Source organism: Lupinus angustifolius, chromosome LG15 (genome assembly GCF_001865875.1).
Source record: "Lupinus angustifolius cultivar Tanjil chromosome LG15, LupAngTanjil_v1.0, whole genome shotgun sequence".
In the NCBI taxonomy this organism is placed as follows: domain Eukaryota; kingdom Viridiplantae; phylum Streptophyta; class Magnoliopsida; order Fabales; family Fabaceae; genus Lupinus; species Lupinus angustifolius.
In genome coordinates this window covers 2,632,675-2,695,009 of record NC_032023.1, presented here as the reverse complement: position 1 = coordinate 2,695,009, position 62,335 = coordinate 2,632,675, and the positions used below count along the sequence as shown (strand labels likewise).

At 31.1% G+C, this 62,335-nt stretch overlaps 6 protein-coding genes across 14 annotated transcripts in view; 2 read left to right on the top strand and 4 right to left on the bottom strand.

The window, feature by feature from the left end:
- Nucleotides 6,358-11,131, bottom strand: LOC109328490 (DNA-directed RNA polymerase I subunit rpa49). Its single transcript, XM_019561975.1, has 5 exons — nt 11,050-11,131; nt 10,010-10,424; nt 9,786-9,926; nt 7,409-7,717; nt 6,358-6,926 (listed from the first exon to the last, which is right to left on the bottom strand). Exons 2-5 carry the CDS (start codon nt 10,418-10,420, stop codon nt 6,519-6,521), a joined length of 1,269 nt encoding a protein of 422 aa, XP_019417520.1. The 5' UTR covers nt 10,421-10,424; nt 11,050-11,131; the 3' UTR covers nt 6,358-6,518.
- On the top strand, nt 14,037-21,010 carry LOC109328595 (CTD small phosphatase-like protein 2). Of its 6 annotated transcripts, none has more exons than XM_019562131.1 (7): nt 14,037-14,124; nt 15,647-15,920; nt 17,130-17,257; nt 17,733-17,832; nt 18,761-19,282; nt 19,993-20,330; nt 20,541-21,010. In XM_019562131.1, the coding sequence occupies exons 2-7, from the start codon at nt 15,740-15,742 to the stop codon at nt 20,697-20,699; spliced, it is 1,428 nt and encodes a 475-aa protein (XP_019417676.1). In that variant the 5' UTR covers nt 14,037-14,124; nt 15,647-15,739; the 3' UTR covers nt 20,700-21,010. The 6 variants fall into 6 exon arrangements, with proteins under 6 accessions (XP_019417676.1, XP_019417680.1, XP_019417674.1 ...); XM_019562135.1 differs by having other exon boundaries at nt 14,037-14,128; nt 15,649-15,908; XM_019562129.1 differs by having other exon boundaries at nt 14,037-14,128; nt 15,649-15,920.
- On the bottom strand, nt 22,353-26,670 carry LOC109327331. Its single transcript, XM_019560429.1, has 4 exons — nt 26,449-26,670; nt 25,316-26,043; nt 25,111-25,209; nt 22,353-22,594 (listed from the first exon to the last, which is right to left on the bottom strand). Exons 1-3 carry the CDS (start codon nt 26,519-26,521, stop codon nt 25,117-25,119), a joined length of 894 nt encoding a protein of 297 aa, XP_019415974.1. The 5' UTR covers nt 26,522-26,670; the 3' UTR covers nt 22,353-22,594; nt 25,111-25,116.
- Nucleotides 43,067-46,178, bottom strand: LOC109327273 (desiccation protectant protein Lea14 homolog). The gene is made up of 2 exons (XM_019560343.1): nt 45,885-46,178; nt 43,067-43,484 (listed from the first exon to the last, which is right to left on the bottom strand). Exons 1-2 carry the CDS (start codon nt 46,160-46,162, stop codon nt 43,232-43,234), a joined length of 531 nt encoding a protein of 176 aa, XP_019415888.1. The 5' UTR covers nt 46,163-46,178; the 3' UTR covers nt 43,067-43,231.
- On the bottom strand, nt 48,569-54,820 carry LOC109328696 (endoplasmic reticulum oxidoreductin-2-like). 2 transcript variants are annotated; one of them, XM_019562280.1, is made up of 10 exons: nt 54,391-54,820; nt 53,417-53,548; nt 51,984-52,236; nt 51,384-51,494; nt 50,772-50,890; nt 50,314-50,418; nt 49,983-50,185; nt 49,245-49,368; nt 48,870-49,052; nt 48,569-48,799 (listed from the first exon to the last, which is right to left on the bottom strand). In XM_019562280.1, the coding sequence occupies exons 1-9, from the start codon at nt 54,547-54,549 to the stop codon at nt 48,870-48,872; spliced, it is 1,389 nt and encodes a 462-aa protein (XP_019417825.1). In that variant the 5' UTR covers nt 54,550-54,820; the 3' UTR covers nt 48,569-48,799. The 2 variants fall into 2 exon arrangements, with proteins under 2 accessions (XP_019417825.1, XP_019417824.1); XM_019562279.1 differs by having other exon boundaries at nt 48,569-48,766; nt 54,391-54,819.
- The window catches only part of LOC109328080 (regulator of nonsense transcripts UPF2-like), a 20,138-nt gene continuing 15,470 nt past the window's right edge, over nt 57,668-62,335 (top strand). For 2 of the 3 annotated variants that reach the window (XM_019561342.1, XM_019561340.1), the window contains exons 1-4: nt 57,668-57,764; nt 58,005-58,090; nt 58,722-58,809; nt 60,152-60,354. In XM_019561342.1, coding sequence (XP_019416887.1) covers nt 58,028-58,090; nt 58,722-58,809; nt 60,152-60,354 — 354 coding nt within the window. In that variant the 5' untranslated portion in view covers nt 57,668-57,764; nt 58,005-58,027. Of the gene's footprint in view, nt 57,765-57,833; nt 57,853-58,004; nt 58,091-58,721; nt 58,810-60,151; nt 60,355-62,335 lie in introns of those variants that run through there. The other variant, XM_019561341.1, reaches the window with a different exon arrangement.

Here is a 62,335-nt window from a genome sequence, read left to right as displayed (position 1 = left end):
AAAATATGAATTATGGTGGATTTTATATAGAGAAGGATATGAACATTTACAAGAATAAACCAAAAGATTATAACTGAACATGTGAGATTGGATTTAAAGAGAACCAATTAAAGTATACTTTTGACTTGACAATAGTAAAATATTTTGGGAGTTTGAAATGGTTTTCATTAATGTTATTTTGGCAGTTTGGAAACTAATCAATTTCCTTCAATCTCAAATAACAAAAAATAACCATAGTAAGATATTTTTGTAGAACAAAACTTTGTGATTTGAGTCATTTGAGACATATTTGTAATCACAATCATATATTTTTCTGCTACAATTACAAATATAATTCTAAAACATTGATACTTCTTACATGTCTTAAATATCTATGCACATAAAATTGGAAACATGTCTATATTTAGTATATCACTCAAAGGTGAAATCACCTTGAGAATAGCCAATCCATTTCTTATAAGAAAAATTACCATTTTTTTAATATTTTGATGTTTGATACAAATTTGCATTTTGTTTATCAACCATACCTTATTTGTTACACCTCTTGCTCATCTTTATTTCTCTTTTCTCTTCATTAAAGTTATTTTAGTCAAATAAAATTTTAATTCGTTTAACAATTTCTTAAAATATGTGAAAAAAATTAAACATTAAAAAAAATAAAAGGGAAAGAGTATTTATTAGTATTTAGTAATAAACTAAATAAAAAATATAATAACCTCACAAAAAAATCATTTTCTCAATGAAAATGATTAACCAACTAAATTGATTAAAATATAAAACGATATGAGCAATTCAAAGTAGTGACTTTTCATTAAAAAGACAAATTGTTTATTTCTCTTCCATCTTAGAAGGTGGAAAAAATATGTGGAGAATAAATATTTATTAAGAGATAGTATAGATGTTTTGTCGTGGGCTTATTTACTTCTATAATTTTCTTTATGTTTTATTTCTCTTTAATCTTTTTTTCTTTTTTAAAATGATAAATCTTTCATCAGTAAATTCACTAATGTAAATTATAACATAGGGAGAGTTTATATCCATATCAAATCAAATTCCAAAATATTATTTCTGATGCTATCACTAATTTATTTTATTTTTATAGGGTTCTTTCTTTTACCATTTACCTCTTAAAAAAGAGAAAGTTGGATTCCCTGTAATCTTAAGAAAAATTGAACCCATTCTAAGAAATAGAACTAAGATATATGTTTTATTTGCTTGTATTTGGATCTCGTGTAAGAAAGTTAGATCCTCTCAAATCTTTAAAAAAAATTAGGGTTATTTGCTTGTATGTGCATTCCCTTTGAGGCATGAGATAAATCATAAAATAGAATCAATATATATCATTTTTTATCAGAAGTTGAATGATCATTACAGGAAGAATAGACAAAAAAAAATTAGGATAAATTATGGGAAAATAAAACTTCCATCAAAGAGAAGGAAATGAAAGACTTTCATAAAATTAATCATAGAATCGATAATGAAAATTTCAATTTGTGTATGTTAGATCATGAATTAGTAATTGCATCCAATCTCTAGGAAAATCTTAGTCATTTCGAATTTTATCTCTCTCATTTGCCCATTCAACATATCTATTTTTGCCACCATAATCTTTCCAATTATTCACCAAACTTAGAATTAATCTCAACCCTTTTTTTCCAGCTTCTGATATCACAAAATCTAGTCCCTTCAACAAAAATAATATAACTCTAAGATAATAATGAATATTTAAATAACAAGTTAGTATAATGCATGAATTTATGTTGAAAACTTGCATTTATATACATATTTAAACAAAAGAGAAACATTTTTATCTAACATGATTAATTAATCGATTAAGACAAGTATACCTTAAACACATTTTCATCATAATAACCAGGTGAAATCTGAAGAGCTCTATAACCTCCATCATTGAAAGCCCATGTTCTTGCTACATTTAAACCATGCTTTGATGCTTCTTTGAATATGGAAGTGACTTTGTTACTAGTAGATGAATTTGATGCCTCATACATTAACCAATATGCATTAAACCCATTCACAAAATGTACCTTCCCATCTAAAATAAAATGGGTGTCACTTCTTTGAACAAAATCACAATGATATCGTTTGCTATTATTATCTAAATGGTTGCGATGGTGACAATGATGGTGATGACCGATCCTGCAATTCCCGTGTCGAATAATAATCGGGGCAACTATGAAAGCTATCAAAATCAAATTTTGGAACCTCATAATTGTAACCAAAACCTTTTTAGTCACTCCTTATAGTAGAAACAAATCAAAGGAACTTTTGAGAGAACCCTAAGAGGAAATAGACACAAGAATTTGAAGAGTTTTTGGTGTGGATGAAAAAATATGAATTATGGTGGATTTTATATAGAGAAGGATATGAACATTTACAAGAATAAACCAAAAGATTATAACTGAACATGTGAGATTGGATTTAAAGAGAACCAATTAAAGTATACTTTTGACTTGACAATAGTAAAATATTTTGGGAGTTTGAAATGGTTTTCATTAATGTTATTTTGGCAGTTTGGAAACTAATCAATTTCCTTCAATCTCAAATAACAAAAAATAACCATAGTAAGATATTTTTGTAGAACAAAACTTTGTGATTTGAGTCATTTGAGACATATTTGTAATCACAATCATATATTTTTCTGCTACAATTACAAATATAATTCTAAAACATTGATACTTCTTACATGTCTTAAATATCTATGCACATAAAATTGGAAACATGTCTATATTTAGTATATCACTCAAAGGTGAAATCACCTTGAGAATAGCCAATCCATTTCTTATAAGAAAAATTACCATTTTTTTAATATTTTGATGTTTGATACAAATTTGCATTTTGTTTATCAACCATACCTTATTTGTTACACCTCTTGCTCATCTTTATTTCTCTTTTCTCTTCATTAAAGTTATTTTAGTCAAATAAAATTTTAATTCGTTTAACAATTTCTTAAAATATGTGAAAAAAATTAAACATTAAAAAAAATAAAAGGGAAAGAGTATTTATTAGTATTTAGTAATAAACTAAATAAAAAATATAATAACCTCACAAAAAAATCATTTTCTCAATGAAAATGATTAACCAACTAAATTGATTAAAATATAAAACGATATGAGCAATTCAAAGTAGTGACTTTTCATTAAAAAGACAAATTGTTTATTTCTCTTCCATCTTAGAAGGTGGAAAAAATATGTGGAGAATAAATATTTATTAAGAGATAGTATAGATGTTTTGTCGTGGGCTTATTTACTTCTATAATTTTCTTTATGTTTTATTTCTCTTTAATCTTTTTTTCTTTTTTAAAATGATAAATCTTTCATCAGTAAATTCACTAATGTAAATTATAACATAGGGAGAGTTTATATCCATATCAAATCAAATTCCAAAATATTATTTCTGATGCTATCACTAATTTATTTTATTTTTATAGGGTTCTTTCTTTTACCATTTACCTCTTAAAAAAGAGAAAGTTGGATTCCCTGTAATCTTAAGAAAAATTGAACCCATTCTAAGAAATAGAACTAAGATATATGTTTTATTTGCTTGTATTTGGATCTCGTGTAAGAAAGTTAGATCCTCTCAAATCTTTAAAAAAAATTAGGGTTATTTGCTTGTATGTGCATTCCCTTTGAGGCATGAGATAAATCATAAAATAGAATCAATATATATCATTTTTTATCAGAAGTTGAATGATCATTACAGGAAGAATAGACAAAAAAAAATTAGGATAAATTATGGGAAAATAAAACTTCCATCAAAGAGAAGGAAATGAAAGACTTTCATAAAATTAATCATAGAATCGATAATGAAAATTTCAATTTGTGTATGTTAGATCATGAATTAGTAATTGCATCCAATCTCTAGGAAAATCTTAGTCATTTCGAATTTTATCTCTCTCAAATGGAATATTTACAAAATCCCCATGAATAGGACCAAACCTTATTCCATGATATTTATATAAGATTCTTCTTTCTTATTCTTATGCAAGTCCCTGAGAACGCTTATATGTTAGAATAGAATGGTGGTCGGGCAAGTGTGCCTCATCGTGGTTCAGGACATCTCTCTTTCAAAGAGACAATGAGGATTCACCTTCCCCTAGGAGCAGGGCACTATGAAAGAAAGTTGATCATAGATTATCAAAATTAAAATAGATTTTTCTTGAATTAATGCCCAAACAATTAAAGGGAACAAATCAAAAAGATGGTTGTGGCTACTAAATGGGGAAATGAGTTTTGAAATTTATTAACATTCTCAAAATAAAAAAAGGTATGATAATAATTCCATAGGTACCAAAACCATGAAAAGAATGCTAATAACTTATTTGACATTTTGCAAAGTATTTTGAATACAAGGAAGAAATACCATTAAGGTAATAATTTCAAATGATTTGTGAGGTAATCCACACTGATGTAATGAAAGTGATGGACCTATGATTATGAAAGAACGCCCCTAGATAATAAACTTGTTTGCCAATTAGAGTCTTACAAAATCATCTTTTTTTGCCCTCAATTAAATATGAAAACGATTTATATTTTCTCATTTGTTATCCACAGATCCTAACACATGACTAATTCATCTGGCCTAGATATAATTGTTAATAGTTCAATAATAATATTATTTGATAGATAATTCTTCTATAGATTTCATTAATATTCAAGCTCAATAGTTTATCATGTCTATTTGAATGGTAGGTCTCAGCCTCTTTCAGCTTAAGTAACATTAGATTAGCAATAATATTTAGTTTATCTCTCAAACTCATGAGAGATTTATTTCATATTATTACTCTTCTTGTGGTTACAAGAACCAACTAGGAATGACATTTTTTATCATGAATTAGATATCTAATTGATCTGAGTTTTGTATTTGATTGATTGTGTCAAAATCAAGATGACCTAGTTAGATCAGTCAGTTTAAACCTATAACTAGTGAGTCGGCGAGTTGGACTAGCCGAGTCAATCGATTTTTCAAATAAAAAATCACAAAAATAACATCATTTTAGATATAAAAGAATGGAAGAGAATTCACTTACTCCAAGAGTAAAAAAAAATTAACTTAATTCACATCTTAGTCATCAATTCTAGGGAAATCCAATAGTTTGAATTAGCGAGTATATCTAAATTATTAGATGTCCCTAGAATAGAGAGTAAGTTTAAAAAAATTATTCTTTGAATCAGTGGATCTCACTCTAAAAAAGTAAAAAATATGGTACTTTCAATTTATTTAAAATTGTGTTTGTTATTTGTTAATTTATATTATAACAAAACTTTTGTTGTTTAATTAAGTTTTAAACTTTTTTGTACAATTTTATTGCAATTAAAGCGTAAAACTTATATTGTATAATGATCAACTTATTTCTAACATTTTTTATTCTAAAATTTTATTTGTTAGTTGTTTAATTATCTATATATATAATGATAATGTTTTTACAGTATATAGTTATTAAATAATATTAGTTAATATCTAAAAATTTTTAACGTAAATAGATTTAATCAATCTAATCTATAAATCATAGATCCGACCATCAATTCATTGACTACCTTGACCGAGTCAAATAATAATATTACTCTTTCCCCTTAAAAGTTAATTTTATACTAATTTCACAAATGCAGTCACATACATAATATGGGCACCTGAGTAGTATCAGCAATTAGGGTCATATTGTCTGCTCAGTTCATACCTATACAATGCCCGTAAAATTAGGATAGGCATAGACATATTCATTTTTAAATAGGGCTTGAAATATAATGTTATATCTGCTCTAAATATGGACAGTACGAGCTTGCAGGTCGTCCTAAATTAAAAAAAAAACTAAAAATAATCTAGTACATAAAACATTGCAAAATATTATGTATTGTCTCTTATTTTCTGTTTCACTGCTGAAATATTGCAATATTCATATTATCATAGATTACATGTACACAATAGTACGATTCAAACACAAAACATAAAAGTTTTTTTACATAAATCAGACATGTTAATTTGTAAGATATCATATTTTATAAAATTGCTACATTGTACTCAAGTGGTGAGAACATGAATTACTTTCATCATACTTGGTCCATGAATTACTATTGCTACCCGTGGGCCACCATGTCCGCCCAAAACGTACAGGCATGCCAAAAATATCTGCATGTTCTTTGCTCTTTATTTGCTTTCTGCACTTTATTGTCAATGCCTCAGATATTATCAGATTATTGGGCCAAAGGCCCAAATTATAATCACCATTTGTACTATATGCTGTGTTTAATTCTTATTAATCTTGGTCTCAGATGAATTGTGTGAATGTTTTGGGCATTGCTTTTAGGTTTAGAACAGAAACAGGATTCATACATATAATTGTGTATGATGGTAATTTCACAATCACTTTCATAATTATGAAAAATACAAAACATGGTTCAAATGTATGCAGATAACATAATAACTTGAACGGGTTGGATAGCAAGTTTTCATAACTTGATTTGTGACACATGTCCAAAATAAGAAATGGAAAGGCGATCCCTCTATCTTTTTCGCTTCCTCGATGACAAAGTAGGAAATTTAAGAGGAACCGGAAGTGTGGCGTAAAACATGTTCTTATGGCGTATAATTTTGCAACCCAGATGCTCATAGCGTTGTCTCACCGATACGGCGATCATCCTCAGATCCTTTGCTATATCGGTGTAGTCAGTTCTGAAATCATCGGTGAAAAGAGTTAACACCAAGACATAAGAATTGAGAAGATCAATCTTCTCAGGAGGAAGCCTTTTTGATTCAGTAATAGCGAACAATGTTGAGAATCTATGACGCAGAATGCTGGGGATCTTATGACTCTTCGCGGAGGAAGCATCCATAGAATGCTGATCTTTGAACTTTATAAGATGATTGATGTATGAGAATATGCAAGAGAGCTGCTTCTTTTCTGACTCATCCTGTAAACATATAAACATTATGCACTATCAGTTAAACATCTTGCATTGTCATTTTCAATCATCATAAAAAATGTTGGGTCACAATACTACCAAAAAACACATATTTAATGATGTATGATTAGTTCTAGGTTGATGGTGTATAAAGATTTTACCATGACGATTCAAACAATATTTACTGCGAAAAAATTCAACAAACTCAGTATTTTAAAAATGGATTTAGTACTGAAACTTAGTTCAGATCCAGCATCTTCCACAATAATAGCATTTGGGTAAGTAATGATATTTAACTAATGGATCACCTTCAGCAGGTGGGGTTCATTAAAAAATTTGTTTCTAAATTCGAAAATGTTCATGGAAATACATTCTTTAATTATTACCACTAGTACAGCATAACAAATTTTCTCAACTCAGATAGCTCTAAATGACCAAGTATTACTAAAACTAAATTATTTAAGAAAAAAAGGCTTTATTTGTACTGGTACCTGAATATTTCTTAACCTTTGTATCCTGTTGTGCACAAAAATTGGATAAGCACTAAAGTCTGCTTCTCCCACATGCAACGTATTGTAAATGTCATCAAGGTAATCCCACTCTCCTTTAAGAATGATTTTGTCCAGTACATATGCCTTTTGAGGTGTATCTGCAGTAGTATCATATGGTGGTATATTCCGAAAAACATTAGCATCTATGCTTGCAAGAGCCTTTTTGTTTACCACATCTTTCTTTTTCCCATCCGCATTCTTTGGAGAATCAGGTTCTTGATCTTGTTGGAGAGCCATCCTCTTTTTAACCTGTGGAACGATCCAAATTCAAAGAATCGCAGAGATTCCAATATAAATCAGCTGAACCTCGTTTAAGGATTAATATTAGGAGATTGAATCACTTGAGTTTATCAATATGTGATTTCATAGATGATATATCACTAAAATTGTAAGTTGAGGGAAACACCAAAATGTGTTTTCTGAACATATGGAACGGAAACTGTTCTAAAGTCTCTGAAAAATGCCTATTGATATCTCATCAAAAAGAAAACAACTATTGATCCACCTCACAGGGCTATACAACTGACAGTACACTCTTAATTGACTTAATTAAGGACTTTTGATGGACTTTTAGATTACTTTTAAAAACCTAGACCCCAAAATACAAGATGAGAGTTACCTAGGCTTAGCTTAATTAAAATATCAAACACAACCATAACTCATAACAAGTTAACAATGACTCTAGCGTTAATGAAATGTCTATTAATCTTACACTTCTTTTTCTACATAGTTATACAATCAAATTATCTTTATATGTTATAATTCATACAAATCTAAATTTAAGGGAAGGAAAATTGCTTGAAATTGTTTATTTTATTTTACATTGATGCGTGGAGAAAGGGTTAGAGAAATAGAAAAGATAAAATTACAGAGGGAAAAACTACAATCTAATCCATTTACTATATAAAGAACATTTGCTTGAGAGTTGAGAAAGTACATTCAAAGAAAGATAGTATATCATTCCTCCTAAAAAATTGGCCTACAAATCCTTCTAAATACATAGGAAGGTGGCATGTGTCACAAAGTAGTACTTTGCTCGTTAATGATTGTTTTACAAGTGACACATGTCACTTTCTGTATAGGAGGATTTGTAGGCTACTTTGGTAGGATGATATGCCGATTAAACTAGTCATATTAAAAATTGGCCAGAGCATATTTAGCCTAAACACTGGATATATTAAAGTTAAGTAGTGAAACGATGACACAAGGATTCCAATGTTTTTTATTTCTTTTTGACTTGGTATCTCTACCTTCAGGCTAGGGTGGTGGTTAGGTAAAGCCCTCCCCCAAAGTGCTGACACCAAAAAATATTTTAGTTAATTAAATAAAAGGGTGAAACATTTTTTTGATAAATAAGAATATATATTGAGAGAAGAGAACAGTACAGAAAGGAGGATAAAAAATCCTCAAGAGCTAAAGATTAAAAAGTAGGCTAATTATAAAGAGGTCCAAAAAAAACCATAAAACATGCAGCAGAGAATGTTAATCCCTTATTCTCTGTGCAATAAATTGATGGACTTCCATGGAAAGACTTGAGAGACATGTCTCTCTCCCCACTAGGCATGGCCAAGCCAGCACTCACAAACATGAAGAGGTCTGTTTGAAGCTAAAGACATGCAAATAAGTGGGATTTCTAAAGATAGGTGCAGATCAAAACCAAGAGGGAGAGGAATTTAAAGTTAGTCTGCATGGATTACAGCCACCGTTTGTTTTATTGGTAGAATCACTACAAGCTTGATTGCTAATAAGGATTTAGGAAATGTAATTTGTAATGAATTCAAACTACATGAAAATAGCACGAGAACGATGGTCTTGGGCTGCATATAATAAAGACCTCTTGTCGAACTTATGTTTTTCTAAATTCCACCACATTCAAAGGGAAGAGGATACTAACCATAGAATTGTCAATCAAGTTCACAAAGCAACATGAATAGGTAGGTGTTTGGTTGATTATTTCTTTCATTTTATGGCATCCAGAATATGTTAAGTGTAAAGCTTTTATACTTATACCCTCATGCTGATTCCTTAAGGTTAATTAAGGAAAGGGAAGTTAAAATGTGCTAAGTAGTGAAACCTATTGTTAACTTCAATTTTCCACACTCTATTTCATTTTGTTATTTCTGTCCTATTCCAGGCTTACTATCAGGATTCATATTTCAGAATATCAGTGTATCACCATTGCTAATCTTAGTTTGCTTTTACACTTCAATATATCTACACAATCAGACACTAATATCACATTTTTCATGCGGGATTGAGAATTTTGTTTTTTTAATAGGAAGGCAAGCAAAAGGGTTAAAGACAAGTAAGAACATACCTTCTCTATGTCCCTCTTTGTTCCAAACATAGCAGTAGTCTGTCTAGCTTTCTCTGCCGGAGTTAGCTCTTCAATTGTCGAGTTTGCAGGCTCCTTATCAGCAGCTCCCAAGCCTTTAACTTTTGGTTCCAGCCTGAATATCTGAACAACAACACCCACTAATAAGGAAGACAAATTATTGACTTCCAAAACAACAAAGCATTTTTTATCTCTTCACAATTTACCTTATTAGCAGCAATAGGCACAACTTTCAGGGTCTGAGTTTCCTTGTCAAAAACACCAAGTGCATACATGGCACGGTATCCGGCGGCAGCTTCACCGGAATAACTTGTTCCAACAAATTCTACAGGAGACCCAGCAGGGCTGACCACAAGCTCCAGCCTTTTGTTCATGGTCCTGTTTCGGTAAACCTGAAAACCTGTGGAAACAGACGTCTTGACAGGATCGAATCCAGAAGGAAAATAGCCAACAATAGGAGCTGTTTTATTGGGGTGCTCAGGGACGACTTGGACCTTGGTCTGAACCGTAACATGTTGTGAAGGACCAGGATCACTCTTCTTCTTGTTCTTCTTGTTCTTGACCTTCTTCGATGGTGTCTCGAGATGGGATTTTGCATCTTCAGTCTCCGAGTCCATGATACTGCATCATATTGGGGAAAATAAGAATTACAGCAATTAATACATAGACCTGGTTGGAAAGTCTTCTTCATACATAATAATATCATATATTAAACAGTAAATAACAATATAATATGCATGCATCAAAAACCCAAACAGAGATAGCCATCTGTTCAATAAATCATAACAATAAATCCAAATAGGATACCCATTCTATAACTCTTTGATATTCTGAATTTCTGCTCAAGTTCAATTTCAAAATCTGATAACTTGTGGAGTTCCTATATTCACATAACCAACAATTCCAGAGAAAAGAGTACTCTAACTAGGTTTATTCATGGTTTGGTTAGCATGACTAATTTCCAACGCAATTTTCCAAACCAGTCTTGACCTATTTTCTGAAGAAATTTCTAAATTAAATTTATAAGCAATCCTTGTTACTGGGACTTTGGAACTTCATATATATATATACAAAAACCCTAAAGCATACAGATTAATAAATTAAGATACAATAAGAAAAGTAGGGTTCTTCATAATCCACACAAAAAACATGGAATGTGAAATACGTAGAGATAATAAATATATATATATATATATATATATGTAGAGATAAGAATACATATAGAAGAAGAAGCACTAGAACTAACCAGAAGAAGAATAACAGAAACAAACAAGATTTTGCAAATTATGTCTCAATGGTTTAATGTGATGAGAAGAACTAGGTTTAGGTTTTTTTAACAATAATTGGGCTGGGTATTTATTTGAGGTAATTGGGCTTTTTTTTTGAATAATTTTTATTATGTAATAATTATAATTTTTTTATTTTCAAGTTAAACAATAGTCAACAAATAAAATTGTTCTTGCAAAAATAAGGTGAAAATTTAATCAATAAGCTTTTCCAAACATGCTACTACATTGGTCCAAAGGGAGCTACAATTTTTGGACATGCAAATTGCTTGCATTTTTATAATGCTTTTAACACCTTTCATTCATGTTAATCAGTGATATATATATATATATATATATACACGCTGTATAAAGAATTATAAACTCATACATCGTTGTTGCAACATAATTTTCATTTTTGTCTTTAATTATTACGAGGAAAAAACGGATATATTGAAAGTGTAAGAGATTTTTATATTATCACTGCATTATTATCATTCGTATTCTATCATCATTGACTGTGAAATAAAAATAATAAAAATAATAGATAATATATAAATCATTACACTATCAATACATAGATATTACACTCAATTATTAGACCAATTTTGACTAGTTCTTATCATTGGACATAACATTAAACTAGAAAAATTCAAGATTAGCCTAGTGGGTTTAACTAGACATTAAACTAACGAGGTTCGAGTGAAATTGATTGGTTTAACAGCTCTATGACATTGTGGTAATATTTAAAAATTCTAAAAATAATAAATTTGGATCTTACAATTAATCATAGATGATTAAGAGTTAGTTATTTGTCACATGATAATTATATGTATGTATTTTTTAATTTTTAAGATTCAATAGTTCATATTAATTGTTCTCATTTCTGATAATAAAACATTATTCACTTGAGTGACTCACTAATTCCCTATATATATCATTTATGAGGCAATAATTCACTTTTCATTGACAATAAAACAGATTTATTTGAGATGCAAAACATAAAATTGTTGTGTTTAGTAGAAAATACAGGCCAAATCAAACATATGCTATTTGAATCAACACTCGTTTTATACAAATTGATTTCATAACATTCTCTTCTCTGTATTATATTTTTATAATATTTTATATATTACATATTGGTGGTATTAAAACTAGTCAAACTTTAAGTAACTAATTAACCAATTCATATACCAAACTGGTTGACATTTTGAATTGAGTGTAAAAAAAAACCAACATGACTTAGCTAATTTTTTACGATGTAATTATTGTCTCACAAAAAGAAAGACGAATCATAAGGTCATAGATTCATTATTAATTCACCATCACCCATTACATTACTAAAAGGGCTCGAGAAAAGTCTAACTACATTTTGTAATCATATTTAATTTTAAGAAGCCCTAAAAGCAATACACTCCCATTGGGAAAAAATATATATAGATGCCCTTTTAAAAATTAAAGTAAGAAATAATAAATTATGAATCTGAGATCATTATTAAAATATAAGAAAAGCTCAAGGCACACATTATACCATCAATGAAATAAGCAGAATGAGTAATTGCACCCGCTTAAAAGAAAATAAATTTTAAGAAAAAATACCAAGAGCATAATTATTTTTAATAATTATAATATCATTTTATGATTATGTCATTTTTCTTGTGACCTAAGAAAATTTGTAGTTTGATTTTGTTAGAGTATAAATTATTTTCTTCTTAAAGAAAGTAACATTAATTTGGAATAAGAAGATGAAAATTTTGTCTAAAAAACACAATATTTTCACACATTAAAGTATAGATGGTGATGAAAACTGAATATGTAAATATCCGTTCGAATCCAACCCGAATTTAAAGGAAAAAACCTGATGTGATTGAGTCCAGGTTTTACCCGAATTCAAATTTCAGGTTCGGGTTCAAAATAGTTGATACCCTACCCAAACCCGCCCCAAACCCGATAATATACATAAAATTATATAATTAGACATAAATATATATATAAAACCTATATATATAACCTATATGTATATATATATATTCAGGCGGTTTCCTATCGGATTTGGGTTAACCAAAACTCAACAGGTTCGAGGATGATATCATTATTTTCAACTCTGCTTAATTTAGGTTCGAGTTTTGGATTTCGAGTTCGGAGTTAAGTAAGCATAAAACTGACCCCAATCCACCATGTTGTCATTCCTATGATAGAGTTGTTAAATTATTTTTCTAAAGTTAATGTACTTCTTTTTTATTCTTAAACATACATTTAGAATACTCATGAACATGAAGAAACAAAAAAGCTACTTGTTAAAAAAAATTCTACCCTATTTATTGTTATAAATTTCTTCTAATTCCATATTTTTATTAATCTTATATTCTTATAAAGGTATTCTATAATCAAGTTTTTTTGTGCTACAATGTATCATTCATTTTATGTGTAAAGAACTAATCTCTTTCATGACATGTGACTATCCATTCTAACAAATGTCATTCATATGAATTTAATCATTGATTTTTTATCATTATAGTAATCTAATCGGAACTAGTAAACCAATATATTTTTAGTTCATGAAGTTGAAAGTATATTTAAAAGGGCACTTACATTAAAATAGTTATTGTTTCCAAAATGCAAAGTGCACTTGGATGAAGTTTGACCTCAAAGTTTCAAATAGTGTCCACAAGTACAAAAACTTTTTCCATAAGAAGGAAAACGCTTGGACTTCATTTCATTTCAACTTTTCTAAACTCTCTTTACTTTCAACTTAAAAAAAAAAACAAAAAAACAAAGTAGTGTTCATGCAAGTGGGTGACCCACACGCGCATCAAAGTGCGGTGAACAAACATCACTCCCTCCCCACCAATAAGCCGAAAAAGCTCGACAGCACGTGTCAACGCGTCACGCTTAGCTGGTTCCACACGCCACGTGGCACATTCCCAACGGATGAATCAAAACCATGCACCCGCACCAGATTCCGTCTCACTTCTCTTTCCTCTTTCCATCTCTCTCTCTCTTTCTGAAGCATACAATGTAAGGAACAATTCTAGAGAGAGAAGCTAGAGAGAGAGAGAGGTAAATTCTCTTTTTTTTTTCAACTGTCACTTTCTAACATCTTTTCATCATAATTATTACAATTTTATTATTATTATTTTTATCTTTGAATTGTTTGTTTGTTTTTTTGAAGTTATGTATTATGTATTACTACTACATATTTGAAAAGCTTGAGTATTTTTTGGTTATGGGTTTATGGGGGTTTAGAGAAAAGTTTTATGGTTCTGTTTGTTGCTACTATGTTTGTGTTTTGTGACAACTTGACAATTGGGTTTTGCTTAATTTTGTTGGGGTGATTGTCAGGGTTGACTTGGATTTGTGGTGTTAATTGGTGAATTTTGTGTGTTTTAGAACATGGGCTTTAAGATTCTTTCATTTTTGTTGTTGTGAAATTGAGTGTGCTGGTTTTTTTATGTGCTTTTACTTGGATTTCTAAGGTCTATTAACTCAAGAAACATCAACTAGAAAAAGCTCTGACTGAATATAATCCTTGATTTAGTGTTCTAATTGGTGACCTTTTGTGTTTCTGGGTATGCTGCTACTTCTGTGGGCTTTTCAGTGTTGTAGAAAGAAAAAATAGTCTGCACTTGATTTCGGAGAAAGCCAATGTGTTTTCGGATGTTTTGGTGGATTACTGGTTTGTGGATGAAATGATGGATTAATGAGGAGCTTATAGTTCTTGTTTCAAAACAATACTTTTGTTTTTTGTTTTTGTATGTTTGTAATATCTTGTTGTATGTGTGTAGTATTTCTAACCTGTTTATGAAACTCTTTGCAAGAAACACTATTTCTGTGATTTATGTGTTTGTGGTGGGAGTGATTTGGATGTTTTGAGATTGATGCTGATTTTTGTTAGAAACCTAAAATGCTAGACTCAAGAATGTATTGCTTTTGAGATGAGAGATCAATCAATTTAGAATATAAATGTTTTTTATTGTTGTGAAAGGAGTGATCTTTATATTACTCAAATAATGTTTTGGTTTGACTTGGTAAGTTGACTGCTATTTTTTGTTTTCTCTTCATAGTAAAGTCATTCTTAGGTGATGGATTTTACTTATATGGCCTCTTCATTGTTTACGAAGTGTTATGTGTTTTAGTGATCTGATGTTTTGATTAGAGGAATAGTAATATATTTCAAATTTCACCTAGTGAGATTAAGGCTTGGTTTTTGTTATTGTTGCTGCTTGCTTTGGTTTGGAACAATCTCTTCTAAGTCTCATTATTGTTCATCTTGTATTTCAAAACTCGTTATACTTATAACGAAGACATCTTATCGTACTTCATAATTTCTCTTATCTCTCTTCTTATAATGATTTAACTTCTTTTACAACCTACAAGATGAAAAGACTTGGCCTATCAGTTTTCAATTCTGAATTGTACATTTACTTCAGTGGTAACCACAAAAATGTTTTGCTTAATACTGATATAGAAAAATTGCTTGCTTCCTCTGCCATGCTTTTCTTATCCTCAATGCATATTTGACCTCCACTCTACATATTATATACTTGTTAAGTCGGTATCCGTGTTCTCATTTTGTGCAGCACCTCTGTTGCTTTGATTGTCTACAGGGTCTTGGTTCCCCACAAATGTGCCCAAAGCAAGATTGTTGTACCTATTGTAAGCACAACTCAAATGCCATCCCTAAAAATGAAGAGCAAAGTAAGCACGAGCTGTTTAACAGAAACACAGGATCTTCACGTGTGTCCGAAATCAAAAATAATATCCAAAAATCCATGCTCTAAAATCATGATTTCTGCTCAAGTGGCAGAAATAGACACTACTGTTCAATGCTGCCAAGACGGTATGCAACAACGTGAGATAGCTCATGGCTGTATTCAATCTTTCTTTGAGATTATGTCCATGTATCTGTGTTAATTGTTCATTTTAGTGGACAATTGACGACTTTGTGTTCATAATATATGAAAACCTAAGAATAACTGAGGCTCCAACTTTAGGAAGATATATAACAATTGTTGCTGATATACCTTGCTGATAGATCTTAATTCGTTTCTTAATTAAGAGAAGGATGACTGAAGTGTTACATGTGAATTTTGACATTCTAATAGGAAAGTTAAATTCAACAAACATCTCAGCATCTGTTGCTTATGGATTTGTATACTCTAACGCGAGTTTTTCAAATGACCGACTCATGTGAAGAGAGACAAAGATGGAGAGTGACACGGGCCCTTCTGCATTGGGTCCAACATCCCTCTCCACTCATGGTTTCACAAATTGTTCTATGCAAGGCCTTTGTGTCATTCTCTTATCACATAAGTGTGTCATGCGAAAAACTCACATGAAAGGATGTGTATGTTTTTCTTAATGACAAAATGAAAAGGCAAGGAAAGGACAGTATAAATAGAAAATGTGATTCCTACCATCACCGTAATCCTTGCAGACAAAAAATGGTTTGTCAATATTTTCCTTGCTCATGTGAGTTGAGGCTTCTTAGCCACTTAGATAAGGAGGTAAAGAACCACATGCAATATTGATTTATGATCCAATTTAAAACATTACAGTTTGGTTTCTGCTCCGCACTTTAGAGCAGTTCTGAACATGTAGCCTTAAGGTTTCTTCTAGGTAATAAATTTCTTCTTTTGTCACAAATGGTAAAAAGGGAGAGAAGAGTTAAGTGTAAGTTATCAGAATTTTTGGGGCAGAGTTTCCGAAGTTGCAGTTATACTGCTTCTTAGTCGTTATATTATTAGTGTTTTGTGTAAATGGTTTGTTTTTGAATAGAAAATAATTGTCTTGGTGAGATTCATAAGGTAAGAAAAAGTAATGCTTAATCTTTTTGACTGACTAGAGTGGCCAAATATGATGTAAAGTAGACCTTATGCAATTCTTTTTCCATCTTCGGCAGTTTATTTCCTTTCTTGATATAGTTAATTGCTGTGCTGCACAGTAGGTTTTACTTTCTGTATACTCACAATCTTCCTTATTTTATTGGTTTGTCTTTAAATATATGCTGGAATTTATTTTAATTCCTAGCATTTGACTGTTCTTAGTATTTCTTTTATAGTTTCCGCAAGGACACTGCCCAAAGACATTGCAAGTGATCAGTCTATTGACAATAAAGTATTCCTGGATAATGACAAATCTGAGTCCCAGCACCAATTTTCCGTCTGTTCCTCCGTCATGGGAAGAATGGTAGAGTTTGACTGTATTTGCTTTAGAAAATATCCTCTTATTGGAAGTGTAATTTTGTCTAGTTCACTAAGTTCCTTGTTTTTGTTACTAACCTTCGAGTCATTGTTTAATTGAAGTCATATAGCCCTTCGTAAAAGTTTCCCTTAAGTAATGCATTCACAGTTTACTAGATGCAGTCCTTCTAATAGTAAGCCATAACATTCACTTATTAAATTGTTGGTTTAACTTATACACTGCTTATTTTAAAACTTTCCTGTTGGAAAATTCAAATATAAAAAAGCATTTGAACCATTGTGCGGGTTATGAAGCTTCAGTTCAATTCGTTGAAGCTTAAATATTTTCCTTGGCATTTCAAATATAGTTTCAGATTTCATGTTTACTTTGATATTATATGTCCATAATTATTCTTCACTGTATTCATGACATTTGAACTTTTTCATTTTCCACAGCTGATGTAGTTCTTTTTTTCTTCTAGGAACTAACCAATCCATGTACAGCAAACTTAGAAACAATTTTTTCTCCTGCTTTTGAGCCAATTGAAGTTCATTCACAACATCATACCGAAAAAGATGCAGGTATGACAACTCTGCTCTTTGGAAGTTAAAATGGTGGCTTATCGGGAGAGTGAGAGGAGCAAGCTCTGACTATTGGATCATGCATATGTGACCAAGATTAACTTTTGCACACACAAACAAACATACATAAATCATATTTATATAAGGCATGTATGCAAATTTGTTCTTCACTAGAGACTCCAGGAGTAACCTGCACTTCAGCTTTTTTGCTCAGATTCCGTAGAATATGTTTGACATTTTTTTTTAAAGATGGGAAATAAGTTTTAATGTGCAACACTTTGAATATTTCATTCTTAATAACTTCTTGTGAATTGGACTTCTTACATATGTTCCAACCTCTTGAGTGAATTTCTTCTGTATCTGATTGTGTGGCTTTGGGAATTTATGCATCTTCTCAACTGAAATACATTGCCTTCATATTCTGAACAAATTTTGATTATTTAAGAGTGACATGTTATGTGGAAAAGTAGTTTTCCAGAATCGCACTCCGTTCCATTATCTTCCTAAACATAAGGGATCTATTGCATAAAATGTCTTCTGTTGAATTGAAGGGTTTTAGATAGGAAAAAAAGAAAGGAGAGAATAGACAAAATTGTCGTGAATTGCTTCAATTGCTCAAGTTGCTTAGGTTGTTTCCATTGCTTAAAAATGCACTAGCATATGAGTATTTATAGGTGCTTTATATGCCATATGATGATGTGATACATAGAACCTACTAATACCTAACATTAAACCCCAATAAAGAAAATTGTAAAATACACCTGACTAAAAATATAATATTTGACATAAAATTTTATAAATTGTAGTCAATGAGATTTAAGGCCCAATTCAATTTCCTTATTAGACATGTTTGGTTTTAAAGCTTCTATCTTCTTGATTGAACTGCATGCATCACAGTATATTGCTATTTATACGAATTCTCTTGTAGGCCGCATTGGTGATACTGACATGCTGGGAGTTGGAGTTGATGAGGGAAGAAGCATATGTGGCTATGAAACATGTGATGTGTCAGACTTCTACATTTCTGACATGATCATCACAAGCTTACCCTTTGGTGGAAATGCCTTCGATGATGATATCATTGCAACCAGTTGCTTATCTGATTATGGTTCGGCTGAGCCGTCCATGTTTAATGCATGTGAACAGTACATGATCTTGCCTGCTCTTGAAGATGATGGTAAAGTTAGCAGGACTTCTGATATCGTATCATATGAAGAAGCTGTGCTGGTTCAAGAAGATGCTAGCCTGTATTCGGCTATTGGTCAGATAAGATCCTACAACCCGGAGTCTGATGTTAAAAATGACTTGGATAAGGCAGAGTCCTTTGATCCGCAGTCATTTATCAAGAATTCACCAGAATTATCGGAAGTAGAACTAAATGGCCAGAACGCGTTGATTCCTAAGCAATCTCCAAGAAGAAAGTCAGTAACCCTAGTTCTTGATTTAGATGGTAAGAAACTAAGTTAGCATGTTTGGTAGTGACCATACTAGAAGCATGAATGCATGATATCACTCAGATAAATTCAATAATTGAGTGATGAAAAGGAAATAAAAAGACTCATAATAATATGATGGTAGATTAATATTGTGAATGATTTGATGTATATTACAAAATGCTAAAACCTACTTATATTAATGATTAGGTCAAGTACTGATAAGCCCAAAACCACTGATGCAACTAGGCTCCTAAGTCCTAACCATAATTAAATTAGGAAACACATTACGAAAAATAAATTAATGAAAGTAGAAAACATGTAATATTGCTTACTTAATTAGACAACTAATTAACTCTAAAATATATTCTTAAGATCTTATAAAGTTTTCCGAGTGTCTTCAGAGTATGTTAGACACACTAAAAGAGAACAATCATATAAATAGTATGTACTCCACAGATCATAAATTGTAGCTGAAAGATAACTTAGTGAGTGTTGACAACAATAGTGCCTTGTAGTTGTAGATGCAAGTAAATCCAGTGAGACTTGAGAACTGAATATTATTGAGAATTCATTAATCTCACTATATAGATATTTTAACTGACTTCTTTGAGCATCTCTTCAAGATAAAAGTTTATTTTCCTTTTTTTTCCAATGTTTTTATTTCTTTTTTTCCGGATGAAAATCTTAATTAGCTAACTCTTCCATAATGCCCTCTTATGTGCAGAGACGCTTGTTCATTCTACATTGGAACATTGTGATGATGCTGATTTTACATTTACTGTATTCTTCAACATGAAAGAGTATACAGTATATGTAAAACAGAGGCCTCATCTCCACACATTCTTCGAGAGAGTATCAGAGATGTTTGAAGTAGTTATTTTTACTGCCAGCCAAAGCATATATGCAAATCAACTTCTTGATGTATTGGATCCTGATGAAAGATTTATTTCTCGCCGGGTGTATCGAGAATCATGCATTTTTTCAGATGGAAATTACACAAAAGATCTTACTGTATTAGGTGTTGATCTTGCAAAAGTTGCCATAATTGATAATTCACCCCAGGTAGACACTTTGTCCCTCTTATTTTGTTGGTTCAGTTAAATGTCTTCCATTTCTTTTACCTCCCTATTTTAAAGCATTTTTTAATTCTGTTGAAATATTGTATTCTTTGCACAATGTTATGCTGAATCCAAAGTGAATTATTTGTTATGCTGAATCCCAAATGAATTATTTGTTATGCTGAATCCTTTTCGCTTTTGTAATACTTTTCAGGTTTTTCGGTTGCAAGTGAATAATGGTATTCCAATAAAGAGTTGGTTTGATGATCCATTAGATTGTGAATTGATGTCATTACTTCCCTTTCTAGAGACCTTGGCTGATGCTGATGATGTCCGTCCTATCATTGCTAAGAGATATGGTAACAAAGAATAAGGTTTCTCTTAGACCAAATTTAGCAGCTCTTTTTTTCCTTATAGGTTTAAGATAATTTGGCCTCTAATTACTAATTAGATGCTAAAGTGTCCTTTCTCTTTGAGTCTGATTGGTTAGTCCACAACTGGTTTCCTTTTCTTCTCTTAGTTAGCATATTTGAAGTTCTCTATTTCTCTTGAAAGGTATTTATAGCAACATCTCTTTTTTCTTCTCTCCCACCTCTAATCCCTGTATAGTTGAAGATCGTATAATCCGTATGAGTGTACATGAAATGTTATCATATTAAGAAATATAGTTCGTAATGTTACATATTTCATCTACGGCATTCCTTGTCGACTATCATGTGTGCTAATGGAAATTGATACTGCTATCTAATTAAGTTTTACTTTCTCTTTGTTATTATCCATTGTTAGATATAGAATCCATTTATTCACCTTCACCTAGCAACTTAATCTTTTAGGAGACATGGTACTAGAGATCCTATAACCAATATGCTACCAAGCAAGGGTGTGAAAATAATCATAAGATACAATAAGGGCTAGGAGTTAGTAAAACAAGCTTTTGGACTTCTACATGAGGAGGGGAAAACTAGAACTATTAGATCCATTCTTCGAATTTTAGATGAAATGATAACTTGTCATTAGATCACCAGGCTGCTACACTTGTTACGAAAATAATATTAAGCGAACATTCGAACTATACGCAAGCAAATCGAAACTTGGAAAGATAGAATGGTAACTTGTTATGATATAATTTGACATTATATGCTCTATGGAATGTGTGCTGATGACGACGTGATTCCATCTGGGATGGAAGAGTAGTGGTTCTGTGAAATGTTTTTGAACTTTCGAACCCTCCTTTAGGTTTAATTTCAAGCTTTTATCCTACTAAGTAAGGTCGATTACATGGATCGAACAACGTTGTAATGCTCTATCGTAAATCATTCATTGACTTTATGGACTTGAACATGAGGATTGTGTACTATTTCTTTCATGATTTTGCATACATTGTCTGCAGGTAAGAGAAGAAAATTTTAATAGATTATCCCTCTAAAAGTTGTCTAATAGATATGTAAATTTTGATTATATAGTAGTTTTCAGGTATATGATAATTGTCTTGCCATAATATTTTACCTTTTTTCACCTTCTTTCCCTGCACCAAGGTGGTGCAAAAGTTGTAAAATCCCACTTGAGATGTTAAGTCATTGTTAATTAATTATTGGTTGTGTGAATATTTGATTGAGCTATATGAACAATATAGGGTGAATAAAAAGTTTAAGATGAATTATTTTTAGATTATAGTTCATCTTTCATGAATTAGTCGCATCTTGTTGTGCTTAATTCATTATCATTGCTTCCAATTTATAAGGGTCCTTTAACATTCACTAAGGTAACTAAGCCACACCATGTTCCCTAGAAGCACCCTCTTAATTCAAAAATAACTTTACACTAACAATATATCGATATTAAAGTCATTGTAATCACATAGATGATATTCAGATTTCTAAGCTGCAAATATATATGGTCACATTTCACATAAGATGATAAACATTAACCAGAAAAGAACCTTCATATAAATGTTCAATGCTCTACATTGTAAAAGGGAGAAAATAAACAGAACTAAGGGGAGCAAAAATTGAAGACTAAATAGAAATGTTGAGGTGAAACTGTTAGTAACACAATTACTACAACAGAATCTCACTGTATATAAACCTCATTTGGATTATATAGTTAGGCCTTTTGCCTATTATTTTTTGGAAAATCTCAAAGAACACATGTAGATCAAAATATCACAATTTTCTGAACAAATTCCTAAATCTTCACAAGGTTATCAGAATGTATGCTGGTACTGAAATGATTCCAAAAGACAGCATTATCAGAATGAATCTGCATTATCTGAAATAATCCATTATCATCATTATCAATATTGATGGATACACTTGCAAATAATCAGCATGCAAACACAGCAATACACAATTAGACACAACACTTCTTATATTAAACTACATAAACAAACCACTGGCCTCATGCAGCTAGGAAGGAATATAACTGAAAACATCTACCTATCAAATCAAAGTTTAATAAGAGCACCTGTAATTATTCGTTAATCGAAAAACATGTTTCTATCTCATACACTAGAAGAAGGGTAATGAAAATAGTTAAAAGGATCTATTCATGCTTGAGTTACAACAATAATGTTAGCCAAGAAAAAATGGAGGAAATGTATTGTTTTCACATATAAAACTAAGAAGTGCAAATGCAATAACTGAATCCTTTTTGGGTACAACAAATATGAACATTTCATCAACTCAGTTTAAATCATAACAGATTCTCGCTTTGAAATACTAAGCACACATTTTATTAATACTAGAAGAATCATGTCAATCCTGTAATACATTAATCCAGATCATAACAAGGATTCTAGCTTCACATTAACAAGTGCACAATTTTCAAGAGCTCATTTGCTTAAGCTTCAAAAAGGCGATTCTAAAATAGCGGCATTCATCGAATGGCTTTTATATAAATCTACAGCTGTTTTGCGTTATAATTGTACGAGATGATTTGTTACGTTTTCTCCCCCTTTTGCAGGAACCTTTTTTTAAAAGCTGAAAGATATAGCTTCTCATAAAAGCTAAATAAACAGGCCTTAATTCTACAAGGATCACAGCATCCAGTGTTATATTCTATCTGTAATGATTAGGCTCATATTCCACCAATCATTTTCCAATGGTGTAACTAGGAATGCTAACATATTGTTGAGTATAGACCTTTCTGTAGCATGCTATTGATGACTAAGATCAAGTTAATTATCATGTAGCAACTAACTGGTTCATACCAGCATGCATTCTCTCAGTTCCTGAATGTCCGAAAGACCGAAACTACCAGGTCACATAACAAAATATCAGGCCAAACAAGAGGCTGAAGAAATTTTAATGCTGCAATACAAGCAACTCATGAGAAGATTGAGAAAATTTGATCACTGTAAAGTTTAAATAGAAAGGAAAACCCTTGCAAATGAATAACAATAAAAATTAAGGATTTCAATAAGTTTTGCAGGAACTCTGAATTATGGTGCACAACATCAATAGGGATTGATAATATGAAAATTGAGATATCAATCTTAAATTACATTCAAGAGATTCTACCAAAAACTAAATAAATAAATTACATTCATGAGAGAAATGGATCTAAACTTACATAATTAAGATAATTTATTTTCTCTACCACCTAATATTATGCAAGTAACCAAACACTTGATGCAAAGCAAACCACTCAATTTCATGAAATCCAAAATCAAGGGCACTTTGGTTTAAGGACTTCAAGGTTCAAAATGTAGAACTAATTTTAGGGTCATGTCTTGAGCAGTAGGACTGTAGGAACTAATTTAAAGAAGCTAAATATAGCAATAGATTAATTTTACGTCGGCTGAAAGCAATAACCCAGTGCCAATCCTGGACTGTTAATAACATGGAATGAGAACAAAATCTGAAGCTCTACAAGTAACTCACAATTACTTTTTGCAAGTGAGATTTATGATACAACATTATGTCATTGTTTGATCCACGTAGCCGAACTAACCTAGTCAGAAAATGCTTGGTTGTTGTTATTTTGATGTTGTTCTTTTCTTTAGTGAATCTGCAGTAGCAGTAACTACAGCAAAACTCGGGCAGAAATCTTGAAAAATCATCACAAATTTAGCAGATTTCCACCATTTTTTTTTATAAGACACTTTACATTTTTAATGCAATATATATTATTTTTCCCATTTGTTGTTTTAAAAAAAGTGTCTTATAAAATGCAATATTATGCGGGGGAGTACACGGAGTTAGTTACATGGCATCTCAGTGATTATAAGACACTTAGAATGAGTGAGTGCAATCATTGATTAGAAGAGAAGTGTGAGGGAGAGCCCAGGTCTCCCGAATATCCAGACTGGAGAGGAAAAGAATCGGTAATCACATTGTTCATCTACACTTTATATCAATTCTCTGGTTCTGTATCTCTTTGTTACATTCCAGAATTCATATCAGTAAAGTGATCCAGTTCTATTAGTTTGTGTAATTGTGTGGCCATATGAACCCTGTAGAGTTATCAAAAGTTGTATTCCTCCGGAAAAAACTCAACAACCATGTATATTTATTTATTCAGCATTCAAAAGCAATCATAACAGAATTCTTTTCTCCAAGCATTGCTTCCATTTACAAAACACCAAGTAAGAAATTATTAGATGATTTATTTGTTTATTTATTCAGCTTTTACAACATAAAGGTCATTATTAGATGATGATCAAACCAGTTAGCAACAATGTAACATGGTAAGAAATTAAAACTATTACAAACAGATGTAACGCACATAAAGTAAGAAACTTTTGAAGTTGGCAGTTAATTTTCTGAGATTAAATAACTTCCAACCTGAATTTATCTGTCGGAGCCTGTTAAAACATCGAACAGTCCACAACAATTCAACCAGGAGGTCTTTCGCACAGCACGTGGAGCTGATGTTATCAAAGGCTGCATTCAGCAAAGAAAAACAGACTTAAAGTAATTTTCAACAATGAGAAATTCACAGGGTGTGTCTGATCTCTGATGGAACTTTATATGTGAGAAAATGAAAAACCTGTTTTTCAGAGCATTCTGGAGTGTCATAATCATTAACACGATCTACAATATCGGAGCTAGGGTGTACTTCATTCCCATTTTTCTTCATAGAGAGATCAATTGGTCCTACTTGTGAGGCCACCGATTTCACTGGTAAAGCACTGCCAGTATCACTGCATTTCCCTTCAGATATAGAGGCCACTGCTTTGACTGGATCAACATGGGATTCCAGTACTGAATTACCGGTCTCCACAACTGGTGGATTCTCAGTAATCGACGTCATTTTGGTGTGTGAATAATCAATGGATTTAACCAACTCATCAAATGTAACTGCTTCCTTCACTAAATCATTCGACCCATCTTTTGCATTCTCAGTGACGGTCTCATCATTTAAGCCAATGCTGGTGTTTCCATTACTATAATCCGATTCCTTGGCAGACTGAAGGTGCGCATCACTTACATTTTCTCTCTCACTACTCTCCTCAGATTTCAAATCCCTCACAACACCATCACCACCTTGCTTTCCTTGTACGGCTTCGTCAATGTTAACATCACTCGGGGATTCTTCCACGGATTTGGCATCAGCAGCAGATGGTTGAGCAGGAAATGCCTCATTCTCTTCCACATCTCCATTCCCTTCAGTGAATGGATGTTGATGGTCATCATCATGGTCACTATATGAAGGTGAACTACCCTCACCACCATCTCTTCCTTTCTCATCACCATGAGACTTCAACTTATCATTTCCTAACAATTGTTATTGAATCAATCAATTCCAATGCAATTTATCAATCAAACAACCAAATTAACATATAGTCAACACTCAATACTACCCCGATACATATAATGGTGCAAGACCCCGCCAGATCCCTAAAAAGATAAAAAGGTTAAAGGTTCAATTTCTGGGAGACACTTGTCAGCATGGATAGTACGCACCCCGAACAAAAAGATTAGTTCCTCACCTGTAGAATTAAACATGCAATCTAATCCAATCTCATTTGAACAATAAACACATGTAAGAAGCATATTCCTAAAAAACGAAAGAAAGCAAAACAAGAATAACTAACACATACCCATTAAACCAAAATGACCAAAAACAACAAAAAGAAATTAAAAATTAAAAATTTAAAACAAAAAAAATGGTGGGGGAACCTTGAGGGTTAGTTTTTGTTTCTTTTTGTTTCTTTTTTTTGGCAGCTTTTCTCTTCTTAGCACCTGGTGGCATGATTGATTATGATAGTAGAAGCCTCAAATGGTGTTCCCACTATTGTGAGTGTGAAAATGATTAACAAAGATCTTGGTGGGTATGAGAGAAATTGTTATTATTATCAATACCTTAATGGGAGTTACAAAGAAAACATAATCTTTCATCAACTTGTTTGGGTAGTTAGATTATAAAAAAGGAAGTAATGGTTCTTTATTAATTTATTTTTTAAATTAATATTTTATTAGCCATTGACTATGAAAAGCATATAGTTGTTTTTTTCATTACTATTATTATTTAATGATTTTTCGTCTTTATTAGGGAATCTCATAACTAGTGTGTCATTTTATATCTGACTTACTATCATTTAAAAAAATGTATTTAAATTTAATAATTATATAATTTTCTTTGTTGATTAATCATATCAAGTAATACCTGATACCAGAAATAATGCAAGGGATAAAAGTGGGGTCAATGAGTTTTTAATTTAGATTATATGTTTATATATTTTGTAATTATTAATACCAGCGTGTTGACCGACACTTTGTGCCTGTCGACCCGCATTCTTATTGTAATATATAAACTTAAAGAAAAATGTTGATTTAAGAAGATAAAAATCATTATATGATTGTCAGATATTAGTATTGTGTGAAAGTTTTTATTAGTTATTAAAGAGAGAGATTAAAAAGGATAAAAATGGAATATTAAAATTGCATAGTGGTTACCACTTGTTTTGGCTTTATTAATAGTATAGATATAAAAATAATCATTTTAAGAATAATAAAGTATATATATAATAAATTTATAATTATAGTTTGGGTAGTAAAATTTAATATTAAATAATAATAAAATAAATAATATATATTCTTAAAACAATAATCAAAATTATAATATATATATATATATATATATATATATAATATATATTTCACTAAACATATATTTGTAAATATATAGATGATATTTTTAACATATATTGATATTTGTAAATATAATATATTTATAACATATATTTTAAATAAAAATGATATTTTTAATATTTTAAAACAAAATATATCGTGACTGTATAGTGACTAAAAAAGATTATTCGAGTCATAGATGAATTTGTGCTTTTTACTTCAATATTTCGGACAAATTTAATCAATTAAACCAATAAATTGTGAGTTTTGTTAACCTTTCAAGATTGAATCTTTGGAATCTGATGGAGGAATATTTGGGCATTGGGATTGAGAATGTAGGCATTTTTTGGGTAACATCTAATTATGAAATTTGGAAATAGGAAAGTGAGAGGCATATAATTTGCCAACTCAGTTTGTGTCATCGTTCATGAGACACTTACTCGTCATGCCTATTTTTTTTTATCACATTTGTGAATAGATATAGGGAACCACATCCTTGAGTAAAATATGTTAATAAATGAGAAATTTTATTTGAATTATTAATATTAAAAATAGAATTTAATATGTATACATTGATAGTGACAGTGTAAGTGATTTTTACACTGTCAGCAAATCTCCACCATTCATATGTTTGTTGTATTGACTTTCAAACAAAAGTATTACAAATCAACGGTAGATGATGTGCTGACAGTGTAAAAAACTTTACACTGTTAAACTCTTAAAAATACATTATTGTGAGAAATAAGAACATTTATGTTAGCAATAACTAATTTTTAATCTTAATCATCTATGATTGATTGTAAAACTCAAATTTATTATTTTCATAATTTTTATATATGAGAGTGCAAAGTGCCAAAGATAGCACTAACATTTCTTTGCCTATATTTTGATGAAGAGAATGTTCTATTAAAGCTTGAAGATGACTCAACAATCAACATGTCTTATGCTCATTTGGTCATATCTAAACTATCACATAATTTGAGTTTATATTCTAAGTAGCCTGGGATGTGTGCCGTAGTAAGTGAGTATAGGTTAGGTGAACCTAAATGATAGTCTCTTAAGTCATCTTAATTGTCATATCATACCCATGAGACATATCATCTTGTTAATTGTATGTTCATGCATTAATCATACATGTTATATGTGCATATTAGACATAATATAATTGCTAGAACATGTATATATGTTGTGCATAACATATGAGAAGTTTACCTTTTGAAACATGTGCATTATTGTTTCAGTTAATCGATTAACGTGGTAATTTAATCGATTAACGTGGTAATTTAATCGATTAACGTGGTAATTTAATCGATTAACGTGGTAATTTAATCGATTAACGTGGTAATTTAATCGATTAACGTGGTAATTTAATCGATTAACTCAACTACTTTTTTATTAAATAGTGTTTTCTGTTTAAACTGTTTTCTGTGTCATTCTGTTGCATGGTTAATCTATTAACGAGCAGTCTTAATCGGTTAATTGATCTGTTATTTGTTATAGCTGATTTCTGGTTCAACCGTTTAACTGTTTGCAATGAATGTAACCGCCTAAACACCATGCTATAAATAAGAGGCAACGTTCAGAAAACCACATCATTGCATTATATTGTATAGGGCCGTTTAGAGAACATATTGCATATTGTTTTACTGATTTTGCAAGAGAGATTGCATGTGTGAGAGGAGAGATATTATGTTGTTCTGATTTCTGTGAATTGCTTACCGTTTTGCATAATTCTATGTTCATTCTTATCTTGCTCAAATGTTCATGCATTAGATAGATTGTTAGAGAGATTGCCTGGTTTCTGTTTTTGATTAACTCACATAAATCTTGATGACTTAAGTCATTAGTAAGTGATTTAGTCTTTGAGTCTTTTTCTTGTAATGTTCCAAGCATCATTGTGCTTAGTATAACTTGTTGTTTAACGTGTTTTTTTGTGTATTTCTGGATTAGTCTCTTGGTGTGAGATCACCATAGAGATTGAGATTCTTCACCAAGGTTAAGAGGTCTTGATTTGAGGACAATAATCTTGGCTGGGGCTGTTTCGCGAGAAAGGTTTTCTCAAACGAAGGGTAAAGTCAAACCAAGGATTTAGGGGTCCTAGATTTCAAGAAAGAAGCGTCCTATATGCTTGTAATTGAATTGGTGTGTGTATTCATACTATATCTCAATATTGTAAAGAAGAAAATCTCCCTAGATCAGAAGGGAAGGCCTGGATGTAGTTTGCAGTGGACCGCAAACGAACCATAATAAAAATCCTTTTGTGCATCCTTTTTTTCTCTCTTAATCTTCTTTAAGTTTCTTGTTGTTATAAATTGAATCTGCAATTAATATTCTGGATATTTGTTTACTGCCATATGCTTAATATTTGTGCGTAAAAATATATGTATTATATATGTTCAAAATGTTTAAATAACTGTGCAATTTGTCTGTCTGATCATTCTGTTTTGTGCAATAGTTAATCGATCAAAGCGTGTTGTTAATCGATTAACTGGGCTGTTTCCAGCAGTTGGGTTATTGGTTCAAGAAGCGGTGATTGATAACTGCTATACCTATTCAACCCCCTTCTAGATGTTCCTAGGCCACTGATACCTAACAATATAAAAAGTGTTCTATATATTAAGAGTCACATAAGTGACATCCTTTAAAGTATTACTTGGTTACTCAAAATTAGGAATGTCGTAGTGTTTTCATATACTACATGTATAAATGATATTTGTGTCTTCCGAGTTCTTAACTTTAATGATATATTTATATACTTTACAATAAATAATATATATAAAAATTACTACATGAACATTAATATATATAATAAATTTAGCACTATATTTCAATTAATAAAATTTATTATTAAATAATAAAATATATAATCTTTAAAGTACTATAAAATGAAAATGTTATATAAAATATTTAATTAAAAATTAAATTTATAATTATGCAGGTTTTGTAGGGCATGTATCATGATACACATATTCATCTATAGAGTGAGATAATATTTGTGGTAGTACAAAAAAATACTTATCCAACTTATTATAGGTATCCCCTACATGTATTTTGTGTGGGTTCCTAGATGTAGAGTATTTTTATTATTCAAAATGCATGTTTGCATAAATTATTCTTGGTAAATATTAATTCCTTGATAATTTACTTGTTTAGTAGTAAGGATGACAATGAGGATAGGTGGATAGTGTGTTCCCGTTCTTAAACTCACTATTTATGGGTACTTAATAAGTTTTTAATTTTAATTATATACATAGATACTTTATAATAATCAATATTTAAAAATAATAATTACATAAGTAATAAAATATTTATATGACAAATTTATAATTATAGTCAAATCACGATAATTTATTATGAAAAATAATAATAATAAAATATAATATTTAATCTTAAAATAATAATAAAAACTATAATATATATAAAAAATTAATTAAAACTTTAATTTATAAATACATTGGTACCCACAAGGAGGGTATTATTAAACTCGCTCTCACCTTAAGTTATATTGACGGTATTCGTTGTGATTATTTTGATGAGTACATAAGTTTGGATTCTTTTGTCATCCCTATTTAGTAGTGGGTGTTAATATGGGGTTACATCTTGTGTCCCAAAAAATATACCACTTTATATGCCATTTTTTAGGATTGGTTAGAAAATACTTATTTATTAAACTTTTAATTTAAATGTATTTCTTTAACCAATTGTAAACAATGACACATTGAGTGACATATTTTGTGGGAATGTAGATGTGATCTCGTTAATATGATGTAATGACGGAAATTGATGTAATTAAATTAAGTTACACTTACCCTGTGATTTTAACTAAAATTACATAAACCATATATTTCTTTTTTAAACCTATACAATTCATCTCTAATTATATTCATACATTACACTTACTACCATGTAAGAGGTACAAGTGTAGTTTTTTAAACAAAGAAATGGTGACGAATGTAATTAAGTTAAACAATATATATTATGAAGATAAGTTCAAATAACATAAGAGTCACTATTTATTCATTATTTTGGTGAGTTACACTATAATATAATAGTGCTTTAAACATATCCTTAGAATTATTGATTTAGTTTGTAACGAATAAAAAATAATCAAGAAACAATGACTCTTATACTATTTGGATTTGTCTTTACAATATAGCATATTTTGTTTGACATAATTACACTCATCACCTCCATTTTTTGTTTAAGAAATTACATTTTTCTCTATTGCAATGGTAATTTGTATAATGTATGTATATAATTAGAGGTGATTTGTGTAAGTTTAAAAAATAATGAATGATTTATATAATTTCACTAAAACTGATGTAATTGGATGTTTGTATAGTTTACTCGTGTGAACATTGGCATTCTTTATGTTAAGAGCATGTGCAATAAATTGATGTAAGATAGTTGCTTAGATTTAAAAAAAAAATATTGTCAATTCATAAAACATGTATTTCTCAGTGACATTGTGCGTTACTTTTGCCTTTGAATGATTTATTATAAAAAAATTGTTTAAAAAAATACTAGAATTAATATAAGTGTTATATGAAAATTAAAAACTTAGTCTTTAATTTGATAAAGGAATTAATATGTATACACCGACAGTGTAAGTATTTTTTACATTGCTAGTAAATCATTCACAATTAATTTATTAACCACCATTGACACTCGAACAAAAATAATACAAATCAGTGATGGATGATGAGCTGACACTATAAAAAAATTTACACCGTCTGTGCAGTGCATAGATTTTAAACTTTTTTTGATAAATTCAATCATGAAAATATAAACATGGAATTTAGTTATGTATATTAAAGAGTGATGAAATTTAGACAATTATTTTGAGATAGGAATTAACTACATCATATTAGATTTGTTTGTCTTCAAACAACATTTAAGTCTCATACCATAAAACACAACATTTAAGTCAAGCACATAAGAATTATTTTTTTGTGGAACTCTATTTTTTGGTGGAAGAAGAATATTTTGTTTGATTAGAAAGAAGAAATTGGGAAGAGAGTAAGTAGAAAAAAAGAGGTGAGAATGAGAGAAAAAATTTCAAAAATAATTGTGATGTGATATCACATATAAATACATATATGGATGATAATTGTGATAGTTTAGTTGAAATGATAATTGTAATACAAGGGTTGTTCGAGGGGATAATTACAAATCTTATATCGAGACAAAATAAAAATAATATTATTTTACATAATCATACACATTCTATTTCTAAAAATAGCACTTAATTGACAAATGATGTATATAATTTTAAAAAACGGTACAAGTATCTTTTTTCAATGATGAATTATCTTATCCTATCTCAAAAATCTATTCCTAAATCATGTGGAATATCTTATGTCCTTAGTGTCCTTTCATGATTGTTGTGATATTATTATGTTTGAAAACTCATTTAAAGTAGCTTAACTAGTAATGTTTTAAAGTTAATATATAAAATTATTGGTTTTTATTAAAGTTTAATATTTATATATTATTTGTGTAAAAATTTTATATGATCATTGTACTATTTATAATTTATGTACCTTACTTTAAATTTCTATTTAAAATCAACAATAGTTAGTATAATAATAATTAATACATAAATAATGAAAATGTATTAACAAAATAAGAAAGTCTTAAAAATGTTGATATATTGTTTTCACATGAATGTGTTGGGGTGAAGAACAACTCAACTACGTGAGTAATATATTTTAATTCTTGTGTTCACATGGGATCTTTCAAGATTTCTACAACATGAATAATCACTTAAAATAGAAAAAATATATATGAATTAATAATGTATGAGTTTTATATACTATTATGTAACATTTATTATTCATATTTAATCTCTATTGGTTCTTCAAAAAACATTCAAATAAATAGTAAAAGAATATAATAAATGTGTATAAATCTTTACAACAACAATATATAAATATTATACTCATTGCTTAATTTATAAAAGCATACTTGTGCATGATCTATTTAATGATTGCACTTAAGTATGACTTTGTTGTAAATATCTCTAGCAATTATATATTTTATGTGGCTGACACCACCCAACTAGTGAAACCACCATATAATAAGTCCCTAAATTAGCAATGTGAATATTTTTCAATGATTAATTTCAGCATTTCTCAACGTTTGGAACCTTAGAGAGTAAAATTAAACTTTTTTAACATACTAAAAATTACAGAATATTTTCAGTATTTTATTTTTGTGCTAAGGCACTGTTTCAAAGAATATTACGAATATGAGATATTTTTGTATGGAAAAATTGGAGGTAGAACTAAAACTAAGTTATATGCTCTGATACTTTTTTATAAATATATTTTAAAGTTTTAGTTTTGGTTATTTTATAAGGCAGTTATAAAATACATTCACATTAATTTTTTAGGGGAAAAAATCATTGATTAAGTAAAAAGAGAAAATTAACAGGTTTCCTTAATATGAGAGAATTTTTTAAAATAAAAGTATATTTAGTTATTAACAAATTTAATTTTATTATATTAGCAATATCAAACAATTTCCTTAATTTTGACGAGTCTTAGCATGCTACTCATTCAAACATTTGATTATTCAATCAATGTTTTTCAAACATTTCCTCTTTTGTGTTAAATCTCTCCACCAAACCACAACATATTATTCGGGTTACCATCACTAGGAGATTTTGATTTAAATTTTAGAATACACAACAGTATTTAATTAAAATTTATAACGAAAAATATAAAGAAATATATATGATTGGATCAAATGTAACAATTATTTCATTTTCAATATAAATTATTATGTTGTCATCAATAAATTCGTCTTATATCTTACTATGTAATTTTGTTTAGCCACACACTTCTCCACCGTCAGATTCACTCCATTTTCCCTCCCAAAGCCAACAATTAATTGGGATGAATCAAACCAATAAACCATCTAGGTTCAGTGACCTAAGTGACCTTGAGGACAAGGTCACACTTGAAGAGGTGTGCAATGATGGGGTTTTCACACTGGCCCCACGACCAGTCACAACTTCAGGCCCAACACGGTGAAGAAGAAGCCTACTTGGCTGACAGATTATAATTAGCTTTCTAATTTCTTATGTTATTATTTTATGTTGGTAATCTCTTAGGAATATTGGGCTTCTGAGTGAACAGCCCAGGAACAATGTTGCCCTAATTTCATATGTTGCTATTAATATCTACAGCAGCAGCTGCTAGAACCAATGAAGTATTTCCAGTATAATTTTTTTCTCTTATTATTTCCTTAGTTCTTGTGATTGTTTTAGCAAGTAATCCTTCTAGTTGTTTCTTAATTCCTATTATTGGTGCTTTCATTATGCACTATGCCTCCCAAAACTTCCAACAAGGACATTGATGAAACGTTACTTCAGATTTTTGCTGAAAAATTGCAAGAACACAAGGAGCATCAAGATGCTAGACATGAAATTATTACATATGCACTACGATCCATCACGAACAAATTAGCGGATATCACTATCCCACCCCCAACCACCAGCTCCACCTCATCTACCATCTTCCTCACAAATTTCATCTTTGTTTTTGAAGAGGAAGCCATAGATTGAGGTTTTTGAGTTTTTAGGTTTTGGAAAATTTGGGGTTTTTGATTTAGGCCACTAAACATGAAAATGATGGTGTAGAAGTGTTTAAAATTAAAAATATGATATGAATAGACACAAAAATCACCAAAACTGATCAAAAATGAAAATTTTAGGGTTTGAGAGTGTTGAGCAAGAGAGAACACAAGCTGATGAAGAAGATGAGTTTGAAAAAGTTTAAAAAATAAAGAAAAAAGTACATATTTGGCATAGAGTAATCGGTTACTCACTTTTGAGTAATCGGTTACTCACTTTTGAGTAATCGGTTACTCAAATTAAAAAAATTAATTTTTTCAAATAGCAACTTTGAGTAATCGGTTACTGAAACACGCTGTTCAACCCTGTAATCAGTTACTCTCTAGTGTAATCGATTACTGACCCAGAAAAACTTATTTTTAGGCAATTTTAAGCTATGAAAAAGATTTTTAACCCAAAATTTGAAATATTTAAACATAAATAAACACTTTTAAGTACAAGTAGGCATGAGATAAACATGATGAAGCAAACATATAACCATATAATCATGTTAAGATAAGTAAGTTTCACCAAGAATTCCTAATTCTCGTCTAATTTTATAAAAGATTCTTTAGCCAGAGGTTTAGTGAACATATCTGCTAGTTGGTTATGGATATCAACAAATTCTACCGACACATCATTCTTTTGGACATGGTCCCTAAGGAAGTGATGTCTTATATCAATGTATTTTGCTCTAGTATGTATAACAGGATTCTTTGTGAGGTTTATAGCACTAGTATTGTCACATTTTAAAGAGTGCACCCCAATTCTAAGCAATAATCTCGTAATTGTTGTTTAAGCCACAACACTTGGGCACAACAACTACCTACTGCTATATATTCAGCTTCTGTAGTGCTTAGGACAACACATGCTTGTTTCTTGCAAGACAAAGAGACCAAAGCATTTCCCAAAATATGACAAGTACCACTTGTACTTTTCCTCTCATATTTGCACCCAGCAAAATCTGAATCCGAATAACCAACCAAATCACATATACTTCATTTTGGATACCACATACCAACGTTAGATATACCTTTAAGATATTTCAAGATTCTCTTAACAACAACTAAGTGTGATTCTTTTGGTTTAGATTGATAGCAAACACACAGACATATATTAAACATGATATCAGGTCTATTGACAGTTAAATATAAAAGAGATCCAATCATACCTCAATACTTTGATATTTCAATGTATTTCCCTGCTTCATCCGTATGAATGTAAGTATCGGATCTCATAGGAGTAGTTGTTGGCTTGCAGCCATCCATGTCAAATCTTTTTAGCAAATCTCTGCAATACTTAGATTGACTTATGAAAATGTCATTATCAAGTTGTTTGATTTGTAGTCCAATGAAGTAATTTAATTTCCCCATCATAGACATTTCAAATTCTCCTTGCATCATTTTTCCAAAATCACTACACAAAATCTCATTAGTAGAACCAAAAATAATATCATCTACATAAATTTGAACAAGTAGAGTATGATGATTTATTCTCTTTATAAATAGTGTAGTGTCGATCTTTCCTTTGTTGAAACCTTTTTCAAGTAGAAATTTGGTTAGACGATCATACCATGCACGAGGAGCTTGCTTTAAGCCATTGAGAGCTTTCTTTAATTTGTAAACATAAGAAGGATGTTTGTAATCTTCAAAACCAGGAGGTTGTTCAACAAACACTTCTTCTTGAATGTAGTCGTTGAGGAAAACACTCTTTACGTCCATTTGATATAACTGAAAATTCAAAGAGTGGGCATATGCAAGTAATAGCCTATTAGCTTCAAGTCTAGCAACCGGAGCGAAGGTTTTATCAAAGTCTATACCTTCTTCCTAATTGTATCCTTGGGCTACTAGTCTAGCTTTATTTTTAACAATAATACCATTTTTATCAGATTTATTACAAAATATCCACCAAGTTCCAATAGCATGCTTGTTTTTCGGTCTAGGAACAAGTTCTCAAACTTCATTTCTCTCAAAATAGTTTAAGTCTTCTTGCATAGCAAGAATACAGTGTTCATCCTCGATTTCTTCATCAATCTTGGAGGGCTCTATTTGAGAGACGAATGTCATGTTTAGACATGCTTTATCAAGCATTCGTCGGGTAATGATACTTGTATTTAATTCAGTAATAATGTTGTCAATAAGATGATATTGATGAGTTCTCCATTCTTTTGGTAACTCTGAATGAATATGCTCCTCTTGAGAGGGTAGATTATCATCTATTTTCAAATGCTCAGTATCAGTTCTAGGTTCAATAATAGAAATTTCATTTGAAGAAGAACTTGACAATTCTTCTTCATCAGGAGTTAACACATCCTTTATCTCATGATTTGTTTTATCAAAAGATACATGAACGAATTCTTCCATGGCTAGAGTTCTTTTATTAAAAATTCTATAAGCTTTACTTGTAAGAGAGTAGCCTAGGAAGATTCATTCATCAGCTTTTACATCAAATTTGCCTAAGTTATCCTTACTGTTATTTAAAACAAAACATTTACAACCAAATACATGCAAATGAGACATGTTTGGTTTTCTACATTTAAAGAGTTCATATGGGGTTTTCTTAAGAATTGGTCTTATAAGAACTCGGTTTAAAACATAACATGCAGTACTTACTGCATCAGCCGAGAAATATTTTGGGAGGTTTGTTTCATTCGACATTGTTCGAGCCAGTTCTTCTAAAGACCAATTTTTTCTCTCTACAATACCATTTTGTTCTGGTGTTCTAGGAGCAGAAAAAATGTGATTGATACCAAGATCATCACAAAATTCTTCAAATGAAGAGTTTTGAAATTCTCCCCATGATCACTTCTTATAGCAACAATTTTTAGTGATTTTTCATTTTGAACTCTTTTAGCATAAATGCTAAAGGCTTTGAATGCCTCATTCTTATGAACTAAGAATAGAGTCCAAGTGTATCTCGAAATATCGTCTACTATAACAAGAGCATAGTAGTTACCACCATAACTTNCTTATAGCAGCGATTTTTAGTGATTTTTCATTCTGAACTCTTTTAGCATAAATGTTAAAAGCTTTGAATGTCTTATTCTTATGAACTAAGAATATAGTCCAAGTATATCTCGAAAAGTTGTCTACTATAACAAGAGCATAGTAGTTACCACCATAACTTTTTGTCCTTGAGGGGCCAAATAAGTACATGTGTAGTAACTGCAATGGTCTATCGGAAGAAACCATATGCTTACGTTTAAAAGAAGTTTTTGTTTGTTTACCCATTTAACAAGCACTACATAGTTTCTCTTTAACAAATTTCATTTTACGTAAACCAACAACTAAGTCTTTCTTAATAAGTTTATTCAAATGGTCCATATGTATATGAGCAATTCTCCTATGCCAAAGTCATGCATCAAGATTATCATTTACAACTCAACATGTTATTGATAAGGAAGAGTCCATGTCCATCTTATTTATCCTCTTACCAATGAGTTTAGAGTTTTGAGAATTCTTACTTTCAATGATGCACTTATGTGGGTAGAATGCCACATGGAAGCCTTTGTCGCATAATTGACTTATCCTTAAAAGATTGTACTTGAGCCCTTCAACATATAATACACCTTCTATGATTGTTGAGGGTGGCTTGCCAATTCTACCAACTCCAAGAATTTTCCCTTGTTGTTATCACCATAAGTGACATATCCTTTGTCCCTTGGAGTGAGGATATAGAACTTGTTTCTATCGCTCGCCATGTGTTTTGAATAGCCGTTGTCCAAGTACCATAAGTTGCAGGCGACTCTCAAATTTTCCTACAAAACAATTTAATTTTTATTAGGTACCCAATATTCTTTGAGTCCTACACACTTAGTACCTTTCTAAACCCATTTAAAATAATCTAGGGGTACACCATATTTTCTAATTTTACAAGTATTCGGTGTTTGTCCATGGTTTTTGCAATATGTACATGTGGGTTGATGTTCATGTTTTATTGTATTTAAATGCATGGGTGCCTTGTTTTTCAAAGTTTATCTTAGTTGAGACACTTTGTTTCTTAAAACCATGGTTTTTTGAATAGCCAAGACTTCTTCGGTCTGTTGAATGTCTTTGATCATTTATGATCTTTTCTAAACTTTTACTACTCTTGTTTATCTTATTAAGTTCAAGACTTAATATTGAAACTTTATTTTTAAGAGTAATGCAGTTTTGATATGAAGATGATGAGGGTTTGTTTTTAAATGGTGTATATAGTTTTAAAAAAGGGTACAAATATCTTTTTCAATGATGAATTATCTTATCCTATCTCAAAAATCTATTCCTAGATCGAATCTCTTATCCCTTAGTTTCACTTGATGATTCTTGTGACATTATTATGTTTGAAAACTCAGTTAAGTAGCTTAACTAGCAATGTTTCAAAGTTAGTGTATAAAATTATCGGTTTTTATATAAGTTTAATATATGTATATCCTCTGTGTAAAAAAATTATGTGATCAATGAATTATTTATAATTTATTTATATTACTTTTTATTTCAAAATTAATAATAATTATTACTTTTGATATATTGTTTTGACATAAATGTGTTAAGAGTGGTATTGGAGTTGGATTTGTACTTATCCAACCTCAAACCCAAAATCCTGAATCTGAACTAAGCCAAATTAAAAATAATACTATTATCTTGAAACTTTCACGTTTCAGATAACCTAAACCCGAAGAGAACTCGCCCTATATATAAATATAAGTCCTATATATATGTCTAACTTCTCCATATATATAGGTTATATATGTCTAATTTTATAATTTTATATATCAATCGGGTTTGGAGTATGATATTAGTTTTACCAAACTTGAGTGCAAACTCAAAAGATAAAATCAGACAATACCCAAAATTGAACCCAATCATAACTAATTTTTCTTATTAAATTTGAGTCATCCCTACTCCTCTACGTTATTTGAGTATTTTAATTCTTGTGTTCACATTAGATCTTCCTTAACACTTAATTTATAAACACTTAATTTATAAAAAGCATACATGTGCTAGATCTATTGTAATTATTGCAGTTAGGTATGACTTTGTTGGAAACGTGTCTAGTAATTATATTTTATGTGGCCGACATCACCCAACTCTTTATACGACCATGTGATGAGTTCTATAATAAATCACTAAATTGTGCCATGTCAATATTTTTCAATCACTAATTTCATCACTTTTCAACTTTTGCAACTTTAGATACTAAAATGAAACATTTCTAACATTCTAAAAATTTAAAAATATATTTTCATTTTTTTGTGGTAAGGCAGTGTTTTAAAGAATATTTACGGATATGAGATATTTTTGTATGAAAAAATCGGAGGTAGAGATAAAACTGAGTTATGCTTTGATACTTTTTTATTATCTCTCAAAGTTGAGAAAAAGAAGTGTGCATCAGTAATGTGAGAATTTTTATACATGGTATTATTCTCCATTTATTTTTAATCATCTTTAACTATTAAGTAAAACTAATACAAATAAATTGTGGATGATGCATTACTGTGTATAAATTTTCACATTGTTGGTGCATAGATATTAGGGGTAAGCAGAATCCGACTCTACTCGCTTACCCGTATGGCCTGATCGTGATCAAGTTTGAATAAGGTTAGGTATAGGGTCGAGTTCGGGTTCATAAATTAGACCTACTCAATATTTATGACTGGATAGGAGACAAGCATGACTCGGCCCGTCCCGTCTCATGGTTAGTCACTCATCATGTTTGTAAATGTGTCTGTTCAACTTTGTATGATTAATGACACATCTTTGTTCGAAAGTATAATTAATTTTCTAATTTTTTCGTTATATATATGATTAACAATATATACACATATATAATTTTATATGTCAAATTATATATTCATAATAATAAGTAATACTGAAAAGACTTTATCAAAAATGAATTTGTATTGTATTTAATCAGGTCTAGGGTCGAGTACGAGTTTAAAACATTCAAAGTCGGGTTAGCTTCTGGTCTAGAATCGAGTATAGATTCAAAAGAAAAATGATGCGACCAACTTTTAGGGTTAGGTAAGAGAGAAGTTTTATCCAACCCATGCTCACCCTAATAGAAATTACAAGATTTAGTTTTGATTATTTTATAAGGCAGTTTTGTTATAAATACATTCACATTAATTTTTTAGAAAAAATCATTGATTAAGTAAAAACAGAAAATGAACAGTTTTCTTAATGTGAGACAACTTTAAAAAAAAAGTATATTTAGTTATTAACAAAATTAATTTTAATGATATTAGCAATACCAAACAATTTCCTTCATTCTAATGAGTCTTGCCACTTTACTCCCTCAAACATTTGATTCATTCAATGAATGCTTTTCAAACATTTCCTCTTACATTTCTTCTTTTGTGTTAACTTTATGCACTAAGATAAAGACTTGTGTAAAAATGTACATGTGTAGATATAATCAACAAAATCTTGACAACACATTAAAAAAATATAAATACATTTCTATTTAAATATGACGTGTTATATATATGTTTATGTAAGTTTTCTCCTCTACCAAACCACTACATATTCTTGGGGTCAAGATCTTCTCTAGAGAGGAAAATACATAAAATAATAATAAAATATGATACTTTTGTTATGATGATTTAACCTATGTGCAAAAGGAATTGTACTCTTTTGGACATATTTATAAACCCTTGACAAATATTTCCTCTATCGTGTGGGACTTGAGTTTTTTTCATTTCACATGGAAAAGTCCTCATCAATGTTGCATTAATGAGGCATGTTCCATCAAGTTCCAACAGTTTTGAGGTGCTATTTTTGTGTGCCAATTGAGCATGGAAATATGATTCATGGGCAGATAGTAAAAAAGGTTATGGATGCATTTGACTTTGTAGAATGAGCAAAGAGAATTTGAAGTGGACCAGTGCACTACTTAGTAGGGTCTTAAGATGATAGATGTATATAACAGTACTTTCGGAAGCAAAACGTTATTTCCGAGATTTGAATCTATGACCTTTATATTACAAAGACAAACAACTTTACCATTATGAGGGATTAACTTGTTAAGGTCAGCTATTGATTTGAATTCTTTGAAGATAGCACAAACACTTCACTCTGGCTGTTGTGAGCAATCTGTGTGAAGAACTGTCTGTGAATACTGCATTTCTGTAATTCTTTCAGTTCATGTGAAGTTAAGGAGTTTAGAAGATGCAAGATTGCTATGAGAGAAAATGCTGTGAAGGACATTGTAGTTTGGAATATAATGATTTCAGCATATGAAGGGAATGTGTTTCCTAAGGAATACTTAGAGCTTATATATTGTATGGTTAGAACAGGTTTTAGACCTGATTTCTTTGCAGTAATTCCTTCCATCACACAGTTAAAATATACTGAGTGAAAATGCATGCTCACATGATAAGAAATGGTTCAGATTATCAGGTAAGATGTTTATAATTCTCTTATTGACATGTATTTTGCATGCTTTGTTGGGTTTATTCAACTTTGAAGTATCATATTGGATATGCGGGGAGGAACAAAAAAGTTTATAAGTAGAAAAAGCCTATAGAACTAATACCTTAAATGTTTTGCTTCAAAACGTGGTGTCTCACTTGTGGCTCTCCACTCTTCCCACATCTTGGTAATAATGGATCTCCCCGGTGGTTGGAGATTACCCAGTCGCAATTTGGTCCAACAAGTGGTATCGGAGCTAATAGTTCGTCTGAAATCTGGGACATGGTGGACTTAAGGGGGAGTGGACCAGAAAGTGTGTTGTACTCACACTTGAGGAGGAGATTATTGGGTTTATTCAAGTGTGAAGTCTCACATTGGATGTGCGAGGAGCAAAAATTCAGCGGAGTTTTTGGCTTGATAATGGACAATAGTGGTTTTCATGGAGTGCAATGATCTAAGGATATGCGGTGCATGGAACTCTATGATCATAGTGCATATTCAAAACATGCATAATGGTTTCAATGTTTCCAATTGTACAACCAAATGAACTAACCACAAAGCAAATATATTGTAATTATCTTTTTGGAATATGAGTCTCGTGTAACCGAAAATCAGGGTGCGACTATCAGTAACGAAACCAAGCTTCCCAACAAACAAATTCTTTCACAACATTGATGTAGAATATTATAATCATCTATGATTATAGCATCATTATAGAACAACATCATTACAACCATAGGGGTAAAGAAATACTCAACAGAAATTGGTATAAAGAAATAGTGGAGGCTGCATTTATTTTCTTGATCTTAGACTTGTGGTGAAGCTAAGCAAATATATCAGAAAAGCTTGGGAGTTTGAACTCTCCCTTCTGTGAAAGAGGAATGGTGAAGTTGCCAAAAACAGGAAGATCAATAATAAGATAAATATCCAATTGATAATCTATGTCCCAATCTTTTCCAATGTCCCTTGCCAAACTCAGCAATATGCTGTGAGCCACCGTCACTGGCACATCCAACAGTGTTATGTCACTAGCCTTCAAGGACCCTGGATCTGGTATTGTTCCTGATGCTATTTCCCTGTCACCACCCAAGACAAGTTGAAACAAATAAGATAGATAATTCATTATCACATGCTTTCTTCCAACTATAATGTGCTATTCACAAAGATGTGTCATTTTATATACAGACATAATCTAACAACAACAACAGATACATATATGCTAAGATTTAAGATTAAACAATATTTGTCATTTTAAAAACATGATTAAGGTTAAAAGGGAACTATGATTGTGTGTACAAATAGTGGTGGTAGGTGTTAAGGATTTCCAGGGAAACTCCGCGATTCATCTAGGGTGAGTATTGAAGATGACGGTTCTTGGTAGATTTTGGTGTAGGGGTTTCGATTGTGTTGAAAGACTTCCTAGAGACAAAAGGTTAGACGGTGTGTTCTATTGGATGATAATCTAAATTTGGAAAAGTTGTACTACAAGTTTTGGAAAGTTGGGCTATTGGTGATATCGTCAAGAATATTCAGATAGACTTATTTTGAAGGGGTCAAGCTCTCATGTAGAAGAAGTCCTATGGAGCAGTTGATAAAGAAATTCAGATATTGAGCAAGATCGAGTTCTATTGTAGTCAGGTTGCGAAGAGTTACTATTCGTCAAGATGAAGATTGTTATGTATCACGCCCAAATGACTTAAAGTACTACATGACCAAGCCGTGTGGGGATACTGTGTTCTCGAAGCATTAGAGGATGTAGAGTTATAAATAGGACAACGCGAGGGCGTCGTGACAACCATGATCGTGTACTTCGGGCGTGAACTAACCCACAACCATGTGAGCAATACATCTGACAATGGGAAGCGATATATGTCCATGTTGTGTATGGGCCCACAATCATGTATTATGGTCACCATTGACAAATATCGAACATTGTTATTAAATCTCTTGTATTATATATCATTTATTCTCCCTTTTATTTAATTGCTTGTTCCCACTCATAACAATTGCTTTATTATAATAAACAGTTTGCTACATTTTCATAATAAAGATGGTTATCTAATTCATTACATAATTATAATAAACCTTATACATGTTGGCATTTAATAACCTATTAATAATGTGTGCCCATGGTACACTCAGAGAAAAAACGATTCTCAAATAAATTCTTTGATACCATACCATCTAGTACTTTAATTTTTAATAAATAAGCTACTTAATGATTAACTTATAAATTGTCTTATTCTCTTCCTACGACACTCTCTTAACAAATTATTTTTTTTTGTATAATTAAGGGTATCCCTATCTTATGGGTCATGAGCTAATTCCTTTCAGAGTATGTGACTAGCTCTCCTAACAAATGTCGTTATTAAGAATTAAATTATTAACTTTTTAATCTACCTGAGAATCTAACAAAGCCTTACATCATTAGAATAAGGTCTCGTTGATTCTTAACAAATTATTTATCATTTGATAGTGTTCTTGTATCATATATTTCATGGAGGAAGAGAACTATGTCATATAACCACATTAGGTATAATAATTTATAGAGAAAATAAATTAGAATGTACACAAATGTCAGGTTCTGTCAAGAAGTGTTCTTAAACATTATGACTAGATCATGAATAATTTTATTCATTTTGACATAAGAAACTAACATTCAAACAGATATATAAAGAATTGATTTTAATCCAGTAATTGTACTATACACTAGGTATACTAACAAGACGTTGATCTAGTTGTAAAAGGTCTTGTTAGATTCTCAGAATGACCATATGTCAAATATTTAATTTCTGAAAGAAACACTTGCTAAGAGGAACAGTCAAACACCAGAAATGAAAAAGTTACTTACCTATAGAGTGAGTGCAATGTTTCAAATTGTGGACCACATCAAGTGATGTGGCCGCAATATTCGGTTGCGGTGACCGCCGCAACCGCATCACACCATAATTACGGTTTGACACCAAATCACAATGATCGACCACAACAAGTCGCAACACAACTACATTTGCGCCATAACAACCACATCGAGCCACATAGACGACATCATTATCAAAAATATTTTTTACTCACAAAATAATTCAAACCGTAATGATCAGAATCCAACACTGACCGCACTTTAAAACACTAAATGAACAATACCCATATTCAAATTATTGTTTAGGAAAAATAAAAGTATGAAGTTACTACCAGATAAAAAAGGATATTTATTCTTACAAATACATCATCTTCGACATCATAAAAAATACCTCACAAATTAATATTTTATTTATTAAAGATTAGATGATTTATAGTAGTATTTTCTACAAAAATACATCATTACTATTCTACTATAAAACTAAGTCCAATACTTTTTGACAACATCATCAATGTTTCTAAACCAATCATCCAACAAAATATAATTTTTCCAAGAATTAATGAAAAAAACAAGAAAGAAGAATAAAGTTGAGAAAAGAAATAAAAAATTTTGAAGTAACCTTTCAGAGCTTTTGAGAGTGTAGTTGATCTCACAAATAGGAATAGAAGTTGAGTATGGATTCTTAACTGACACCTTCGCCAAGTACTTCATTCCATCACTGTTCAAACCCTTCACATCCACGTCAGTGATACTCGCTTCAGGTTTCGGAAAGTTTCCAACTTTTTCAGCTATATAGTTTTTTGCTTTCTCTAATAACTCTGACATTTTCAATATTGCAAATATTACACTCACACTTATAACTCCTATTGATATTTTTGAACCTAAACTTAATCTCATATTTATAACACAAAAGAACAATCAATCACAAAGGAACAAAATACAATGATGTTGCTGTCGGTGGTAACGCGTGTTGGGTACTTGATAGTCACGTGACACCCCGTGTTGTCAGATCTAAGAATACTGTTTGTATAGTCAATCACGTGTAGGTGAAGTGTCATATCTCACTCAATTTTGAACAGCAAACAATAAGTTATCTCAAACCATGTCTCGGCTAATAATATTTAATAAAAATAAATAAAATAATAAATATTTAATTTTTTAATTAGTATAATATATTTTCATTGTATGAGGCATAGTTTGAGATACACTTTAGATTGAATATCATTTTTCTTCTATTTTGGTTCCTATAAAGAAAGGGAATCCAATTACTCTTTTAAGAGTAAGTTTAAAAAATTAACATCACATCTTAGTTATTTATTTTAAGAAAATCTAAATTAAGTCTAAAAATTTACTATTAGAGCGAGTAGATCATCTCCCTTCTAGAAATATAAAAAAAAAACTAAATTAATAATTAAAAAGTTATTCATATAAGTCAAAGTAGTTTATGGTAAAAACTAAAGTATCATAAAAGTTTGAAAAAAGAGAAGAAAAATATATCGTGCAAGGATTTTATAAATGTTAGTCCAACTTCACTTTCATTTTAATAATTATCAACTCTTTAAATAAAATAATGCAAATGAATAGTAAATAATATGTTGATTGTGTATAAAACATTTACATTTACTATTCATGCTTAATTATCATTCATTCTTCAAAAAGTAATATAAATAAAAGTTAGATGATTGTATAGAAATCTTTACATCAACTATATATTGATATGATACTCTAACAATTAAGGGATCAAAATGAATAAATGATAATTTAAAAAAGCTGAGAACCTATTTTTTTGTATAATTAAGGTATATTCTTCAATAGATTAAGGAAATAATCATTTTTTGAATATGTTATTGTCTTTCTAAATAAATATCACTCATAATAATCGAACATTTTGATATTTGACTTAAGCTTGGTTACAATGGAGCATATGATAAGGTACCTTTAATTCTTATTATTGGCCACTTTTCTTTTTTTAGTTTCTAAGCAAAATGTCGCTTTTCTTTTTTCACGTTTCTTTTTTATTTGAAGAAAATAATTTTGAGGAAATGATTGATTAGTTTTGACTTTTGAGTGAATAAGGACAAAAAATTGAAACATGGATTGTTTTTATGAAGATTCGTTTTAAGTGCATGCATCATATAGCTTGGAATGAATAATTGAAAGGAGAAATTATGTGGAAGAAGCAAAAAGAGAAAATATGTGGAAGAAGCAAAAAGAGAAAATAATTTAATGAGAAAACTAAATTCCATTATGGCGCATGTGATAGGATTGATGAGTGGACAACAAAAAATGAATGAATGTGAGGTTGAGTGATTTATGAAGCCTAACGTTACAATTTATAGATCCTTGGATTAATTATAATATGAGAATAAAATATTTAATTATTTTCTATAAAAATATTTCTAAAATTAAAAAAAATAGTATACATATCATACTTAAAAAGAGATAAGTTATCTCATGATACGAGGAGATATATTATTCTCTTATAATATAGCCTATTTTTTACTAATTTAGAATTTGATAACTTCACATACAATTTATTATTAAAATTTGATAACTTCTACAATAAATAAAACAAGTTTCATTTTTTATTAACTTCACCTACAAGTATTGGTTACAACTTTCACATAAATAAGCCTATTTTTCTTCATTTATTTTTTTATGAAGTGGAGATATTTTCTTTTGCTATTATTCTTAGTTTGTGTTATCTTTATCTCTTGAAGCCAAATATCCACTGCCATATGGAAGTAATGGACCAGTTTATGGTCAACATGCACTTTCATTTTTTGTTTTTTTTGTTTGCTTTGATAATTTTAATCCTATTTGGTATAGTCAAAGGATAACTCAGTACATAAGACTCTCACTTCGTAAAATCTGATGAGAGTGTACATATGCAACCTTACCCTATAAGTAGATCGATTATTTCTAAATTTTAAATATATAATATCTTAATCAATAAGCAACAACCTTATAATTGTGTCGAGTTTCACCAACAAACTTTTTCATATATGTTAAAAAAATTCTAGGCATATACACTCTAAATCGTGTATCCCTTAAAATTTTGATTTTTAATCGATTGGATCAATTGCTTTATGAAACTCATTGTTATATATCATTTGATATTCAATACTAGTATCTTTGTACTGTCTTAAAAGTTTCAACACATGAAAGCTTCTCTGTTCTTCAGCCAAAAAATGATATTACAGGCACATAATATATTATTCATACATTGGTTTGGATCGGTATTCAGGTATAGTTTTCATGTACTTCGTTTCGTAGAAGGGGTGAATCCGGGGATCGGGGATAAGGTAACGAAATTACCTTTTACCCCGCGATATGAAGAACAAAAGTACACAACAAAATCAGGTTGTTACATCTCAAGTACCAGATCTATTACTTTTGATTAGTTTTTTCTATATTCATTTCCAAATTTGTGATATTTCACATCAATGGAAACTTTTCAAACCAAAGAGCATGGTTTCCTATAATGTGAATTGGTGCTACCTACAGAAATCAAATGCAATGTTACTCAGTTAGCTACATCAAACCAACAAAGCAATATAATCTCAAGGAGGAACAAAACAACTACTAAGAATAAAGTATTTACCTATGTTTTAAGGACATAGGACAAGATTCTCTTCCATGACCTGATCAGTGTGTTATAACTAGAAGGATGTCCTTCAATGGTTCTTTCAGCTGTAGGTCCTATTTCGCGGACGAATTTGACGGATTCTGAGAGTCGATTGAGAAGATTCATCAATGCAATTACTTCATTCCTTTGCAACTGCAGCTGAAGACCATCAAGTGCAACATAAAAGGATATTGGTTAGTCATTTTACTATCCATACTCGGCATGTAACGATATATGATAGAGTTACAGGTAACATTGGCAACATAATATATTCAACGGTCACTGCAGAAGCAATTTGATTTCAGGTAACTTGCATAGAGAGAGAGAGAGAGTTCCAAGAAATGTACTTACTATATGACCCAGGTTTTCTTGACCATCATCGGAGAAGAGAATCTTTAATGCAGTACCAAGACCAAGAACCTGAAGCTTCCCCCATAATCGGCATTTTTCACATCCTACACAATCCATCAATGCACTGTATTCCACAAATAATTATTTCGTGTAAGATAATATGATGCAGTTTGTGAGTTGAATTCTTATATAGTTGTAAGTGAAAACTTATACTCGGCACTTGACAAGTCCAGATAAACCTCAATGCTAAGAAAACTGAGATTATAAAATCCAAAAACACAGAAGATGAAAGGCAGAACTGTATTTCAGGAGAAGAACAAAGACGGGGAAATACAATAATGTTACTTCGACAACCAAATTGTGACAAATTGAAGTTGTCCTTTGGTTTTTAGATGAGTTTTTTGAGATGTGTGTAGAGGTAAAAGATGAAAAGTAAGAGACAATTGATGTACTTTAATTTGTTGTAAGAGAAGTTGTTAAACTTAGGTTGTGCAAATAACACTACAGGGAAAATATGTTAAAATCCAACCTATATATCATGTTTCATTACCCCGAAAACTTTTTGCAAACCGTAATATCAAATAGAAGTATAGAACCATTGCTAACCAATTTCCTTTCATACATGCTTATTAGTTACATAAAGCATGCTAAGAAGAGACTAAGCCCCCAAAAAATCTGTTATTAATGAATAATATTCATTGAAATCTAGAGCTATGCCGACTAGTTTATAGATAATACCTAATGTTTCTGAACTGTTGTTGAATGTTCTGTTTCAGCTCAGGTCCACTTTGGCCTTTCCACAGCTTAGCTTCATCAAATGGAACTGGACATGCAGCTTGAAGTTTGGGGTTGTAAAGTAACTGTTTCATCAAGGATTGTGTCTTAAGGTCCTCATTAAGGTTACCGGTATCATACTCAGCCTGTTCGAGATAATCTGCAGCCTAAAGTGGTATTCGGTTGGATACAAGAAAATATAATTGAGTAATATTTGTAAAAGAAGAAAATATTAAAATTGGTAAATATATAGTTTTGGTATTTATGATATTAAAGGAGAACAATATATACTCACTTTTGTTACTGCTCGCAGGACAAAGAGAAAGGTGAAGTACAGATTACTGACACGATCGGGGTATTGTAGGACTCGATCATACAACAAAGTAAGATTTTGGCCCCACTGGAATAATTTTAGAAGAAAGAAAGTAGTTAGATATTCATATAAACTTCTAAATTTTATTATGATTGGACTAAGTAACATGCATAAGGTTGCGAAATGTGCAGTTGGTTTCAAGATGAGCTACATCCCAATCATTTTTTGCATAAAAAATCGTCAACTTCATTATGGAAGGTCCATTATACCGAAAGAAAACGAAATAGGTTAAAACTTTAATGATGTAAAACAAAAGCCAAATAGACTCTCATCAAAATGCTCAAATATGCAATGAACTGTATAAATCCTCAAAACCAGTGCAAACTTTTATTTCAAATTAGAAAATTAGCCACTGCTAATAAGAGGAACCTGAGATTTACCAAATTTGTAGCTTCATCGAGTAGATAATCAGAAGCTATATGTATTGATATGGAGGAGTGAAGACCGGATATCAATTTATATAAAATCTTTTCCTCCTGGCATGATTCTTGAGACGGATCTACAAAAGACATAAACAAAACTTCATTATACTGCTCACAACATCACGGAACCGTAGGTAGGCATAAACAACAGTTTGTCTTTTATGATCACTTTAAAGATATCTTTCAATTAAAAGAAATAAATGATGAAAGGTTTCAAAACAAGAGGCTTAGATGATTATAAAATAAAAGATAAAATATGAATCATTTTACTTCAGTAAAGAGAGACAAATGAAGCATTAGTTCGCATTTCAAAAAGTAATTAGTCGGATGATGTTTGATAACAGGAATGGTATTACCAAAACTATCTAAAATCTCAGGCTTTTTGACATTAGTAAACAAGTTTATTCCTACACTAAAATTTTAAATGAATCCCAAAATTTTATTATAACTCATTATAGCTATAGAAGCAATTAGATGACCCGCTCCATTTCACGCTTACTATTTGAACAATGTGAAAGAATATGAGGAAAAAACAGAGTGAAGTGGATAAGCTATGCAAAGAAAACGTACATTTGGGGCAGTTCTCGGAGTAGACAGCATCCCATATCCTTCTTGCAGATGGACCAGTGTAACCAGTGTACCTTTCAGGATTCAGTTGAAGGTTCACATATGTCATTTCACCTGTAAAAGCAAACATGACAAAATATTCACTAGGTAATTTCATTTGACGAAGTACATATGCCAATCTGATGTTACCGAAAATAGAATTTACTCATGGATCCTAGTCTAAATATTTTAGTACTAATATTAATAATAAAGGACATCTCAATGCACGAGGCTCCCACCTAGTGGGAACTTAGGAAGGTAAATGTGTGTAACCTTACTCCCGCATGCGGAGAGGTTGTACCTGACAAAAAAACGTTAGCAACACATGTTCAACACAATCTGGATTATTCGGTGGATTTTATGTGGGATCTACTAAATAACATGTTTCCACTCACTATTTAGTGGGACCCACATGGAATTAACCCGATAATAGCTAGTGTAAAAAGTGTGTTAAAAAGTATGTTAATAGCCTAGCTGAATACCTAACAACACACAGAATTACTAGGAAAAGTACAACTATGACAGAAAAATTTCTCGTATGAATTAGTATGTACAGTAGCGCACCATTGTCGGTCTCATCATCATTTGTCCAGGGATTGTCTATTTCCGTCCATCCTCTAAAAGCTTTACTATCCAAGGTACGGTCAACAGCTGCCTGGGGTTTTCCTTCTTGACAAACGAGATCATTCAACGAAAGGCGATAGGGCTTCTTAAATGATTCAGGGAACTCACTTTCAGGGCATTCACATACACTACAGTCCCGTAACTTGCACATACCATCATCAGGCCAGAAAGGGCAGTCACACCATAACTTGGCCTACAGCAAATTTCATCAATTAGTCATCAGCACAACCGAAAACATCAGAGTTGAAAGTTGTAACAAAAAAATGTGAATCAGTTACTGGTTTTCAGCTCCCTATATGTAATGTATCATCAAAGGTATTGTCTAAGTATGCAAGTTTGCATAATTTCGATGGGTGCACATAAATCTTGAGAACCATTCACTCAAAGTTCAAAGGTTGTAGATCAATATATAAATATCTAATACTCACCTTGAACCAATGTCACAGTAACATATACATTTCTTAGAAAAAAATCATGACTAAGACATTAAGAAGACCAAGCAGCAAATAATATGTTGACTTTCTTAGATACCAATAATGAGGGGCAATCACATTAAGGGTTGGAAAAAAATCAATAAAATGAAAACTTTAGAGCCAAGCAATTATCAGTTTTATTGAAACAATGCACTGAAACTGAAATGTTTTATTTAAACATATATAAAGTGTAGAAAATTTAAATACTGTTAGAACATAAAAAGAACAATTAATTAAACAGTTCAAGTAATGTAACTACTCCTAAAAGGAAAGAAATAACAGAAAACAGCCAACAAAAAATTTATTAAGATGAAGAGAAAACTTACAAAGAGAAAGGAGGATAACGAGTCCCCCTAAACAAAAGAAAAAACAGAAAACAACCAACGAAGAAAAAAACTTATTGGCACTAAGCTTCCCAATCCCACAGCATATCGGATAGTGAGACCCATTAAAAAGGTCTCATACTTAACATGTAGTAGACACGAAATGCCGAATCTAAGCTCAAATCAAGTGATGTTCCAAAGAAAGCTCCTTAAAAGTAAGAGTTCTCATCAACAGATGAAGCAAAACCTTTAAAATAGATCAAATACCAGAAGCTAGGAAACTTAGGACTACGTCACCACACACTCTAGAAAGGCCTCTTGATCCTATATTGCTCTATTTGACATAAATCTGATGCTAGATGATCTTCACATGTTATTTAACAGATACAAACTAATATTAATCGATTGGGCACAAAAAAGAAGATATTAACAATAGAAGAGCCTCTTTAAAACCGTATTGTTTATATGATTCTAATCACATTCTAGGTAATCAGGAGCATCAACAACATAGGCAAGGATGTTATAAAAGTAGGAAATTAAAGAAAAATGTAGATATGAGAAGTGGCAATAAGCAAACCTTAAAATACCGAAAGAACGGGGTTTTCACAAGCTCTTGAAGGGACGGATTCAACACTTCCTCATTAAGATGATCCACAGTTTCATAGTCACAACAACAATCCTCCACCATGCCACTATACTTTGGTGTAGCCTGCACAAGAGTAAAAGAAAAGCTAACCATTGATTAAAAATCAAATAATAAAGTTTCTAGTCATATGTATAGCAAAGGAAAAAATAATTTATTGAAAACATATTTCTACATGTCTACAATTTACAACATCCAAAACAAAATGTATTATTTTCCGGCGTCAGTCAATGTAAGGAATAGTCTTCTTGACATGGAACACACTATTACAAAGATCATAAAAAATCATAAAATCATATATAGATATGCTTTGTATAAAAAATATCCATAATCTCAACTTACAGCAGATTTTTAACCTATGATACAAAGAACATAAGGAGCAACAACAACAAAAACCAACTCTTCTTTCCCTCAACACAAGTTCGGCTACATAGATAGACAAAGAATTTACATCTGAATCCTCCTTAATGTTTTCGCTTATTCTTTTTGATTGGTCTCCCTCTGCCTCTAGCGGTTGGGCTACCCTCCATTAATCTAATCTCCATACTATAGCTTTTACATGTCTTCTCCTCACGTGTCTGGATCACCTAAGGTGAGATTCTACCTTCTTTTTACAAATAAGACGCTGTCTCAATTTTCTCTCTGATACATTCATTCATAATCCCATCATGTGGCTACTCACTCAATGCGATCCTTCTTAATGATTTGGTCTATACTTCCTTTTGGTCTTCCTATAACTTTAGCAATTGGACTAACTTCCATTTCATCTATTATCCGTATACAATCTTTCTTACAATAGATATTAGCTAAACTTTCTCTAAAATGCATCTATTCCACTACTCATAATGCAATAAGTTAACATAGAATAAAGTGAAGAGGTAAAAATAATGAAGAAAGTGTAAAATTACCCGAGAACATGGACAAGCTCGATCAATGGCTCGAAGGAAAGCTATATTGGAAGAAGTTCTGGAAGACATAGCAATAGCAACAAACACAGCGACAAGAACAACAACAACCTTAACCCATCGCGACCCATAACTCTTCTTCTCAATCTCCTTCTTCACCATCACCAATGTTAGCGATTTTCCAAAACAAAAATACCCAGATGAAAATCGTTGCTTGGTTGATGAGAAAAAACAAAAACCCAGTAATAAAATTGCGGAAAGTGATGATTTTTTTGGTGTTCTTGCAGGTTTTGGAAGTGATGTAATAAAAAAAGTTATTTTGTTCGAAAAAGAAAGAAAATGAAAGTGTTTGACGATGTGAAAATTCTTGGGCGTTTGTTGAATGTTGATGGATTAAGGGGCAAGAAAATTAGAGAAAATCTTCATTCAATGTTGAATAAAACCCAAAATTGTTGTTTTCTATAATGAAGAGGTATAAATGTAATAGATTAGTGAACATGATTATTATTAACATTAAATTTAAATTATCTACCAAATAAATATTAGGAAAAAAGAATATAATCTTAAATAAATAAAAACAAATGTTCACATTAAGAAATTTAAAAAAAAAATTAATCTATAAAATAAACAAAGTAGACATGTAAATTAATATTGACATAAAAGAAAATTTATTTAAATAGATGGACAAATATGTTATAGAAAGATTGAATTTTCAAATAAATAAATATTAATAATGTGTATGAGGAAAAGAGGACAATTGATTTATATATGAAGATGGATAGGGAATTAAATATGGAGAGAGAAGGAGACAACTAGGTAGAGGTGTCAAAATGGGCTACCCGGATAGGTTTGGGTTAACTCGCATCGGGTTCGGGCTAAATTGTGTCAGACAAAAATCTGGATACAATTTATGTATATTAGATTGTAGTTCAAAACCACCCTAAGCGGGTTGTGAGGGTCGGCTCACATAATATTAAAAAAAATTAAATTTTAACTTATTTAATATATATATATATGTATATATATAATTTGATATTAAAGTATAACTTTTTTAACACAATTCTTATGTCCAATACAACCAAACTTATAGATCTAATGTCTTTTTTTGAGTTAAGACATGAAGTCCATATATATAATCTTTAACCTAACTCATTTATTAAATATCTCATTTTTATTGGACTCTCACTCACTAACATAATATAATTTGGACTTCACTGTAATATATAAATTGTTAGACACTGTCAAAAATATTATCTCTTGTATGTTTTTTATCAACACTTTTATTATGAACAATTATATTAAATTTGGTTGTGTGGAGTTTTCTATGGGAAAAATTATGTTGTCTTTTACTTTTGTTGCAAAAATTATTTTCTTTATTATGTTTTTGTTGTAGAAGTTAAATCTAATTAGATGCACAATTAAGAAAGAAAAAGTGAAATCTATATCATTTAATTCTTGTAATTGGATTTGATACATTACTTTTTATTAGGTTTAAAAGGATATTATGCAGAATGCGAAAAATAATATAATGTTTAACTTTATAACATTATTGTGATTTATAAATATTTATGTTATAGACATTACTCTATTTTTATTCAAAGTTCATAATATAATATTTATTATATATTTGTTATTATAAGTTGTTTTTGTAAAATAAATTTCACCTAAGGCTTATTATCAAACCAAAGTCCCAAAGAAGATTAAAAAAATAAGGTAAAGCAGGTAGCCCGAACCCACCCAGATAAGCCCGACCTGAGCTATAACCCAGTCAGGTCAGGCTAAAAAGCCCACATTCAATTCAAAGTATCTAAAATGATACCCAAACTCTATAAATTTTTGGACTTTGGCAGACCGGCCCGACCAACCTGACCCCTTTGACACCCCTACAACTAGGGTTTAAAGTGGATATATGAGGTTTTATGAGTGACAATAGATTGGGTTGGGACAAATTGTCATGTGGTGCGCCCAAGTAGCTTATGTGTGATGCAATTGCGTCAGACATAGTAACACAATCGACTCGATCATGCCATGTGGTGCAAGTTCTGGCTTTTTCCAATCACATATTGTTATGTAACAACTATGTGTACTAGATGTAATGGGAAATGTGCTACATGACATCTTTAACTTGCCATGTATCATATGTTACATGGAAAAATAACCTATTATTATAATTAGTTTTTGGTGACAACTTATAAGTGCTAATAGTTTCAAAACAAACATATGGTAATTAGTTTAAAAAACAAGTCTACTTAGGTCAATTTGCCAAAGATCTAATAAGTGTTATCACCCAAAAAACCAATATAAAAATTTGAAAGTCTTAGTGATATTGTAATAATTGGAATTTCTGCTAACACAAGACTTCTTAGAATATCTCTTTTCTCCCTCATTTAATCTTGTCATATCTCATGAAATAATATTTTTTTTTGTATTATTAAGAATATTTCATCACCATTTTTAGTATGAAACTAATTTTTTTTGGAGGTTCATGTTTACCCCTATCAATACGTGTCGTTTTCAGGAATCGAGGTTTAGAACTAAGTATTTAGGATAAAAAATAATGTTATCATATGTTGATCATGAAAATCAATTATTTTATAATAAGAGTAATTTAACATGCATTTAAACCATCAATAAAACATGGACTTACTTCCTTACACAATCAACAAATTTTATGCTCATTTTGGAATGGCATAATTTAAAGTCTAATTTAAAGTCTAATGAAGAGATTTTGTACTTTTTATTTCAAACTAAAAAAGAGAGACCAAAGTTGGATTTACATTCAAAATAAAATTAAAAATTAGTAGAAGAAATAAAAAAACTAAAAAAATATATACATGTAAGGATAGAGTATCAATTTTATGGAATAACATATGCTCTCCTACAAATTATGTCACTCCATATACTATAAGCTTATGATTAATTGAAAAAATATTTTGAATTTAAAAAATTAATAATTAATTATTTTTCTGACCAAATACTACTAATGATATATGTAATGACACAATTTGTGAGACAACAGATGTATACCCCAATTTTATATATTATAATGTATTTTATTTATCATTAATATTTTATCATGAGTTTAAAATTTGTACACCGACAATGTAAAGTTTTTACACTGTTAGCATATCATCTACTATATCTACTATTGATCTATTAATTTATATTACTTTTATTTAAGAGTCAATGATTTGCTGAAAGTCCAAAAAACATTTACGCTGCCAGTGTATACATATTAAATCCATAAATGACATGTAATACATGAAATGTGTGTAAATCTATATTCACAATTTCATTTAATAACTGCCAACAAAACCCTCATACTCAAACGACAGCGTTTTGAGTTCCAACCACGATTCCTTCGTTTCTTCACTCTCGTAATTTCCTCTTCCTTTTTCCTCCTTCATCCCATGCTCACGCATCGTTTAATTTCATTCCTACTTTCGATTAAGAGTTTTCGTTACTGTATTGTAATCTCATTTTATTGCACTTTTTTTTGGATTTCTTTATAAATGAATGTTCCTTTTTTGCTTTCAATTTTGAACCCTAGTGCAACTTTTTTTCTTCGTGTTGTTGTTGTTGAATATTTGGCGTTCTTTTGATTTCTCACTGTGTAGGTATGTGAACACAATATACGAATATGGATCATCACGAGGAAGAATGTCACATCGAAGGTGAAAGGACTAGCAAACAAGATGATGAGGTTGTAATCATTTTTATAATTTAATGTGATTCTTAGGGCTTGCTTGTTTAAGCTTTTTTTTTTATAGAAAAAGTCAATTCGGATACTTGCAAATTTGGTTAGCTGGTCTTTTAAAGCAGAAGCTGCAAAAAAAGCTGATTTTTTTAGGAGCTATTTTTTCAGCTATTCACTTTGCAAAATTACCTTTTTTGTTTAAGTCTTAACAAATGGACCCTAAATGACCTATTATGTTTTACTTTAGTGCTTCAGTTTGATTGCACTTTTATTTTTCATTTTTTATGGTTTCCTCATTACTATGAAGTTTTCTCAGGATTTGTATTGTATGTGAAAAATGTATGTTTTGCAAGGTTTAGGCTGTTTAACTATGGTACTGATGTTAGTTGCATCATTTTCTTTTCTTATATGAGTAGTAAGTGAGAAAGTTATGCAGCTTCTTGGATGGTGTTACTATGAATTGGCTAAGATTTTTAGTATCTATACTTATTTGTGGATGGGTCGAATTATGTAGCTAGTAATAGTGGTGTTATTGCTTTGGATGGTGATTGGAAGTTGTATAATATAGTTATAGTTATTGGATAATTCTTTCGTAAAAGTTGCTAAGTTGAGTTGTATCATTTCTAATGATATGCAGGAAGCTGTTGCTCGCCTTGAGGAATTAAAAAAATCAATTGAGGCTAAGATGGCTTTACGTCAAAGCAATTTGAACCCTGAGAGGCCTGGTTAGTCATTGCTCCTTTTGTTCTGTTATTTATATATATGCTGCATAGTTTTGTGCTTACAATATGAATGGATAAAGTTTCTAATTGCTGTGGAGTGCAGACTCATGTAAGAGCTCTAGCTCAAGTGGTACCATGTCTATTAGGAGACTACTTGATCTCAGGATTGAATTGCATCCTGGACACTAGGTCTTGGATCTCCCTTATGCCCCCCTCCCCCCAAACAAACTGCTAGACTTCAAGATAAATTCTATTTTCAACTGGTGTAAATAAATGTTATTTCTTGTTTCATGAGCTTATTGGAAACATAGATTAGAATGATGATTGGTGCCAGATTGATCTTCTTTTCACTATTATAATATTATCATGGTTTATAGCTTATACCTTGGACAGTTGTTCCTGGATACATTTTGCTGGCACCATATGCATGCTTCAAATACAAATTCTAGTGGGCTCTTCCATGAGTGAACATCTTACGAGATTAAAAAACCATCCCTAGGCCTAATACCTTAAGTTTTCCGAATAAGTTTGGTCCTTTACATCATGCGTTGAATGAAGGCTATCTGCAAATGAGTTCTGGAGTATAAGAATTAAAAGGTTGAAAGCTGGTTTGGCTACAAGACAAATGGTGTGTTCTTCTGATTGCTTATTATCAATGCATAAGAAGATAAAAATGCCCGAGATGGGATTTATCTGGTTTGTGAGCTTTAATATCCATGAAAGAAGTATGGTGTCATGGTGCGTCCTCTTACTAGTTGCTGTATGAAGGGTAGTTGTGTTGAAAATATGATGCCCAGTGCATAATTCCTCAAAAGATTTATTTAGGCCTGAGTTCTCAAGGGATGTAGTTGTGTTGAAAACATGATGCTCAGTGGATAATTCCTCATAAGATTTATTTTAGGCCTGAGTTCTTAAGGGATGTAGTTTTGCTATGAAGAGTTTCAGACTTTATGGTTGTAGTTGGAACTTCGTTGCTCTTGCTTTGATCTGTGGTTGTTACTTGTTATGTAGAGGTTTAATATGCATAGAAGAATTATAACACAACACCTGAGCACTTTTTCCACTATGGAGTAGAACAACTAGGTAGATGGTAGTTTTTTTGGTGAAAGGATAATTGGCAAATCAAAATTTCGAATTGGAAAGTGTTTTTTTTGCCCTTTTTAGCAACACCGATAAATGACAGAGACCTTGTTCTGAATGGTCTCTGATTTTTTTCTTTGATTGCAACAACAATATGCATTGTAGGTTCAAACCTTTCATGTGGTTGGTGGATCCTCTTGTATTTGCATTGCATTGTTACAAATATTTGTTGCACAAATAATGATAAATATGCTCTTATATGCAGATGCAGGATTTTTAAGGACATTGGATTCCAGCATTAAGCGCAACACTGCAGTTATTAAGAAACTGAAGCAGATAAATGAAGAGCAGCGTGATGCACTGATGGACGAGCTACGAGGTGTCAACTTAAGCAAATTTGTCAGTGAAGCTGTGGCAGCTATATGTGACGCCAAGCTTAGAAGTTCAGATATACAATCAGCAGTTCAGGTATGTGCTTTACAGTTTTCTTCCTATTTTCTACACATCTGAAAATATTTCCTTAGTGTTAGTTTGGTTTGGGGGTACAAATGAGGGTGAAAAGAAACAGCCTACAAGTCTGGTAAAGATCTAATTATGTACACAATTAACTTTTTTATACTAGAAATTATATGTGGGAAGAATGAAAAGAGGGAAATGGGTCTCTGAATAATTTTTGATTGATATGGTGTTGACAACATGCAAAATACTAACTTCCCTTTTTTATTCACAGTAATTATTAGGTCAAGTACTAGTGTTTATGTGGTACTCGTAATACAATCCCAAGACCCAAGCTCACGAATACAGAAAAACTCAGTCATAACTCTAATTTTCTAACCAAGACTATTTTACACGCTTGCATAATGTGCTTAAGTAAGCAATTGTATTTTCTCGAAGCATTGCTATGGCTTTTAAATTCTAGCTGTAATTTTTTCTTTCTCTTGTATTTCTGTAAACGTAACTAAGAAAGAAGAAGAATAGAAAATTCAGAGAGAAATGTAACTGCTTCTTAATGTTGCAGTTACTTAATTTGTATTTTCAATGTATTGAGTTATTACAAAGGAGATAACCTCTTATTTAAAGAGATTAAAGGGAGGGCACGTGACTCAGTTTGTTATAACAACTTAAACAAACTGAAACAGTAAAATAACCAATACAAAAGGCTTAGTGATCTCTAATACAACCCCTGAGAAACTAAAGGTGGGTCTGTGTTAGAGACATGAAGTTGTCTTATGAGAGTGAGAAATCTTGTAGGAGAGAGAGGCTTAGTAAGAACATCTGCACTTTGAAAATTGGCTGGGATGTGTTTGATGCAATGGATTTGTTTTGAATCTTCTCTCTGACAAAGAACATATCTAGCTCAATATGCTTTGTTCTTTGGTGAAGAACTGGGTTATGTGCCATAGCCATTGTGCTAAGGTTGTCACATAGCAGTAGAGGTGCAGTGTAGGGAAACTTCAATTCAGTGAGAAGAGATTGCACCCATATGAACTCTAGAGTGAGAAGAGCCAAACTCCTGTATTCAGCCACAGTACTGGATCTGGAGATGGTTTGCTGCTTTTTCGACCACCATGTGACTAAGTTAGGTCCAACAAAGATACAAGCTCCTGAAGTAGACTTTCGATCATCACAATCTGATGCCCAATCAGCATCACAAAAACCCTTAAGAGCTAAGGGTGAGTCAGGATTAATTGGCTGTAAATGAAGACCATGAAACTGTGTACCATTGAGGTATCTAAGGATCCTCTTTACTGCTGTCCAATGTTCTTCTAAAGGAGCAGATAAGAATTGACACACTTTGTTTACTGAATAGGCTATATCAGGTCTTATGATGGTAGCATATTGAAGAGCTCCAACAATGGACCTGTAAAGGGAAGGGTTTTCAACATAGTTAGACCCATTTTTTGTTAACTTGCAGTTAGACACCATAGGAGAGTTTGCTGCTTTTGCTCTGACATATTAGCTCTTTCAATAAGATCTCTGATATACTTGGATTGTGATAGAAGGATAGACTTATCTTTGAGATATTTGACTTCAATGCCCAGAAAATAATCAAGAGTGCCAAGATCTTCGAGAGCAAATGTGGTGCTGAGTTTGTCAATTGTAGTCCTGATGTGAGTTTGAGAAGAACCTGTGATAATAATGTCACCCACATAAACTAGAGCAAATAACTTGTAAGTAGTGGATGTGTGAATAAACATGGAGTTATCACACTTGCTAGTGTTAAATCCAAGACTGATCAGAGTTGCTTTTAACTTTTCAATCCACTGCCGAGGAGCCTGTTTGAGGCCATACAAGGATCTATTGAGCTTATAAACCAAGGACTTATCTTTGTCCTGAAAACCAATAGGTTGCTTGCTGCATATAAACTTCTTCAAGGAGATTGCCATTGAAAAATGCATTATTAATATCTAGTTGTTGGAGAGACCAGTTAAAGGTTAGAGCCAAAGTA

What these genes read in the sequence shown, in the direction of transcription:
- LOC109328696 (XM_019562280.1), bottom strand. Translation starts at nt 54,549, where the DNA reads ATGGTGAAGAAGGAGATTGAGAAGAAGAGTTATGGGTCGCGATGGGTT. An exon ending in CGTTCTTTCGGTATTTTAAG is followed by an intron (nt 52,237 to 53,416) that starts GTTTGCTTATTG and finishes AATTTGCTGTAG; the next exon opens with GCCAAGTTATGGTGTGACTG. An exon ending in TCGATGAAGCTACAAATTTG is followed by an intron (nt 50,419 to 50,771) that starts GTAAATCTCAGG and finishes AAATTATTCCAG; the next exon opens with TGGGGCCAAAATCTTACTTT.
- LOC109328490 (XM_019561975.1), bottom strand. Translation starts at nt 10,420, where the DNA reads ATGGACTCGGAGACTGAAGATGCAAAATCCCATCTCGAGACACCATCG. An exon ending in TGCCTATTGCTGCTAATAAG is followed by an intron (nt 9,927 to 10,009) that starts GTAAATTGTGAA and finishes GTTGTTGTTCAG; the next exon opens with ATATTCAGGCTGGAACCAAA. An exon ending in AAAGGTTAAGAAATATTCAG is followed by an intron (nt 6,927 to 7,408) that starts GTACCAGTACAA and finishes ATATGTTTACAG; the next exon opens with GATGAGTCAGAAAAGAAGCA.
- LOC109327331 (XM_019560429.1), bottom strand. Translation starts at nt 26,521, where the DNA reads ATGCCACCAGGTGCTAAGAAGAGAAAAGCTGCCAAAAAAAAGAAACAA. An exon ending in AACAAAAACTAACCCTCAAG is followed by an intron (nt 26,044 to 26,448) that starts GTTCCCCCACCA and finishes AACAATTGTTAG; the next exon opens with GAAATGATAAGTTGAAGTCT. An exon ending in CAGAATGCTCTGAAAAACAG is followed by an intron (nt 25,210 to 25,315) that starts GTTTTTCATTTT and finishes TGCTGAATGCAG; the next exon opens with CCTTTGATAACATCAGCTCC.
- LOC109327273 (XM_019560343.1), bottom strand. Translation starts at nt 46,162, where the DNA reads ATGAGATTAAGTTTAGGTTCAAAAATATCAATAGGAGTTATAAGTGTG. An exon ending in ACTCTCAAAAGCTCTGAAAG is followed by an intron (nt 43,485 to 45,884) that starts GTTACTTCAAAA and finishes GGGTGGTGACAG; the next exon opens with GGAAATAGCATCAGGAACAA.
- LOC109328595 (XM_019562131.1), top strand. Translation starts at nt 15,740, where the DNA reads ATGCCATCCCTAAAAATGAAGAGCAAAGTAAGCACGAGCTGTTTAACA. An exon ending in CCTAGTTCTTGATTTAGATG is followed by an intron (nt 19,283 to 19,992) that starts GTAAGAAACTAA and finishes TCTTATGTGCAG; the next exon opens with AGACGCTTGTTCATTCTACA. An exon ending in TAATTGATAATTCACCCCAG is followed by an intron (nt 20,331 to 20,540) that starts GTAGACACTTTG and finishes AATACTTTTCAG; the next exon opens with GTTTTTCGGTTGCAAGTGAA.